Consider the following 72,089-nt stretch of genomic DNA (forward strand, 5'->3'; position numbering starts at 1 on the left):
AAATCAATGGTGGGGAGTCATTCCCAGAGCTTGTGTCCGTCTTACCCTCCTTCCCCCTCTCTCTGTCTGCCTCTCTCCATGATTCGGTCTCTGCATTGTTTTATTTTTTCCCCTGCATCTCTGTTTCCCTCCCTCCGTGTTTAGCCTGTCATGTTAAGCTGTTCCTCTATCATATTGAAAGGAAAGCGCAAAAAATAAACTAATGCAACCATGTCCAACTCCCTATCACCGCTTCGAACTCATGCTCAATGTGTATTTGAATGCTGCTGCTACTACATGAAATATTAACATTGAAACTGCCACATATTACCAATACCTGTACCTCTTTCTCTGTCACTCCTTCTGTCTTAATCCTTTTAACACTCTCTCTTTCACTCCCCTCTCTCAATTCCACTCATTTCAACACTATCTGTCTCTTTCACCCTCTTTTTTCTGTTTAATTCCTCTCTCTAACACTTTCTCTCTCTCTCTTCTTCCTTTTCACTCTGCATCTCTACTTGTAACCGTCTATCTCTCCATCACAGCTTTATCTTGCTCGCAGGAATCAATTCAACCCATTCTCTCTTAATCTTGTTTTCCTGTACGTCTTGAATGAAATGCCCTCTTTTGTCTTCAGATCTCAGTGTCCCGTCTTTTAGATATTTCAGGGAGGGAGGTGATGAGAGGTGCGGTTGGATATAGGAGCGATTATACAATCCATCCTCTGTCAGGGCAGCAGCAAACTGAATCCGGGACATCTGGTGACAGGCTCGTGATGTGTGTGGGCAGCCTGCAGGCCAAGAGACGCACAGTAAGATCCCAGAGGAAGCCGTGTATGAGAGTGCTGAGGTATCACATTGACAGTCGTTCCCTCTCTCCTTCCCCAAAAACATACACTTTGCACAACTCCGCCAGAGACTGGCTGACACCAGAATGAAGGAAATTCTGTGCAGCTGCGTCTCGCCGGAGCTGCAAAACGTAGCCTGAACGATATTGAAGTTGTTGGCGGTTTAGTTGGTTCTGAATGCGTTCTTTTTGTATTCAGTAAGATCCAAGTGTCGCCAGAATTTTCGGTCAGTTTCTGATTCTGAACCTGTCTCCCTCTTTCTGTCTCTCTACCTATCTGTCTCTACTTCACCATCTTTCTCCCTCTCTCTCTAATTCACTCTCTCTCTCCCACTGTAGTTTTTTTTTCTCTCGTTGCCCATATGCCTCTCTCTATCTTTCTCCATCTATCTCTCTGCCCACTCTCTTTATGACATTCCACAAACATCAAGTCATGTCTTTCCTGCAGCAAGATCCCAATGTTGCCAGTACTTCCACTATCAATTTTTGATGCTATTCTTTCTATCTATTTTCTATCTGTCTGTCTGTCTATCTATCTATCTATCTATCTATCTATCTATCTATCTATCTATCTATCTATCTATCTATCTATCTATCTATCTATCTATCTATCTATCTATCTATCTATCTATCTATCTATCTATCTATCTATCTATCTATCTATCTATCTATCTATCTATCTATCTATCTATCTATCTATCTATCTGTCTGTCTGTCTATCTATCTATCTATCTATCTATCTATCTATCTTCAAACAGTGGGTCTGACCTTCTGTCTCGCTCTCTCATTCTCTCCCTGTGTCTGTCTATATTGCTCGGTTTCACTGCCTGTCTCTATCTCTCTCTCTCTCTCTCTCACTACCTTTCAGTTTCTCTCTTCCTATACAAAACATGTCACAGTTTGTGAAAGAGGATTCTCCACCACTTTCTCTTTCTCTCTCTCCCTCTGTGGCATTCCACAAGCAGTATATTACACAGCAAGATCCCAGTGTTGCCAGCACCTTCTTATTTCTCTCTCTGTCTCTCTCTCTCTACCACAATATGATACCCATAAGCAACAATGTAAGAATTGCCAGCCATTGATTGAACAAATGTGCCCCTTCTCTATGGTAACTTCCCTAGCCGCTGCCACTCCTAAATCCTTCCCTGAGACTTCACCCATTCCGTCCCGCAGAGTCAGGAATGAAGTATCTATCCGTCTGAACTATCCCCTCCAAATCCCCGCTCATGCACCAAACCTCTCTCTCTGGTTGGGTGGTGAGGTTATTGAGAGTGGAAAAGGCTGCGATGGAGTTGGACATAGACAGACTCGGGGAAAAAAAGGGCAGAATCCTTTAACAAAACAGAATACATTTACACAATACGTATGAAACAAAATTTAAAAGAACTTAACTTGTTTGATAACTCAACTGACACAATATTTCAGCTTAACGAAGCAGTCCCAATCCCTGCAACATCACAGAAACACACCCCTTGGCAAAAGGTAAATTCAAACTCAAGTTCTTACAGGCAGGAGACATTACAGAGAGCTCTCTGGAAGCATGGAACCTCTTTTCAGTGTAGCTGCTTCTCTAGGTCCCCCGCAGTTTTTGACTTCTTGCTGAAACTCAGCTACAAAAAAAACCTGAACTGGTTGAACTGGCCACTGTCTTTTCACTGTTCAATTGTTTTAAAAGAAGACAATGGCTTCCTTTAATTGTTGATTTGGACAGCATATGTTAAACACTTCAAGGCATATCCACACGTCTGCCAATCCGAACTCTGTTGAAAGAAAGCAAGGACACTATCACCTGTTTGAAGGGACAGCATCGTCACACTGGATGGATAATCACACTGACAGAATAGGTCTGTGAGCTTAGCTCTATTTCCCACGGGCAATATACATTTCTTCGCCCAGTCAGAATTGAACTCTGCCACGTTCGCATGACTTTCAGGTCTAGGCAGTCTTAGTTTTTACAAAGAAACGTAATTACAATATTGCTGTGCTAAATGGATATTTCTTATTACAAAAGTATGAAGTCATAAGGAAGAAGTGCCATCCCATCACAACATAAACATTAATTTGCTTTTTGTTTTCCATAGATATTATACATGCTCCAGATCGTAGCATTTAATTAGTTCCCCAATGCCATTCAGAAGATATAAATTCGGCCATTTGTCAGTGAAATAGAGATCATAGCTGGATCTTCTGACAGAAATGCATGGAATACCAAGCGGTCTGGTGTTTGCGATTTACTATCCCGTCCTTGCAGCAGTCGGAGTTCCAGGTAATGTTCTGCCATTACCCAAAGCAGGAAACTTGGTCAACTCCATTGTCTTTAATTCTTGCTGTTGCATTTTTGTCTGAGTCATTGAGTAGTCCACTATTTATTTTGATAGTCATTAATTGCTTAATCGGCAATGTTAACTTTAGAATAATAATCTTCAATTCCTGCAACATTGATCTGCCTCATTTCAAATATTGATCAATAATTGGCATGCAGAGATAGTTGTCTGTGGGTTAATGCTTGACTTCTAATTGAGAACCACATTCCAAATGCTGAAAATTTACACGAAACATCGTAAAATGATTAATTGTTTTGGAAGTGGAAACAATGTTCTAGAATGTCTGAAGTACTCGTTTTAATAGTATGAAACTGACTCATTCTGTCTCACACATTATTTCAGCTAACTTGGCAGTAATTGCAATCCTGTCTCGAAGAAGCTGTGGTCTCTCCAGATGTATCACTTGTTACCTTGTCGCCATGGCAGTTACCGATTTTTTAGCCATTGTTCTGACTGTGATATTAAACAGGATTGCTGGGATTTATTTCCCAAACAGTTTCCTGTTTATTACTCCAATATGCAGTATACGTTCTGTTTTAAGTTATGCAGCCATAGACATCTCTGCCTGGCTCACAGTTGTCTTCACCTTTGATCGATTTGTGGCTATTTGCTGCCAAAAACTGAAAATAAAATATTGTACTGAGAAAACGGCAGGCAGGGTAATCACAATCGTCTCCACATTCTCTTGTATAAAAGACATCTTTGTGTACTTTGGGTACGAACCCATAATTGACAATGTACCCTGGTTCTGCAGCATAAAATTTGAATTTTATACGTTACCTACATGGGCTGCATATGATCTAGTTCGTTTTATTTTAACTCCTTACCTCCCGGTCATTCTGATTTTACTGCTCAATACTCTGACTGTCAGACATATTCTAGCAGCCAATCGATCCCGCAGGAGACTCCGAGCCCAGAGAACGGGAGAGAATCAGTGTGACCCAGAGATGGAGAAGAGAAGAAAGTCAATTGTTTTACTCTTTGCCATTTCAGGGAGTTTCATCGTGTTATATTCCTTATATTTTTTTCAGGCTCTTTACGTTCGAGTTGCAAAGAGCACTTACTTTGCAGGTTCTATTGCTGAGCAATCAACCTTTATATTCGAGGAAACTGGGTATATGCTTCAGTTTTTGAGTTCTTGTGTCAATCCATTTATTTATGCAGGGACTCAAAACAAAGTGAGAGCTGAGTTAAAGAATGGGTTGAAACATCCAATAAATCAATTGTTTAAATTATTTAAAATTTGGAAAAAATAACATTTTTAAAGATTTCCTCAAGGAGCCAACTTACCTCTTCAGCTCTATATCACATAGAATCATATTTCCAAGGAGCACATGCTTTTAACTCTATACTCAATTTCCCAATTTAGTAATAAACAAAAAAGCACGACATCAGCACACCATTCACATGTGTGAATGACCTTCAGTTAATCTACTATTCTCTAACCGATATTGACTCAGCCTAGTGCATACACAACTTCTCGATGCTGCATGAAGTTGTTATGTCAATAAGAGAACGGTTGCTTCATCTGTTTAGTTCATGGAATACATACATTGATCTAACCTAATATCAGCTGTCCATTCCTAACTTCCTTTTTCAAACTGAAACTTCAACTTCACCCAAGCTCTGGCATCAGACCCCACATTGTCCACCAGTGAAAGTCATTCCATCTTCAAAGATGGAAGATGTTTACACAGCTTGCTCTGCACCACCTGTATCTATTGTATCGTCTGTATCATCTGTATCTGTATCTATTGCCTTCGTGTCAATCCGAGAGTGAGTGGCTTGAGGTTAGGAATTTCCCAACACTTGCACAGTCTTTAGATATTCATCGACCACAAATGCTGTTGACTCTGCCAGTTCTTCAAGTGCATCTGTGCTGTCCTCGCCAGTTCATACCCACGATGATTCTTCATGCCTCCGTTTTTCATTTGTAGTTGCCTTTTTCAGTTTCATCTTAAACACGCTGTCACCCTTTGGTATTTTGCATATATTGAGATCTTAGTTTCTGACATAAGTTTCTTCTTTTTAATCTTTAACAAATCTTGTCTTCTGCTTGCCAGGCCAGGATCCAGAGGTTTTATGTTTTCCACCCTTTACCTTGATTGAATATGTTCAGCCTGGATCTCCCTATTTACTTGCTCAGTGCGCCCAACTACTCTAACACATATTTAAGGAAAAGTAGCTTTGATCAAATAGCGTCTGATCTTTCTTAAAATGTGCCTTTCCTCATATTTAGAACTTTGATTTCAGGCTCATACATGAACGTTGACTCAATAAGCTTGCATCTAGTGAAGTTATGATCTCTGTCTGCAAAATCTTGTCCCATCTCTAGCTGACATTTCAACAAATTCCTCGGCTCATTACCAGAAATTCAGTCCAGAAGCATACTTTGTTTTTCTTGTATTATCTTGTCTGTAATTGCTTAACAACCTCCTCGGTCAATTTGAAGAATTCTTCTCCCTCTAAATTTCTTACAGCATAACTAACCCTGTTAATGTTGGGTAAATTGTAAATCCCTACTACCAATAGTCTATTGCTGTCGTGCTTCGGTGAAATTTTCGCCAGAAATCTGCTCTTCTATTTCTGTCAGTCTTTAAGGGGATTCACTGTACCCTACTAGCAATGTGATTTCTCCTGTCTTTTTTTTTAGTCGTCTCACCAAATGGCTTAAGTTGAGACGGTTTCTAAGACGTCATCCCTTCTCACTGCTGTATTTGACTCTCAGATCTGTATTGCAACACAAGTTTCACTTTGACCTGTTCCCTGTCTTGGCTGAGCACCCTATGTGCTGAAATATTGAGCTGCACATTCTGCCACTACATAAGCAATGTCTCAGTGATGGCAATTGCATCACGCTCCGTTGTTATAATGTGTAGCCTCAATTTACCACTGTGCTTAATTTGTGAACTCAATGTCCGCCAATTTTAACTCACATTCTCAATGTAATGCCATGCTGTAGCTTGGACCCATAGATGCTCTCTCTGTTTTGTTTCATGGGGAATTATTGGAAATTTACTTCCAAAGCCTGTTTTCTTCATCTAGGTTCAGGTTTTATACCATAATTGCTGATTGCTAACATATAAAATATATTGGCCTATTACTAATATTCCCCGTTTTATAAGGCTTTTTGTTTCGCTGTATGGGGACTCTACTGGGTGCTTTTGATTTCCATAGATGGTTCGTCATTTCATTTCATCCTTAATATTGATCAGAATAAAGTTTCACAGAACATTATAAAACGTTCGCTTAAACGTCTGCCACTGCCCGTTAACAATCGTCTATTCTTAAGTAATGCCTGTTAGCTCCAATGTCTGTCCGCCCCCAGGCATGATGGTTGCTCTGTTTAACATACTCCTTCTGGCTCTTCCCTTTTCTCTTGTGTTTTAGAGCTCTTCTTCGGCAAGTAACTATATTTATACAATTGGACGTCCAACCGTAATGTGCAGTGCACCATTAATTGTGACATTGGAATATGTTTGTGCCATCTTGGATGCAGTGTCTGCCTGTGGCCAGCTGTAAAATAGTCACTAATGTATTCCAAAATGACACAAGGACAGGCTACCAGAGTTTTTGCCAAGCGATGTCGACTCGCTGTTAACACCTGACCTGGTAGACATTTCAACTGTGATCGAGTTTACGGTTGAATGTTCAATATTATGCTCGTCCCTACCAACAGTTTCGGGTCATTGTTCATTTTTCCAAACTGCAGGAGTGTTGGCATGTGAGACTGCCTGTCGTTTCTCACCTCCTCTTTTAATAATGGTCATTTCTGCTGAGTTCGGAAACCAAACCTTCCCCGGATTTTTCCAGTGAAGGTACACATGCTGTACGTTCCTGCATTCTTCAATTTATCCAGACAGGTGCTCGTGAGAGTCGGCAGAACACCTTTTCTGCTTCATGTCATGATCCAATCCTTGTTTGCATCATCGGGCTGATTTGAAAGCAATGGTGTAACTCTGTAGTGGTGGTTCCAGCCATGATTTCACTGATACTGTTTCAAACCTGGAAGTCTCTAGAAGACTGGTTCTCAAACTCATCGATCTGATTAAGTGGGCTTGTGTTGATAATATTTCCAAATTCGCTCCCACGGCCATTCCAAATTCTTTCTGTCCAGAGTAAGGAACAGGATTATTGAGGTCACCAATAAAGTCACAGTCTGTTTCCTTAAGGAGGGCGCTGTCTTTCTAGAGCGAATGATAATTTTGATTATATTTCTATTTCGTGTCAATTTTGCATTCCTCTGGGGAAAAGAAATGTTTATCTCCGAGTCAAAGGAACGAATTTTGATGGAGAAAATGTTCAGGTTTTAATTGCAATTATGAATGCAATTTTTTTTCCTTTTGTTCAATCTGATTTTATTCACAGTTTTTACATTTCTGTGAAGGACTTCATTTAAACAATATTTTCTTTGATGTCAGGCGCACGGTAAACTACATGGATTTCCCATTCATTTCAAAATTTATTCAAGTTCTTTAATCAATCAAAAGTTTCACAGGAGAAAATCCACGACTTGTCAATAATGATACTTGACAGACTTCGAAACCACCACCATTTCTAGATGAGGGCGCTCCTAACAGCAAAGTAGAGGGTAGAGGGGTCACCATTGGTAAATATTGTAAATCCTTTCACACCTGCAAAGCAAATGCTGCTTTGTGAAGCACGCGATTTCCAAGGATGCGGAACAGTAAATTTTCTGAAGAGACTCACGAAGCGTTCTGAGCTGCTGATCGAAGCATAATGGACAGCTGATCGGAAATTGATCGACACGAGGGTCCTCTCATTCATGTGATACTATTTAAGTAATTCTCCCATTACTTACCTCCTTCTTTGGGAACGAGCAATTCAAGAAGGAATGGACCTAATGGGAAATACGTCTGATCCCATTTAGGCAGCTCGTTCACTGGATTAACAGTTGAAGCCTGATCTTTCCTGTTCAATGTGTCACGAAAGAGTTTCCACCTTGAAACCTACAAACTGGCCAGACCATTCAGTTGGGCAGCCATTCGCCTTTCCTTAGTATCGAAATGTTTCTATTATAAGGTAAACCATAGAAGCTGCAGTACCATGGAAGAAGCTTTCAGAAGACAGGCCTGAAATAGTTCTCTGATTCATTCTTGACTTCCATGGCCCAATCACATGAGAGCAAAGACACATGACTGTAGTCTATGTACACTTCAACTAGCAGACAGGAACAATAGAGCCGGGTTTCACCTGGCGTTGAAAAAGGTGGAATTCATGCACTCCTCGTTAATTAGAAGCACATCTACAGGCTAGTCAAACAAAAAAGAAACTATATGAAAAGGAAAATAAAATGCTACAGCTACTGAAAACCGAAACAGACTGAGAATACTGATGCAACTGAACAAGCATGGTGGTACATGTGAAGGGAAATCCAGTTATATATCAAGCCTGGTGTTTCTCTTCTGCACTTCTGAGTGGTGGCATTTGGCTGAAACGAGTCTGGATGAATTTCAAATCGTTTGCCCGCCCAGAGTGATGATTTCTGTGTTCAGAGCAGTTTCTGCACATATGCAGACTCCTAAGTTAATTGTGGATCATAAGAGTCAATTCGGTTTGGGTTTTCGTTCTCTTGATCCTGCCCCTGTGAGAGAGAAATATATCCAGACCAGAAATACCAAGCCTCAGAGGTGTCTGTCAGCAATGTTACACTCACGGAGCACGAAAACAGACCCTTTAGTTTAAACTGTCCAAGCAGATCAGATATCCTAATTTAATGTAGTCCCATTTGCCAAGATTTGGCTCATATCCTTATAATCCCTTCGTATAGCTGCACACACTGAGACATCTTTTACAAGTTGTAATTGTACCCACGTCCACTACTTCCTCGAGCAGCTGATTCCTTACATGCACCACTCTTGCTTGAGAAAGTTTCCCCTCAGGTCTCTTTTAAATATTTCTCCCTCATCTTAACCTATGCCCTTTACTTTTTAACTCCACGACCCTGGGGGGAAAGACTGTTTATTTACCATATGCAGGGCTCTCATGATTTTATAAACCTTTATCATGGGACTAGATTGAGTTGAGATATCTGGTTGGCATGGACGGATTGGACCGAAGGGTCTGTTTCCATGCCGTACACCTCTATGACTCTGTCACCCCTCGGCCTTCAACACTCCGGTGGGAAAGACCCAATCTATTTAGCCTCTCCCGAAAGCTGAAACCCTTCAACCCCAGCAATATTCTCTTTTTTTTTCTTCAGCTCTCAAGTTCAACGACATAAAATTTCAAAATGGTGAACAAAATTTTACACTGTATTCCAAAAAAAAAGGCCTAAGCAAGGTCTTCTACATCCACAATTTTACAACGCAAGACTTATGCTCATTGCATTGACAAATGAAGACACACGTGATAAGCACATTCAAAGTTTGTGAGGAGATTTGTAGCTCGGGTGCTCGTTGTTGTGGTTCTGTTCGCTGAGCTGGGAATTTGTGTTGCAGACATTTTGTCCCCTGTCTAGGTGACACCCTCAGTGCTTGGGAGCCTCCTGTGAAGTGCTTCTGTGATGTTTCCTCCGGCATTTATAGTGATTTGTCTCTGTCGCTTCCGGTTGTCAGTTCCAGCTGTCCGCTGCAGTGGTCGGTATATTGGGTCCAGGTCGATGTGCTTATTGATTTAAGTTATGGATGAGTGCCATGCCTCTAGGAATTCCCTGGCTGTTCTCTGTTTGGCTTGATCTATAATAGTAGTGTTGTCCTAGCCGAATTCATGTTGCTTGTCACCGGAGTGTGTGGCTACTAAGGATAGCTGGTCGTGTCGTTTCGTGGCTAGTTGGTGTTCATGGATGCGGATCGTTTGTCCTAACAGGACAAACAGGAAGACAGCTAACGGTCTGCATCCATGAACACCAACTAGCCACGCAACGACATGACCAGCTATCCTTAGTAGCCACACACTCCGATGACAAGCAACATGAATTCGGCTAGGACAACACTACTATTATAGATCAAGCCAAACAGAGAACAGCCAGGGAATTCCTAGAGGCATGGCACTCATCCATAGATTAAATCAATAAGCACATCGACCTGGATAATTCCTGGTCTAATTTGCCCAACCAAAATGCAACACCTTACATTCAGGTAAATTAAACTTCATCTGCCAGTCTTCGGTCTATTACTTCACCTGATGAATGTCCCGTTCTACGAAGAGATAAACTTTTCACTGTCCACTGTCTACTTCACAGATTTCGACGTGTCATCTGCAAACTTAGTAAAGCTTACCCCTTCTCTGCACCGATCTTTATGGCACACCGCTGGTCACAGTCCGCCAGGCTGACAGACAACCCTATACCACCAATATCGGTTTCCTACCTTCAAGCCAATTTTGTATCCAATTTGCTAGCTCTCCCTGGACGCGATATGAGTAAATCTAGTGGGTGAATCGACCATGCAAGGACTTGTTGAACGCCTTGCTGAAATCCATGTACAAAGCCTCTACTACTCCTCATCACTTTTTGAAAAACTCATCTTCAGTAAGCTCAATATTCATAAGGGAGTGAAGGAAAATGATTAAGGGAGCTGTCATTTCTGAACTTTGCTCAGATTTCTGACTTTCGCTCATGGTGAATTTATCACTAATGTCATGCTATGGGGATTTCTATACCAGGCGGGAAGCATAACATTCAGACACACTCAATTCGACATCAATTGCCATTTGCCTTGTTTCTGGTGGGTCATGTCAATTCCTTAGTGTAGAATATGCATGAAAATGAGAAATGTAAACAAAGATTATTCATCTCTTTCTCATTGAAGATGGTAATGAGCCGATTTTTTCAGACACTAAATTGTAGATTTCATACCAAAGATCAATTTGATATTGGTGTAGCTGTTCAGAACATTGTTCTGATTATAGCTTTTTAAACATTATTTATGAATAAAGATCAAAGTCTGGGGTTCGCAGTGTGGTTCAGATTTATTCAACTACTCTCTCTGTAGACGAGAATTGGGAAAAGAAGTGTCAATTGTAAAGGAAAGTAGAAATTGCTGGAGAAGCTCAGCATGTCTGGTACTATCAATGGAGAGAAATCAGAGTTCAGTTCAGTGACCCTTCTGCAGAACGGATGAATCATTTTCCATATAGCATCAGAATTCCTGCTGTCCAAGGATCACAGCCGATATCCTAGTCTTTCCACAGGAAAGAACCCACCAGCGTGTTCTCGTTAAACCTACCCCCCCCCCCCCACCCTCAACCCAGCCCCAGTCTCCCGCCCTTTCAGCCGGGCTTCATCAGCTGCCAAATGCAGCGCAGCCATTGGACTCCAGATCCTGCGTAATCTGACATCACAATGGCGCCTGGGTGATCGACTGGAGGCATCTGGTTCCCTCACCAAAGGAAGCGAAGGTGGGGGGAGGGAGGGGCGCTGTCAGTGCTACGGCACGTGACTAATTTGCCACTCAAGTGCTACGTCATAACTAATGCGAGAGTGCGAGAAATGAAGGAGAACAGAAATATAGTGAAACAGCAGAGAGCGGGAGGGAAATGGAGACATCGTGGACCGGGAATCTTCACAAGTATCTATTGCATGGCGCCAGATCCAATTTGGAAACTATATACATTCTGAAAGAACTGAGAATGCTAAGAGTGATTAAAATAACACAGAAATTGGTTGAAAGTCTCAGGCAGGTACGGCAGAATCATGGGGAGAGAGGTCAGTATTAATTCATCAGGTTCGGTGAGCCTTTTGCAGAACTTATGCATACTCGAAAAAGGTTGGATTTCGTGCAGAACATAATATGGTGGGAAGGGCAAAGGAGTAAACAGTCAGTGGAGATTGAGACTAAAGGGAGAGATGAGAGAAATAAGGAGTTAAAACAACGAGTGGGAGATTGAACAGCTATTCGAGGCGAATTAGTGCCTGACGATGGGCGGTATGTTAGAGCAGACTGTGTGATAACAACACCAACAAGAACATAAAGTTGATGGAAAAACGCAGCAGGTCTGGCAGCAACTGTGAATCAGGTCTGAGGAAGTATCACAGGGCTCGAAACATTAACTTTGAATTCTCTTCACAGATGCTTCCAGACCTGCTTAACTTTTTCAGCAACTTCCATTTTTTGTGGGGTGTCATGGTGGCTCAAGGCATCAGGGAACCTGGTTCGATTCCAGCCTCGAGCGACTGTGTGGAGTTTGCACATTTGCCTCCTCTGTCTGCGCGGGTTTCCTCTGGGTGCTCAGGTTTCCTCCCACGATCCAAAGATGTGCAGATGAGGGTGAATTGCCATGATTGCCTAAAGTGTTAGGTACAATAGTTAGGGGAAGTTAGGAGAATGGGTCTGGGTGGGTTACTCTTTGGAGTGTCGGTGTGGACCTGTTGGGCTGAAGGACCTGTTTCCACGCTGTAGGTAATAAAATCCGATTTACAGCTTCCTCAATTTTCTCGTTTTCTATGGAATGGCATCCCGAGCAGATGTAGTCTGGGGTAAGCACATGTGAAGGTTTCTCAAGCCTGAAAATCGTTGAGCTCAACATTGAGTCCAGAAGGCTGCAGGATTCCCAAGTGGAGGATGAGGTGCTGCTCTCAATATTGCACTGACTTGAGGATGAGCATTGCTCCAAGCCGCAGATACAGATATTGGCCAGGGAACACGATAGTGCATCACAGTGGCAGGCAACTGGAAATTCGGGATCTTCTAGCGGACAGAGTAGTCTCCACTTCGTTTTCCCCACTGTTTAGGAGGCCATATTGTGAACAACAAATGCAACAGATTCGGTTGAGTAAAGTGCAGGCAAAACGTTATTTCACCGAGATTGCGTGTCTGGGCCCTTGGATTCTGAGGAGGATGGATGTAAACAGGCAAACGTTACTCCATCTGCTGTTGCAGAGGAAGTTGCCACAGGGCATTGGAGGGCATTTGAGTGTGAAGGAGGAGGGGATCAGGATATGCTAGTTGGGACGATCCTTGCAGAAGGCTGACAGTGGACTGGAGGGGAACATATGTCTCGAGGTGGAATGCCGCTGAAGGTGGCACAAATGGCGTCTAATGATGAATTGGATGTGTATACTGACAGGATGCTGGATGAGGGTGATGGGAACCATGAGGACAGGGAGTGAGGGCTGAAGTGCTGGAGGTGACCCGGACCTGTTGAGGGCCCTGTTATCTATGATGCTGGACAATCCACAATTAAGGAAGAACATGGACATTTCACAGGCTCCCTTTCTAAGTTGGCATCATCGGAAGAGATGAAAAGGGAAGAGTCATTACAGTAAGCTGAGTTTGAGGATTTATAGTCGAGTTAACTATGGGAGTCGATTGGTTTGTAGTGTGGCAATTAGAAACTACCTGATCTCTGCATGTAGCAAAAGCAATAAGGGCTGCTGTCCACAGGAGGTTAGGCCGGGAACAAATACAGAAATCGCTGGCAAACGTCAGCAGCTCTATCAACATCAGTCCCCGAGAGAAAAAAATAGTTAATGATTTTTTCATCAGACACTGGGATTGAAATGTTAAGTCTGCTTTCTTCCTGCAGCTGGCCTGCCGAATTTTCTGAGAAAGCTTTATTTGTGGTTGAAATCTCCAGCATCTGCTTTTTTTTTTGCATTGTTTTGCTGATAGTCCATTATCTTTGTTGGGACAGTGTTCGGTACGACAATCAATTTTAGAGGGGACACTGTTCACCAGGAGGCACACACAGCTTTCCTTTTATAAGGGGATAGATTGCATGATTTAAACATAGCAAATTAAAATCAAAAGAAAAGATATATGTCCCTTCTGAGTTCCTATCCTGTACTGACAGTGAGGGATTCTCGTTCGTAAACTCTGTAAATGGGATATTAAGCAGCAGGAATTTTCGAACAGCAAACTCAATGAAAGTTTACCTCGAGATGATCACATTATGAGGATTTGAATCCCATCAAAGTTTGACCGTGGAGCGACTCAGGGCTGTCTCTTCTGCGCGTAGAATCTCAGGTAAATCGAGGCATAAGACATTGAGATAGAGTCATAGTGTCATAGAGATGTAAAGCATGGAAACAGACCCCTCAGTCCAACCCGTCCATGCCGACCAGATATCCCAACCCAATCTAGTCCCATCTGCCAGCACCCGGCTCATATCCCTCCAAACCCTTCCTATCCATATACCCATCCAAATGCCTCTTAAATGTTGCAATCGTACCAACCTCCACCACATCCTCTGGCAGCTAATTCCAGACACGTACCACCCTCTGCGTGAAAAAGTTTCCCCTTAGGTCTCTTTTATATCTTTCCCCTCTCACCCTAAACCTATGCCCTCCAGTTCTGGACTTCCCGACCCCAGGGAAAAGACTTTGTCTATTTATCCTATCCATGCCCCTCATACTTTTGTAAATCTCTATAAGATCACCCCTCAGTCTCTGACACTCCAGGGAAAACAGCCCCAGCCTGTTCAGCCTCTCCCTGTAGCTCAGTTCCTCCAACCCTGGCAACATTCTTGTAAATCTTTTCTGAACCCTTTCAAGTTTCACAACATCTTCCCGATAGGAAGGAGACCAGAATTGCATGCAATATTCCAACAGTGCCCTAATCAATGTCCTGTACAGCTGCACCATGACCTCCAAACTCCTGTACTCAATACTCTGACCAATAAAGAAAAGCATATCAAACGCCTTCTTCACTATCCTATCTACCTGCGACTCCACTTTTAAGGAGCTATGAACCTGCACTCCAAGGTCTCTTTGTTCAGCAACACTCCCTAGGACCTTACCATTAAGTGTATAAGTCCTGCTAAGATTTGCTTTCCCAAAAGGCAGCACCTCACATTTATTTGAATTAAACTCCATCTGCCACTTCTCAGCCCATCTGGTCCAGATCCTGTTGTAATCTGAGGTAACCCTCTTCGCTGTCCACTACACCTCCAATTTTACTGTCATCTGCAAACTTATTAACTGTACCTCTTATGCTCGTATCCAAATCATGTATGTAAATGACAAAAAGTAGAGGACCCAGCACCGATCCTTGTGGCACTCCACTGGTCACAGGCCTCCAGTCCGAAAAACAACCCTCTACCACCACCCTCTGTCTTCTACCTTTGAGCCAGTTCTGTATCTAAATGGCTAGATCTCCCTGTATTCCATGAGATCTAACCTTGCTAATCAGTCTCCCATAGGGAACCTTGTCAAACGCCTTACTGAAGTCCATATAGATCACTCTCTACTGCTCTGCCCTCATCAATCTTTTTTGTTACTTCTTAAAAAAACTCAATCAAATTTGTGAGACATGATTTCCCACGCACAAAGCCATGTTGACTATCCCAAATCAGTCCTTGCCTTTCCAAATACATGTGCATCCTGTCCCTCAGGATTCCCTCCAACAACTTGCCCATCACCGAGGTCAGGCTCACCAGTCTATAGTACCCTGGCTTGTCTTTACCACCCTTCTTAAACAGTGACACCACGTTTGCCAACCTCCAGTCTTCCGGCACCTCACCTGTGACTATCGATGATACAAATATCTCAGCAAGAGGCCCAGCAATTACTTCTCTAGCTTCCCACAGAGTTCCCACAGGTACATGTGATCAGGTCCTGGGGATTTATCCGCCTTTAACCATTTCAAGATATCCAGCACTTCCTCCTCTGTAATCTGGACATTTTGCAAGATGTTACCATCTATTTCCCTACAGTCTGTATCTTCCATATCCTTTTCCACAGTAAATACTGATGCAAAATACTGATTAGGGGGTTAGATAGGGTCGACAGTATGAACCTTTTCCCGCGTATTGAGTCGGGTATTACAAGGGGGCATAGCTTTAAATTAAGGGGGGGTAGATATAGGACTGATGTTAGGGGTAGGTTCTTCACTCAGCGAGTCGTTAGTTCATGGAATGCCCTGCCAATAACAGTGGTGGACTCTCCCTCTTTATGGGCATTTAAGAGGGCATTGGATAGGTATATGGAGGATAGTGGGTTAGTGTAGTTTAGGTGGGCTTGGATTGGCGCAACATCGAGGGCCCAAGGGCCTGTACTGCGCTGTATTCTTCTATGTTCTATGTTCTATGTTCTATGTTCTATGTTCTATGTTCTATAAAATATTTATTTAGTATCTTCCACATTTTCTGTGGCTCCACACAAAGGCCACCTTGCTGATCTTTGAGGGGCCCTATTTTCTCCCTAGTTACCCTTTTGTCCTTAATATATTTGTAAAAACCCTTTGGATTCTCCTTAATTCTATTTGCCAAAGCTATCTCATGTCCCCGTTTTGCCCTCCTGATTTCCCTCTTAAATATGCTCCTACTTTCTTTATACTCTTCTAAGGATTCACTTGATCTATCCTGTCCTTACCTGACATATGCTTCCTTCTTTTTCTTAACCAAACCCTCAATTTCTTTAGTCATCCAGCATTCCCTATACCTACCAGACTTCCCTTTCACCCTGACAGGAATATACTTTCTCTGGATTCTTGTTATCTCATTTCGAACTGCAGAACAAGCATGCACATTTACAGCTGAAGGTACTGCCCCATTGGGGTTCTTTCTCAGTCAAGGTCAAAGATGATAACAATGAAAGTAGAGTGGTGCACGTCCTGACAGTAGCAGCATGGTTTTCACTATCTGAACCTCTTTCAGAAATACAGTTTTGGAGAATTGTCAAGTGTGCACTTGACAGAGGGAAGGATGAGTTTTTTTAGAAGTAGCTGAGCCGAGGCAAAGTCAAAGATCATGATATATTTGACATCGATCACAGACTGAACCTTTCGTTTAACCTATCCCACTATGTGATGTTACGAAGGTGCATCAACCATACCACAAGTCCTACTGCACAATTGCTCTTACTCCAAACCGACGCACTGCTACCTTTTCTGAGCTACAAGGACATGATCTCCAAAGTATAGTCTTCCCGTTCACAATCTGCTGAAAGAGCAGCATTTCCTGAGCTTTTGTTTATTTGTTCATTATGTGGGATATTGGCATCAGTGGCTGGCCAGAATGCATTTTTATTCTCTGTCCCTAGTTGCCCTTGCATAGATAATGGTGATCTGACTTCTTTAGCCTCTTGGAGTGCTGCTCCTTCATCTCATGATCACCACCTGCTGAAGTAGCAACGCTCCAAAAGCTAGTGCTTCCAAATAAACCTGTTGGACTATATCCCAGTGTTGTGATGTATTTCCAAAACAAGATGGCGAGTGGCTTGGAGGGAACTTGAAGGTGGTGGTGTTCCATATATCTGCTGCCCTTATCCTACTAAATGGAAGTGGTAGGGGATTTGGAAGGTGTTCTCTGAGGATGTTTGGAGAATTTCTGCAGTACATCTTGTAGATAGCGTACAGTGCTGCTAATGAGCATCACTGGTGAAGGGAGTGGACGTTCGTGGATGAAGTGCCAATCCAGTGGGCTGCTTATGCTGCGTGCTGTCAAGCTTCTTAAATGTCATTGGGCTGCACGCGTTCCGGCAGGTAGGGAGTATTCCTTCACACTCCTGACTTGTGGTCTGTAAATGTGTAGCCACTGCATTTAGGTGATGAGTACAGTTGAGGTTATGATCACTGTTAGCTCTCAGGATGTTTATAATGGGGGAAATCAGTGATGGTAACATTGCTGAATGGCAAATACCGATAGTTAGATTGTATCTTGCTTGTGGTGTTTATTGCCTGGCATTCGTGTGGTGTGAATGTAACTTGCCACCCCACATCTGGATATTGTCAAGATCTTGCTGCATTTGGACATGGACTGTTTCATCTGCGAGCACTCACAAATGGTGCTGAGCATTGTGCGATCATTGGCAAATATCCCCACTTCTGACCTTACAAGAAAGGGAAGGTTATTGATGGTGCAGCTGAAGATGGTTGGGCCCAGAACATTACTCTGTCGAAATCCTGTAGAGATATCCTGGTGAAAAGATGACTGATGTCCAACAACCGTGACCATCTTGTTAGATGTCAAGTATGACTCTAATCATTGCTGAGACTTTCCCTGATCCCATTGACTCCAGCTTATCTCAGTCTCCTTGCTGAAACTCGCAGTCCAAAGTTGTCACTCTCACCTCACCTCTTGAGTTCTGCTCTTTCACTCACGTTTGGAGCAAGGCTATAATGAGGTCAGGAGCTGAGTGGCCGAGGCAAAACCCAAACTGGGCATCATTGAGCTGGTTATTGCTCAGCAGGTGGTTTTTGATAGCACAGTTGATGACACCTTCCATTACTTAACCGATGATCAAGTGCAGATCGATGGGGTGGTAATTGGCCATATTGGATGTGTCCTGCTTGTTATTTACTGGAAATATTTCGGCAATTTTTCACATTGTCTGGTAGATAACTGTGTTGCAATTGTACTGGAACAGCTTGGCTAAGGGAGTGGCAAATTATTGGTTTTATGAAGATGTCGGTGTACTGTACCTTTAAGAGTTAAAAACTAGGGGAGAAAGTGAGGTCTGCAGACGCTGGAGATCAAAGCTGAAACTTTATTGCTGGAACAGCTCAGCAGGTCAGACAGCATCTAGGGAAAAGGAGATTCGACGTTTCGGGCACATGCCCGAAACGTCGAATCTCCTTTTCCCTAGATGCTGTCTGACCTGCTGAGCTGTTCCAGCAATAAAGTTTCAGCAGAGTTAAAAACTAGCAGAACTACCTGACAGCACTAGGTGTACTGAATAAGATACAATGTAACATGTGGTCCAGCAGTTAGGGTAGCTGGTTGCCTGTATATAGTATATTGACAATCTCAAAAGCCAACAACACAATCCAATGCTTTGGGAGTATAAGACTGGTGAAAATTGAACAGTTGGGAGAACTGCTACACCACCAAAAAAAGACAGAGGAAGATCCAAATAGAAAATTCAACAGCTGGCTGGTTTTGAAAACTTGAATATTTGGTAAAGCTTAGTCGAGGGGGGAGGTTTATCGGATTAGCATTATAAAAGGGAAGGTAAAAGATAGGTTTGAGGAAGGAGTTGTAAATTGTTGTTAGTTAATTATTCTCTGTTATGCATTAAGAAATAAGGTTGTCAATTTTTACTTTAACTCTTGGCCTCTCGAATTTTCACAGACTACTGCACAAGATAAATCTTTTTCTGTGCTGCTGGTTTTATGATGAATATGAATATATAACTACAGAGCAATACATGCTGGGACATTGCGTAAGTGTAAAGTCTGGGTTGCGTGCTCGAGTCAGCCTTGTGCGACTACAGCCTTTTGTCAGGTGACAAAAGGTGAAGAAAGATGACCACGGCCCAAAGTGAAGCGCTGCAGCAATCCAGAAGACATTTGTGGCAGAGTCTGATTGTTTAAGGGGATATAATGTAGGCTTAGTGCGATTGGTTATGCTAATGTAACAGGGATAGGGTGTGGAAAAAAACAATGACTGCAGATGCTGGAAACCAGATTCTGGAAACCAGATTCTGGATTAGTGGTGCTGGAAGAGGTGTGGCCTTGAGAACAACATAAACATTAGAATACGCTCGCTGTTCGCAGGCTTTTGGGGTTGACTGATGACCACAGCATTTGTTTGCAAATAAAGGCTTATCATCTTGAGGAATTCTCTGCATCTCCTGGTCATACCTAAAAGGTGCTGTCAACCACAATAGCACTAGCGCAGCGAGCAGGATTGGAAAGAGATCTACAGAAAGGAGGCACCAGCCTAAGGTTTCTTCCCGGTGCATCAGGGACTCTCCCAAGCCTGACTAAGGGCTGGCCACCCACAAAAAGAGATAAGCATTTTGTTGATAATTTGGATTAAATTCTGTTGAGTGAGGGAGGTCCTCGGGGATGCAGAAGTGCAGAAACATTGCTTAAAAAGGTCTCGCCAATCCAAAGAAGTCCGGTAACAAATTGGAATTTGAGGAGACTCAGAGGATTGTCAAGAAAACTGTGAAGTGAGATAAGTAGGAATGGAAAGGATATAAAATTCCACGTGGTGTTAGTAAGCCCCTGTGGATACTGCCTCACCATTCATGAGGGTCTTTAAACAAAATCCTCCAGTGCTAATTCAAAGAACAGTCCCACTGTCCCCAGAGTCTGAATTGATATCCGTCCTTCGATCAACATCACTCAAACAGATTACCGGGCACTCTCACGTTGCTGTCGGTGATCTTGCTGTGCACATGCATTTTGCCACATTCCCTCCATGGTTCGGCAGCTCCCGAAGTAACAAAGGTCCTCCGGAAATACAAATCTTAATTTAATAGCGAAGAAAAAAAATCCAGAAACAGAACATTTGTGAAAAGAATATTAATTAATTTCATTTTGATTGAAAAAACTTCTCCACACAACGTACAGAAAACAGATTCATTTGACATTTATCCAGTATGTTAAACATCAGCAGAAACAACATCTGATTGATATAATGAACAACATCCAGTCCTGGGTACGATTAAGAGCAGAATCCAAACTTTTAGGGAGATGTTTTTTACCCAGAGAATGGGGGCTTATTGGAATTCACTGCCTAGCTTGAGGCAGAAGCTCATGTAAAAAAGGAATCTGGATCTGCTCCCGAAGCACTGGAACCTGCAAAGCTGTGGAGGTAGAAATTGGGAAAGGAATGGGGGCAAGGTGGAGATAGTTCTTTTCAGAGCAGACTACCATTGCTCGAATGGCCTATTTCTATGCAATGACCTTTCGAATATATTACAATCATACCAACTTTTGCAGTCACTTGTGAACCCAACGGTGTCTCAAGACTGTCGGACGTGTTCATGAATTTCTTCCAACACAAGGTTCAAGTGAATGGCCCCTCGCCAATGTGAACTTGCTGCTGTCTCAATAAATGGGAATATGGAGTGAAACCCTTCCCACAGTCGGAGTAGGAGAACGGTCTCTCCTCAGACTGAAATTGCTGGTGTTTCAGCACAATCGATGAATGAGAGAATCCCTTCCCACATACGCAGCAACTGAATAAGAACTTGCAGGAGTGTCAGAAGATTAGATGACTGAGTGAATCCTATCCCACACAAGTAGCATATGAATGGTTTCTCTCCATGTGAGGACATTGGTGGGTCAGCATGTCCATTTTCCTTTTAAAGCTTATGCCAGTCAGAACATGGAAAAGGTTGATATCACCGTCATTAATCTGCTCCTGTCTAATATAAATCAAACACATTCACAGGTGAAAGTATCATTCTGACATATAAAAAACCACAGTCACTGACATCAATCCCCTCCTGTCTGATAGCAACCATCCCCACAGTCACTGAACCCCTCCTGTCTGATATAAACTAGCCCCACAGTCACTGACACCAATCCCCTCCTGTCTGATATAAACCAGTCCCACAGTCACTGACACTAATCCCCTCCTGTCTGATATAAACCAGCCCCACAGTCACTGACACTAATCCCCTCCTGTCTGATATAAACCAGCCCCACAGTCACTGTCAGTGAATCCCTCCTTTCCAATGAAATCCATGGGTCCCATTCCCATGTTTCCAGGCAATGTGTGGGATCTGCAGGTCAGTAAGAATTCATCAGCACCTTCCAATTGGAGATGATAATTTAGGGAAACTATTTGAACTCGAAATTTCAATTTTTACCGCGGCCAATTTAGGTTTGAGGCAGAATACTAATATTCGTTGCAAACTCATTTCTGTTGTGACTTTCTGAAATCGGGGATATTATCCTATTTTTGCAGGGGCATCACAAATCTCAGAAAGCAATGAGTGGCATAACCAGAATCTTCAACTCAATTCAGATCCAGTGATATGGCGAGTAACATCAGCAGAAAGAAGCTGTTACTGTCACAACGTACCTGATCCATCCCAATGAGAAAGACAGGAGGAATGATGGTAGATTCCCAACCTCTGCAGTCATGTGTGAACTTGCTGATGTGTCAGCAGGTGGGCAAGCTGACTAAATCTCCTTGCACAGGTCGAACAGGTGAAGGGCCGCTCCCCAGTGTGAAGCCGCTGGTGTATCAGAAGATTGGATGAAGTTGTGAACCCTTTCTGACACACAGGGCAGATGAAAGGCCTCTCCCCAGTGTGAACTCGGCAGTGTGTCAGAAGGTTGGATGAATTAGTGAATCTTTTCTCACATACAGAACAGGCAAACGGCCTCTCTCCGGTATGAACGTGGTGATGGGTCAGTAGCTGGGACAGTTGAGTAAATCCCCTGCCACAACTGGAGCAGGTGAATGGCTTCTCCCCGGTGTGAACCCGCTGGTGTACCAGTAGCTCAGAAGACTGAGTGAATCCTTTCCCACAGGCACAACACACGAAGGGTCTCTCACCTGTGTGAAACCGCTGGTGTCTCAGCAGAGTTGTTGACTGGGTGAATCCTTTCCCACATTGGGGCAGGTGAACGGCTTCTCTCCAGTGTGACTCCGCCAATGAATTTCCAGCAGGGATGGATATTTGAATGCCTTTCCACAATCTCCACATTTACATGGTTTCCCCGTGGTGCTGGCATCATTGTCTGCCTCCAGGTTTAATGAGCTTTGTCCTCAAGCCTCGTCCACACACAAAGCAAATCCACAAGGTGGTGGGACTGTTGAACTCATGGTCTTTTGGGGGGGATAGAGACAGAAATCTTCACGATGTGTTTAGAAGTACACTTGGGATGCCAAGGCTTACAAGGTTATGGGCTAAGTGCTGGAAAATTTGATTAGGCAGTTAGGTTGCTGGTTTTGAGTGGTACAGACCCTGTGCTCTGAATCTCTGTAAATCTATAACATGTAAATCCTCTCCGCTGTGAAGAGTGCAATGCTTTTTAATTGCCTGTGCATTTGATTTGTAACATTTCTCCTTTCACAGGGTAAGACTGATAACTTCCAGCTCGCGGTTAAATGAGCGTTGTCGTCGATACTAAAGTTTGAGTTCCCTTTCCTGATCGCCTGTAAAAGGAGTTTATAAAAGGCATCACTGTCAGTACAGGATAAAAAATTCAGACAATTCCAGTATCTATGAGCTGCTTTTACCTCTCTGGTTCCCCTCCAAACCTATGACTCCCTGTCTCCCAGATTGATCCCTCTCCTTGGGCTCAGTCCCACATTCATCTCCCCCAGTCTCTGTCCCTGGGAGCGGAGGCCGCACCCACTCCCGGCACCCTCCCTGTCGCGCAGATAGTGGGCTTTCTCCACTGTGAGGAATGCTGGACGTAAGAACTGCCATTGACTTTATCTCGCCAACTTTAATTACGTAGTCCCTTGGCTCGGAGGAATGGAGTCAGTTAGCCACCGTCCTGCTGATGGGACACTTTCACTTACAGTACTTATAGAGTCATAGAGATGTACAGCATGGAAACAGACCCTATGGTCCAACCCGTCCATGCCGACCAGATACCCCAACCGCCAGCACCCGGCCCATTTCCCTCCAAACCCTTCCTATTCATATACCCATCCAGATTCCTTTTAAATGTTGCAATTGTACCAGCCTCCATAACTTCCTCTGGCAGCCCATTCCATACCCATATCACCCTCTGTGTGAAAATGTTGCCTCTTAGGTCTCTTTTATATCTTTCCCCCCTCACCCTAAACCTATGCCCTCTAGTTCTGGAGTACCCCGACCCCAGGGAAAAGACTTTGCCTATTTATCCTATCCATGTCCCTCATAAATTTTATAAACCTCTATAAGATCACCCCTTAGCCTCTGACGGTCCAGGGAAAACAGCCCCAGCCTGTTCAGCCTCTCCCTATAGCTCAAATCCTCCAACCCTGGTGACATCCTTGTAAATCTTTTCTGAACGCTTTCAAGTTTCACAATATCTTTCCGCTAGGAAGGAGATCAGAATTGTACGCAACATTCCAACAGTGGCCTAACCAAATTCCTGTACAGCTGCAACATGACCTCCCAACTCCTGTACTCAATACTCTGACCAATAAAGGAAAGCATACCAAACGCCTTCTTCACTATCCTGTCTACCTGCGACTCCACTTTCAAGGAGCTATGAACCTGCACTCCAAGGTCGCTTTGTTCAGCAACACTCCCGAGGATGTTACCATTTAGTGAATAAGTCCTGCTAACATTTGCTTTCCCAAAATGCAGCACCTCACATTTATCTGAATTAAACTCCATCTGCCACTTCTCAACCATTGGCCCAACTGGTCAAGATCCTGTTGTACTGTGCTATGCTTTTATTCGCTGTCTGAGGCTGGTGTGGCATCTTTACCAGGAATCAGAATCCCATCCACCTATTGCTTTGTCACATTGCTGTCCTTCCTGGTAACCTCTTCCCCTGTATCTAACTTTGTCTACTCCAATGATGTGTACTGTAACCACGTTCCCTACTTTGTTCCTGTTTCTGCAACTTGATTCCAAATGCAAGTTCCATTGCTGCCCTATGTACAGCAGTACGTCGCTGATTTACCAGTTTTACTGCCCCATTGTCAGCAACTGTTTTTCTCACCCTCGAGCTCATTTCTCTTTTACTTCTGATCTTCTGCAGCAAGTCAACTTCCCCACCACTTTTATTAGTACATCCCGAAACACAGTGATTATCTTACCTGCTGATAATTACCAATATTTTCTCTTTTTTTTGTTTCAGATTTCCAACATCTGCAGAATTTACAACCAAATAAAACCAGGAATATGGGATCACATCAAAATCACCGGGATCTCAAACGTGTGACGCCAGCCGTGAATGCGGAATGATGGTTCAGCCTGGAAATAAGAAAAGAATGTAGAGGGATTTCCAAAGCACATGAGCTGAGACGAAGGTGAGCTGTGTATTGTCACCGATGTCCAAGGCCCCACAGCATCTTTACACATCCAGTAGACATTTTCCTGCATATCCAAACACCTCATTTATTGCTCTCACTGTGGTCTCCTCTACACTGGGGAGACAGGACACCAACTGGCGGAACATCTCTGGGATGCACGCACCAAACTACCCCAAAGCTCTGTGGCCGACCAATTCAACACTCACTCCCACTCAGCCAGGGACATGCAAGTCCTCGGCCTCCTCCTCCACCAAAACCAAGCCATCCGACAACAGGAGGAAGAAGGCCTCATCTTCCGCCTTGGGACCCTTCAACCACACAGCATCAATGACAACTTCACCAGTTTCCTTATCTCCACTCCCCCCACCTCATCCCAGATCCAACCTGCCAACTCAGCACCACCCTCTTGAACTGTCTTCCCTGCCCACCTTCCTTCCCACCTATCCACTCCACCCTCCCCCGGCCTATCACTACCACCTGCATCTATAGCAAATGTGGTTCCCCTGTTCAAGGAGGGGAGTAGAGACAACCCTGGTAATTATAGACCAGTGAGCCTTACTCCAGTCGTTGGTAAAGTGTTGGAAAAGGTTATAAGAGATAGGATTTATAATCATCTAGAAATGAATAATTTGATTAGAGATAGTCAGCACGGTTTTGTGAAGGGTAGGTCATGCCTCACAAACCTTATTGAGTTCTTTGAGAAGGTGACCAAACAGGTAGATGAGAGTAAACCAGTTGATGTGGTGTATATGGATTTCAGCAAAGCGTTCGATAAGATTCCCCACAGTCGGCTATTGTACAAAATGCGGAGGAATGCGATTGTGGGAGATATAGCAGTTTGGATCAGTAATTAGCTTGCTGAAAGAAGACAGAGGGTGGTGGTTGATGGGAAATGTTCACCCTGGAGTCCAGTTACCAGTGGTGTACTGCAAGGGTTGGTGTTGGGTCCACTGCTGTTCGTCATTTGTATAAACGACCTGGATGAGGGCGTAGAAGGGTGGGTTAGTAAATTTGCAGATGACGCTAAGGTCGGTGGAGTTGTGGATAGTGACGAAAGATGTTGTAGGTTACAGAGAAACATCAATAAGCTGCAGAGCTGGGCTGAGAGGTGGCAAATGGAGTTTAATGAGGACAAGTGTGAGGTGATTCACTTTGGTCGGAGTAACCGCAATGCAAAGTACTGGGTTAATGGTAAGACTCTTGGTAGTGCAGATGAGCAGAGAGATCTCGGTGTCCACGTACACAGATCCTTGAAAGTTGCCACCCAGGTTGACAGGGTTGTTAAGAAGGCATACAGTGTTTTAGCCCTCAATGTTGCGCCGACCTGTCATACCAATCTGAAGCCCATCTAACCTACACTATTCCATGTACATCCACATGCCTGTCCAATGACGACTTAAATGGACTTAAAGTTGGTGAATCTACTACCGTTGCAGGCAAAGCATTCCATACCCTTACTGCTCTCTGAGTAAAGAAACTACCTCTGACCTCTGTCCTATATCGTTCACCCCTCAATTTAAAATTATGCCCCCTCGTGCTTGCCGTCACCATACTTGGAAAAAGGCTCTCCCTGTCCACCCTATCTAACCCTCTGATTATCTTGTATGTCTCTATTTAGTCACCTCTCAAACTTCTTCTCTCTAATGAAAACAGCCTCAAGTCCCTCAGCCTTTCCTCGTAAGACCTTCCCTCCATACCAGGCAACATCCTGGTAAATCTCCTCTGCACCCTTTCCAAAGCTTCCACATCCTTCTTATAATGCGGTGACCAGAACTGTACACAATACTCCAAGTGCGGCTGCACCAAAGTTTTGTACAGCTATAGCATAACCTCATGGTTCTGGAACTCGATCCCTATATTAATAAAAGCTAAAACACTGTATGCCACGGGTTCAACTCCTCTCTCTCCCTATTCCTCGCCTCACTAGCACGTGGCACGGGCAACAAACCAGAGACAATAACTCTGTTCGTCCTAGCTCTAAGCTTCCATCCTAACACCCTGAATTTCTGCCTTAAATCCCCATCTCTCTTCCTACCTATGTCATTGGTGCCTATGTGGACCACGACTTGAGGCTGCTCCCCCTCCCCCTTAAGGATCCCATAAAACACAATCAGAGACATCATGAACCCTGGCACCTGGGAGGCAAGACACCAACCGTGAGTTTCTCTCATCCCCACAGGACCCCCTTAGAAAGCCTCTTGTCAGTATGCATATGTTGATGGAATGTCAGTTTGTGGGAATGATTAAAACCTATTGAAAGTGTTACCTCTCGTTATTGAATCCCTCACCCTGGGAAAAAGCTTATCTCTATCCACCCTGTCTATACCCTTCATGATTTTGTAAACCTCAATCAGGTCCCCCTCTCAATCTCCTCTTTTCTAATGAAAACAATCCTAACCTACTCAACCTGTCTTCATAGCTGGCACCTTCCATACCAGGCAACATCCTCGTGAACCTTCTCTGCACCCTCTCCAAAGCGTCCACATCCTTTTGGTAATGTGGCACCCAGAACTGCACACAGTATTCTCAATGTGGTCGAGCCAATGTCTGTACAATTTTAACATGACTTGCCAGTTCTTATACTCAATAGCACGTCCAATGAAGGCAAGCATCCTATCTGCCTTCTTGACCACTCTATCCAGCTGTGCAGCAACCTTAGGGTCCAATGGTCCTGCACTCCCAGATCTCTCTGCTCATCAACGTTTCCCAAGGCTCTTCCATTCATTGTATAGTTTGCTCTAGAATTAGACTTCCCAAAATCCATCATCTCACATTTACCTGGATTGAACTCTATCTTCCATTTTTCCGCCCAACTCTCCAGTCTATCTATATTCTCCTGCATTCTCTGACAGTCCCTTATGATTTCTGCTACTCCACCAAACTTGTTGTCATCTGCAAACTTGCTGATCATACCAAATGTCCTCTTCCAGATCATTTATGTATCTCACAAACAACGGTGGCCCCAGCACTGATCCCTGTGGAACACCACTCGTCACCTTTCTCCATTTCGAGAAACTCCCTTCAACTACTACTCTCTGTCTCCTGTTGCTCAACCAGTTCTTTATCCACCTCGCTAGAACACCCTGCACACCATGTGACTTCACTATTAGTCTACGATGGGGAACCTTATCAAACGCCTTACTAAAGTCCATGTATATGACATCAACAGCCCTTCCTTCACCTATCAACTTGGTCACTTCCTCTATTAAGTTGGTAAGGCACGATCTCCCCCTCACAAAACCATGTTGCCTATCACTGATAAGCCCATTCTTTTCTAAATATAAATAGATCCTATTCCTCAGTACCTTCTCCAGCAACATTCGCACCACCGACATCAGGCTCTCTGGTATATAGTTACCTGGAATATCCCAACTACCCTTCTTGTTCAGAGGGGGACAACATGAGCAAACCTCCAGTCCTCCGGCACCTCACCTGTGTTTAAGGATGACACAAAGATATTTGTCAGAGCCCCAGCTATTTCCTCTCTCGCCTCCCTCAGCAACCTGGGGTAGATCCCATCTTGTCCTGGGAATTTGTCCACCTTAATGACCTCTAGCTTACCCAAGTCATCTTCCCTACTTATGTCAACGTGATCCAGACGAATCAAACTTCTATCTCTAATCTTAACATTCATCATGTTCCTCTCCTCAGTGAACACTGATGCCAAGTAAACATTCAGAACCTCACCCATTCTCACAGGTTCGACACACAGCCTTCGTTGATTACCCTTTAGTGCACCAATCCTTTCTCTAGTTACCCACTCGCTTCTTATATGAGAATAAAATGCTTTGGGATTCTTCTTAATTCTGCTCGCTGAAGCTATTTCATGACCCTTTTTAGTCTGCTTGATTCCTTGTTTAAGACTGGTCCTACTCTTTTGATATTCCTCCAGGGCCCATTCTGTTCTTATGTGCCCAGACCTTATGTACGCTTCCCTTTTCTTGGCTAGTCGTACAATTTCTCCTGTCATCCATGGTTCAGGAATCTTGCCTTTTCTATCCTTTGCATTTAACGGGACATGCCTATCCTGCACTATTGTTGAAAGCCTCCCACATCTCAAATGTGGACTTCCTTTCAAATAACTGTGTCCAATCCACATTTCCGAGCTCCTGCCTATTTGTGATATCATTGGCCTTGGCCCAGTTTAGCACTCTTCCCTTAGGAGCACTCTCATCTTTATCTATGAGTATTCTAAAACTTACAGAATTGTGGTCACTGTTCCCAAAGAAATCCCCCACTGCAACTTCTACCATCTGTCCTGGCTCATTCCCCAACACCACGTCCAATATGGCCCTTTCCCTCGTCAGACTATTGACATACTGCTCTAGAAAACTCTCCTGGATGTTTCTTACAAATTCTGCCCCATCCAGACCTCTGATGCAAAGTGTATCCCAGTCAATATTGGGAAAATTAAAATCTCCCATCACCACCACCCTGTTGCCTCTACATCTTTCCATAATTTGTTTACCTATTTGTTCTTCTCCCTCACGCTCACTGTTGGGAGGCCTGTAATACAGCCCCAACAATGTAACTGCACCCTTCTTATTTCTCAGCTCCACCCATAATGCCTCACTACCTGAGCGCTCCATAGTGTGCTCCTTTAGCACAGCCGTGATATCATCCCTGACCAGCAATGCAACTCCATCCCCCCACTTTTACTTCCCTCCCTGTCCTGTCTGAAGCATCTACATCCTGGAACATTCAGTTGCCAAATCATGCTCTTCCTTCAACCAAGTCTCTGTGATCGCAGTAACATCATACTCCCAGGCACCAATCCAAGCCCTAAGTTCATCTGCCTTACCCACTATACTCCTTGCATTAAAGTATATGCACTTTAGGCCACCAGTTCTTTTGCGCTTATTTGCTCTCTGCCTACTCATCCCCTTATTAATGCTATCTTTATGATTCTTACAGTCTCCACCTCGTTGCCTACTTGTTCTCCTCTACTGGTTCCCAGTCCCCTGCCACATTAGTTTAAAACCTCCCCTACAGCAGTAGCAAAAACTCCCACAAGGACATTGGTTCTGGCCTGGTTCAGATGTAGACCGTCCATTTTGTAATAGTCCCACCTTCCCCAGAACTGGTCCCAGTGTCCAACAAATCTGAACCCCTCCCTCCTACACCATCTCTCAAGCCACGTGTTCATCCGGCCCAGTTTTTTCATTTCTACCCTGGCTAGCACATGGCACTAGTAGTAATCCTGAGGTCACTACATTTGAGGTCCTCCTTTTTAAATTCTCTCCTAGCTCCCTGAATTCTGCTTTCAGGACCTCATCATGTTTTTTCCTTATATTGTTAGTGCCTATACACACCAAGACAACTGGCTGTTCACCCTCCCCTTTTAGAACGTTCTGCAGCCGATCGGTGACATCCCTGACCTGGGAGGCAACATTCCATCCGAGAGTCTCGTTTTTAGCCACAGTTCCGCCGTATCTACTCCCCTCACAATAGAATCCCCTATGACTATGGCCCTACAAATCTTTTTCTTCCACTTCTGAACAGCAGTGTCCGCCACGGTGTCATGATCTTGGCAACTGCTGCCTTCCCCTGGTGAGCCATCTCCCCCAAAAGTATCCAAAACGGTATACCTGTTTTGGAGGGAGATGACCACAGGGGATACCTGCACTGCCTTCCTACTCTTTTTCTGCCTTTTGGTCACCCATGGACTCAGCAATTCTAACCTGCAGCATGACCAGTTAAAAGACAACCTCCTCAGCATCGCGGATGCTCCACAGTGAGTCCATCCGCAGCTCCAGAGCCGTCATGCGGTCACAAAAGAGCTGCAACTGGACGCACATCTTGCAAATGTAAGAATCAGGAATGTCAGCCACATTCCTGAGCTCCCACATCAAGCAAGAGACACATGCCACAGGTCTGAGCTCCTCTGCCATTGTAAGCCTCAGCTTTATATCAACTAACTAAAACCAAAAAATGCATTTGAATATATGAAAGAAAAGAAAAAAACTAAAAAACATTATGTTACTGAGTCCTTTTCTTCTAGTTGAGGGGGAGAGGGCAGGAGTGTAGCATCTGGGGTCCAGCCACTGCTGGAATATATACTAAGTCATTATCTTCCCGACACTCTCCTGGTCTCCAAGTCACCTCCACTCTGTCTCCCGCTGCTCCTCGGCAAGACAAAGTGAATTTCATCCCACATTCAGAGCAAGTGACAGCCGTGTGTGTGTGTGTGTGTGTGTGAGAGAGAAAGAGAAGTCACCGGTGTATCTGCAGGATGGATAACTGAGTGAGATCATTGCCACACTTACAGCATTCGCTTTCTCCCTAGTGTACACTTGGTGGTCTGCCTGCAGGGTGGGCAAATCAGTGAAACCCTTAACATAACTGGAGCATTTGAATGGTGTTTTTCCGTTGTGTGTCGGTACACAGTGAGAGCAGAACAATACCAGAACCTCTTATCGCAGAACGTGCAGCAGATTAGCTTCTCCTGGTGTGAACAAAGACCAGATGACTGAGTGAATTATTGAGTAATTGAGTTTCCACATACAAAAAAAAGCCTTTCTCCAATCCCACTGCATTGATGGATTTCAAACAGGTATAGGCAATCAGATCCTTTGCCACATTCCTCACCCTTCTCCACGGCACATGTGTCCTTGGGTCTCTTCAGGTTAGCTGAACAATTGTAACAACAGAACGCATGTAGAGGATATCCTGGCGTGCACAGTGTGATGTTTCTTTTTGAAGCTGTATAATGAGTTAAAGCTCCTTCCACACTCAAGTGCAATGAAACACACTTAATCTGGTCTGTTTTGGGCTTGATGCTTTTTCAGTCACACTTGATGGCTGAAGCATTTGCATTCAGAGATATTTGGGCTCCCACCTTCCTGGGAACCAAACGGTTCAACGAGAGAGCAGGTTTAGAGTTCAAGGCAGAGTATTCCAGCTTCTCCGAAGCATTTGCTTTCCTCTCTTCCCACCTCCCAAACACATGCCGCAAAACAATTCCTCATCCCTGCACTGCGAAGCAAATCCAAATGTTGAAATCAAAAACACTGCGGATTCTGGACATTGGAAAGCTACTCTGTTTCCCTCCCTGCAGATGCTGCCAGGTTTTTTTTTTCAAATCACCAGGGGGATGGAGTCCATGAAGATGAGCTTGTTCCTGGGGAGAAGCCTGGGGGAGGACACATTGGAAACACTGGTCCTGCAGCCTGCTCTCTCCATCCCTGGCAAGGAAAGGGGGAGGAGCCACCTCTCAGCGTCCCTTCCCTTTGATCCTCCAACCAATCGAATCGCGATCTGGGCACCGATGTCACAGTGAGAGGCGGGGCTTGGGCACAGAGCTCCTTGAATGGTTGCCTGACACCACAGGACCGAGCATGCGCACAGACCCCGACGTGCTCATGCCAAGGTCGCGGCCGTTGGTCCGGGCCTCAGCGCCGAGCAGCCGGTTCAAACGTTGCAAAAGCGGCTTCCCATTCGGGCCCCGAAGTTTCCTCGAAGCGTGCGTGGAGTTTCCCCATCCACCTCTCCGGGTCCACACTCCCTTCCAAGCCAACTGGCCGCATCCGCCATGATTTTCCACCCGAACGTACCAACACTGCGCATGCTCTTGCCTCACGGCATCGGGCCGACGGGAAGGAGGGGGCGGGACTGGAGGACCGAACTGACACGGCTGGTCCTCCAACCAATCGGAGTGAACAAGGGGCGGGGCTGAGCTGAGCTCAGGGGTTGAAATCTCTGCCTTTGCAGAATCTCTCACGACTGGACAGATTTAAAGGGACAAGACTGGGTTTAGGCAGGTAAGATGTTTCCTGTGTTGGTGATCAGTCCAGAAACAGGGGACAACATTTAAAAATAACCAGGCTGACATTTAGGACTGAGATGAAGAGAATTTCTTTATTCATAAAGTTGTGAATCATTGGAATTCTCTTTCAGAAAGACCTGTTGAAGCTCAGTCCTTGTCTATATTTAAAGCTGGGATTGACAGATGCCTCATTCCCAGTAACATAACATAACATGAACTGTTGCAGGGATAATAATGAGTAAAAGACAGTCAAGTGTTCAATCAGCCATTATTGCATTAAATTTCAAAGGGTGGCCGCAGGGCTGGATGGCCTATTGCTGTTCCGATGTTCTTTGATGTCACAAAAGTTTGATTTTAAACCAACTCCATTTGTTCTAGCTTCAAATTCACTAAAACATCCTCCTGTCCCCCAACATGTGTCAATGAAAACACTTTTCCAACCCCTGGATCGCAGCCAATCCTACTCACCAGCCCCATGTTAATGTAGAGGACTCTGAAGCTGGAATTATCTGCTAAGGAGGAAAAAACACTGGGCATTTTGTTTTGATCATATGAACGAATCTCACACCTGTTTGCACTCCTGTGATTTCCCTGTGCACCATGGGAACAGATGAGTTCCGCCAAAAAGTGTGAATCTGCTCCTTTAGGAGAATGGGGATATGAGGAGACCAGTATGGGAATGGTAAAAATCACACAATACCAGGTTATAGTCTAACAGGTTTATTTGGAAGCACTAGCTGCTCCTTCCTCAAGTGAGGAGTACAAGATCATAGGACACAAAATTTATACCAAATGTTTACAATGTGACGTAACTGAAATTATATATTGAGAAAGACCTGGATTGTTTGTTAAGTCTCTCAAGTGAAATTTAACAATTGGTTTCACATCAGCCTAGATAATGCATCGAAGGCGTGAGGTGCCGTATGAGGCTGTCTGTGCCCCAATGTTCAGACTGATTCTAATCTAAAAAGGGATTGACAGAATCTTACATGGATTCATGCAGTTTTTGAGCAAAGTAAAATGTAATTTTGCAAGTACAAATTCACTCCACAAACTTACGTGTGTGAGTGAGAGTGTGTATGTGTGAGAGTGTGAGTGTAAAGGGTACGTCTGTCAGAGTTAGACATGTCAGAGTGTCGACACGGATACCACCATTACGTGTGGGGAGAACACTCACCATGTACGTGACATGTACTCATGTGACTCCGCCAATGTTGTCTATCTCTTACGCTGCAGGCAAGGATGGTACATTGGTGAGAATGAGCAGAGGCTACGGCAACGGATGAATGGGCACCGCACAACAATTAACAGACAGGAGTGTTCCCATCCAGTTGGAGAACACTTCAGCGTTCAGGGACATTTGACCCCGGACCTTCGGGTGACCATCCTCCAAGACGGACTTCAAGACAGGCAACAACGCAAAGTGGCCGAGCAGAGGTTGATGGCCAAGTTCGGTACCCATGGGGACGGCCTCAACTGGGACCTTGGGTTCACGTCACACTACAGGTGACCCACTGCACTACACAGACACAGGCTCACAGACAGACAGGCACACCTACACCCCTACAGATCCATACACTCACACTGACTCTCGCTCATACACAGCTCTCTCATACATTCCCATACTCACGCACCCATGCAACCCCTCACACACTTATATCCCTTTACACTCACACACATACACATACTCTCTCACAGACACTCATAATCCCTGCACACACACACACACACACGTTTGTGGGATGAATTTGTACTTGCAGAATTACATTTTACTCAAAAACTGCATTAAACCATATAAGATTCTGTAAATCCCTTTTTTAGATTAGAATCAGTCTGAACATTGGGGCACAGACAGCTTTATACAGGGCACCTCACACTTTCAGTGCATTATCTGGGCCAACATGACACCTATTGTTAAAGTTCACTCGAGAATGTAACTTTAAGAAAGCTCTGGGATTCACACAGGGAAGAACTGAAACCAACATGTCCATTCTAAAAGATGAGAGACTTAACAAACAATCCAGGTCTTTTTCAACAGATAATTTCAGTTACATTATACTGTAAACTTTTGCGATAAATTCTGTGCCCTATGATCTAATACTCCACAACCACCTGATGAAGGAGCAGTGTTTTGAAAGCTAGTGCTTCCAAATAAAACTGTTGGACTCTTACCTGGTGTTGTGTGACTTTTAATTTTGTACACCCCAGTCCATCACTGGCACCTCCAAATCAGTATGAGAATAGGGGGAGTATATCAGAGGAAATAGGGTGACCTGTTCTGAAGTCCTATATTGAAAATGTTGACTTGTTAAATATGTGTCCACAGGATATTGGAAGGGGGAGGAGGAAATTGCAGAACATGCAAACAAAATCTCAAACCAAACATCTCATCCAGATCTGACAGTCACTGAATGCCACTGGGACCAAAATATCAATCGAGAAGGAAAGATATTTGTCTGTTTTGTCCTCAAAAGAATTTAAACATCAGTGTGACAGGAAAAGCACCAAGACACAAAACTCCAAGTGATATTTTTCGACTGAACTGACTGTGGGGAGAGCTTTGACTCATTACATAGCCACATTAAACATTGTGCCATGCAGAATGCAGAAGTATAGTGTTCTGTGTCTATCCAACACTTCAAATGATCATAAAACCTACATAAAGGAAGCCACACCAATGTGAAACTGTGGAAATGTGATGACTGTACAAGGGAAAGTTGTTCCCCATTTGAGCTGGAAGCTCATTGACAGAGCGCACACCTCATTCATTGAAGGTGAGTCTTGAAGAGACTGGGGAGAGGGGAAGAGTTCTACAAAAGTTACTAAATTATTTCACAAGATATAAAGTCTCAACACAGTATGTGTTTAACACAAAGCTGATTTATTTGACTTTTATTCAGGCTATTAACACTGAAAATCAGTAACAAAGAAAAGCAATGAACACGGCTCAGTCCTGGAAGTAATTAACAGAAAAATCCAACTCCTTAAATAATGTGTGTACTGAGTGTCTCAGAAGGTTCTAAGTCTGAGTGAATCTCTTCCCACACTCGGTGCAAGCAAACAGCCTCTCCCCAGTGTGACGTCACTGGTGTGCAGTGAGTTGAGACAATTGCCTGAACCCAAATACACACACATTATGTAAACAGTCTCTCCTCAGGGTGAACTTGCTGGTGTGCCACCAGGCAACAGGATCCAATGAATTGGAGCAGGTGAAGGGCCTCTCTGTCGTGTGAATTCACCTATGTTCAGGGAGGTCAAATGATCACCTGAGCTGAAAATGTGTTGCTGGAAAAGCGCAGCAGGTCAGGCAGCATCCAAGGAACAGGAGAATCGACGTTATGCCTGAAACGTCGATTCTCCTGTTCCTTGGATGCTGCCTGACCTGCTGCGCTTTTCCAGCAACACATTTTCAGCTCTGATCTCCAGCATCTGCAGTCCTCACTTTCTCCTCAAATGATCACCTGAGCCCAGTCCCACAGAGAGAGCCTGTGAACGGTCTCTCCCCAATGTGAACACGTTGATGGGAAGCCAATTCCCATGAACTTTTATAGCACTTCCTATAATCCATCAGTTTAAAATGTCTCTCGTCAGTGCGAACATGTTGATGGGTCATTACATTGCTGGAACTTTTACGGCACATCCCACATACTGGGCAGGCCTCTCCCCAGTATGAACTCATTTGTGTTTCAATAATGTAGGTGGCTGAAACAGTCCCTTCCCACACTCTGTACAGGTGAATTGTCTCTCCCCAGTTTGACTATGATCAATTTTGAGCACAGACAAGTATTGGAACCTTTCTCCACAGTCTCCACCATTCAACAGTATATCTCTGGTGTGACAAATTAGAGGTTATAAGAGTGTCTTCTCCACTTCTAATTTCTGAGTCTGTGTAACTTGCGAGGCAAACACTGACATACACCCCTGGCCCTCTCAAAGCTAGATTTTCTCTTTCCAGGAACAAGGGAAATAATTTCTTACGTCCTTGGACGATATTGTTTGTCTGCTCATCCAAAGTCACGTGCTTTCCTGAAAAAGCTTTGAAAAAGAGAACAGAATATTGAACAGACGTCCACAAAATCACATAATCCTGAAAATATCCAAATAATGGATGGAATTACTTGGATATTTTCAGCCTTATGTGATTTTGTGGACGTCTGATCTCGGCGTATTTCACATAGTCATCGAGATGTACAGCTCAAAAACAGACCTTTCAGTCCAACTTGTCCATGTCGACCAGGTATCCCAACCCAATCTCGTCCCACCTGCCAGCACCCGGCCCATATCCCTCCAAACCCTTCCTATTCATATACCCATCCCGATGCCTTTTAAATGTTGTAATTGTAACCACCTCCACCACTTCCTCTAGCAGCTCATTCCATACATGCACCACACTCTGCGTGAAAAAGTTGCCGCTTAGATTCCTTTTATATCTTTCCCTTCTCATCCTAAACCTATGCTCTCTAGTTCTGGACTCCCCCACCACAGGGCAAGACCTAGTCTTTTTACCCTATCCATGCCCGTCATGATTTTAGAAACCTCCATAAGGTCACCCCTCAGCCTCCAATGCTTTAGGGAAAACAGCCACATCCTATTCAGCCTCTTACTATAGCTGAAACCCTCCAAACTTGTAAATCTTTTCTGAAACCCTTTCAACTTTCACACCATCCTTCCTACAGGAAGGAGACCAGAAGTGCACACAATATTCCAAAAGTAGCCTTACCACTGCCCTCTACAGCTGCAACATGACCTCCCAACTCCTTTTCTCAACACTCTGGGCAATAAAGGAAAGCATACCAAACGCCTTCTTCACTCTCCCTGTGTACGACTCCACTGTCAAGGAGCGACAAACCTGCACTCAGAGGTCTTTTTGTTCAACAACACTCTCCAGGACCTTGCCATTAAATGTCAAGGACCTGCCCTGATTTACCTTTTCCAAAATGCAGCACCTCACTGCTACCTCATAGTGCCAGGGACCCAGGTTCAATTCCAGCCTTAGGCGACTGTCTGTGTGGAGTTTGCACATTCTCCCAGTGTCTGCGTGGGTTTTCTCTCGGTGCTCCGGTTTCCTCCCACAGTCCAAAGATTTGCAGGTTAGGTGCATTGGCCAGGCTAAATTGCCCCATAGTGTTCAGGGATGCCTAGGTTAATTGCATTAGTCAGGGGTAAATATAGGGGAATGGGTCTGGGTGGGTTACTGTTCGGATGGTCGGTGTGGACTTGTTGGGCTGAAGGGCCAGTTTCCACAATGTAGTGATTTAAAAATAAACATAGCACTATCCAAGATGATCAGAGGATTAGTTAGGGGAGACAGTGAAAGTCTTCTTCCTAGGATGATGACGTCAGCTTGTACAAGAGGGCATCACTGCAAATTGTGGGGTGATAGGTTTAAGACAGATGTCAGAGGCAGGTTCTTTACTCAGAGAGTGGGAACGGCGTGGAATGCCCTACCTGCCAATGTAGTTAACTCAGCCACATTAGGAAGATTTAAACAATCCTTGGATAAGCACATGGACAATGATGGGATAGTGTAGGGGGACGAGAGGAGAATAGTTCCCACGTCAGCACAACATCGAGGGCCGAAGGGCCTGTTCTGCGCTGTATTGTTCTATGTTCTAATGCTTTAAACTGTAAATGAAAACTCAGTAATTCTAACCTCTGATACAATTTATTTCACTTTAAAATCTCTGGCTATCTCCTGTATCTTAAGCGATATCAGAAACACCAGAGATAGAGAATAATCTCTCAGTCTTCAAATCTTCTAACACCCCATTAAAGGATGTGATAAAAAACAGGATTCGAGTGGGAATTAACACTTGCCTTGGTCTGAATTTGCAGCATGCAAGTTATCCTCTTCTCTCCCCCTGCGGGAGGAGTTTCTAATATCCATCCCTATCCACGACATAAATGCACAACATTGCCTTTCTGCTTCCTGGGTGAAGATGGTAATGCACATGCTCAGTCTCTGTTCAGATGGCAACTGTTGCTCTACTTTTCCCAAAGATGTGTTGTAAGAGAAAACAAAAGCATGTCTGGAAATTATGAGGAATCAATCATCTTGACATTCTGTGTACTGTCAGACATCGGTATGAGAAAAGACAAATCGTGTGGAAACTAAGAAAGCCCCCGGACCATAAACCATTTGGTTCACTAATGTCCTTCATGGGAATTCGCCCAGGCAGATACAACACTGGTTAGATACACATTATCCTTCACATTATCCCCAAATGGCACAGTGGCTCAGTGGTTAGCACTGCTGCCTCACAGCACCAGGGACCCAGGTTCGATTCCAGCCTCAGGTGACTGTCTCTGTGGGGTTTGCACATTCTCCCCGTGTCTGCGTGGGTTTCCTCCCACAGTCCAAAGATGTGCAGGTCAGGTAAATTGCCCCATAGTGTTAGGTGCTTTAGTGAGAGGGAAATGGGACTGGGTAGTTTACTCTTCGGAGGGTTGGTGTGGACTTGTTGGGCTGAAGGGCCTGTTTCCACACTAATCTAATCTAACATACTCTGGGCAGACAGGATATAGATTTGATGAAAAGATTCTCCTAATTTGTTTTCATCTCCCTCACAGATCAGTGTCAGACACAGAGTAAGTCTCCTCCATGCTGTTCCCATCATATATTCAACGGATAAGTCCAGCATGGTGTCATAAACACAGTACAGTTCTCTTCACACACTCCGCAACAAGCATTCCCTGAACAGGTTAGAGAGAGAGTGAAACAGCAACAGGATGAGCCATTTGAAGCCCAGAATTAATGGTGACAGGCACAGGATCAACTTCTACCTTGCTGAGTGAGAAATATCATTGATCTGGAGACTCTCAGTTCCTCACTATCTGTCTCACAGGGAAAGGTCATAGGTTTACTCTGTATCTAATCCATGCTCTGTAATTGGGGAGTGTTTCATTGTGACGCTGGAATGTACCTCACAGAGATAAACTCATAAGTTCCTGCCCTGGACACAGATCCTGAAGGACATGGACTGCTTGGGACATCTTATATATTGATCTTGATCACATTTTGAACTCTCTGCTCACATCTCTGGTCATTCTGCATTTTTTTCCTGACGAAAAGACACCCCAGTTTCTCCCAACTTCCAATAAGGCACAACACGTCAGGCTACTCATGAGCTAAGAGCCTGTGGGGCTGGTAGTATGATGAACGGGGAATTGATAAACTAATAGAAGACAGAGGAGGGGTGTTTTCACGGTGGCAATCTATTCCTAATGGAGTGTCACATAGATCACAGCTATTACCACCATGATTTACAATGTATATTACTGACTTGAATGGGGACAGCCAAGGTATGACAGCAAAGTTTGTGGATGACACAAAAATAGGCTGGAATTCACATGGTGGGAATGGCACAGAGTCTGCAGAGGGATAGAAACAGGTCGATCAGCAGGCAAAAACTTTGCAGAGGGAGTTGGCGGGAGTGTTGTCATTTGGAGGTAATTTGGCCTTGGTTTCAAATGGAATGGAGGATAAAAAGTGAAAAACATTGTAAAAACTAAACAAGGTAGTAATTAGACAAAACCTAGAATAATGAGAACAATTTTGGGCATCTTATCCCAGGTGTGGTCGGAATGTCTTCTGGGGGGCAGAGGTTGAGAAGGTTGGGCCTGTCCTCGTTAGAGTTTAGAAGATTGAGGTTTGACCTTATCGAAACCTGTCAGATTCTTCGGTGGAACGGCAGGGTAGCTGCAGAAAGACTGCTAGGAGAAAGTGAGGTCTGCAGATGCTGGAGATCAAAGTTGAAACTTTATTGCTGGAACAGCACAGCAGGTCAGGCAGCATCCAGGGAACAGGAGATTCGACGTTTCGGGCACAGGCCGAAGAAGGGCCTGTGCCCGAAACGTCGAATCTCCTGTTTCCTGGATGCTGCCTGACCTGCTGTGCTGTTCCAGCAATAAAGTTTCAACGCAGAAAGACTGCTGCCTTTTGTGGAAGAGTCTAGGACCAGACGTACGTAATCTGCCAAAGGGGTTATCCAGCCAGGACAGAGATGACAATAGAGGACAGTACAGCACAGCAACTGGCCCTTCAGCCTTCCCTGACTGTGCTGACCACCTTGCTATTCTAAACTAATCCCATCTGCCTGCACATGTTCTGGATCCCACTACTCTCTGCTCGTTCACAGGTAAAACTCAATGCCTCCAATTTTGCGACGCAACCGCTCCTACACCCCCCATGGCAGAACATTCCACGCACCTACTTCCTCTGTGTTTAAAAAAAAAACTTTCCTTATTCATTTCTTTTAAACTTAATCCCCTCTCACCTTAAACCTCTTCCCCCTGGTATGTGACATTTGCAATCTCGGAAAGAGTTGCTGACTAGCTATCCTATCCATGTCCCATCAGTATTTCATAACTTCCATCACATCACCACAACCGCCCCCTACCCCACCCCCTCACCCCGTTATCCTCTAACAAAAACAACCTAAGTTTGTCCAACCTCTACATATAGCTGATAGATTCCAATCCAGGCAAGATCCTGGTCAATCTCTTCTGCACCCTCTCCAATCCTTCACATTCTTCTGAGAGCGTGGTAACCAGAACTGCGCTCAGTGTTTCAAATGTAGTCTGACCAAAGTCTTCCACAGTAGCAACATGACTTGTCAGCCTTTACACTCAGTGCCCCGACTGAAGGTAAGTATGCTGTACGTTTTCCTCAATACTTCATCCATTGGTTTTGCCACATTCAGGGAACTGTGGACTTGGACCTGAAGATTCCTTTCTCATGTCAATGCTCCTCAAGGTCTGGCCATTGACAGTACACATCCTCCTTGTATTGGGACTTTCCAAAATACATCACCTCGCACTTGCCGGGATTGAACTCTACTGGCCATTCCACCTGACCTCTATCCTCTGCATCTTTAGTCACAATCCATAACTCCACCAATATCCATGTCATCTGCAAACTTACTAATCAGACCACCATTTCCATCCCAATCATTGATACTGACTGCAAACAAAAGTGGCCAGAGGTGTGCCTCAGGGATCAGTGTTGGGACCACAAATGTTTACCGTTTAATTATTTGATTTTGAGTTGGGGGCCAAGTGCTGCCTGAACTGCTGTGCTCTTCCAGCACCACTAGTCCAGAATCTGGTTTCCAGCATCTGCAGTCATTGTTTTTGCCAAGTGCAGTGTGTCAAAGTTTGCAGATGACACTAAAATGACAGATGAAGCGAAGTGTGCAGAGGACACTGAACCTATTTATATCCCTCTGCAGACTTTAAGTGAGTGAGCAAAGGTCTGGCAGCTAAAGTAAAATGTTGGTAAATGTGAGGTCAACCATTTTAGTAGGATTAACAGCGAAATGGACTATTATTTAAATGGTGAAAAGTTGTAACATGCTGCTGTGCACAGGGACCTGGGTATCTTTCTGCATGAATCACAAAAACGTTGGTTTGCAGCTACAGGAGGTAATGTATTGCTTGCTGGTGAGGCTACACCGAGAGTAATGTGCACAATTATGCTTTCCTTACTTGAGAAAGGATGCACTGGCACTGCAGGGGATGCACAGGAGGATCAGTAAGTTAGTTCAAAGGGTTGGCTTATGAGGAGAGACTGAGTGGACTATACGCATAGGGATTTGGAAATGGTGGTGGGGGGGGGGGTGGATCTTATAGAAAGATAGAGAATTTTGAAGGGAACAGCTAAGCTCAAAGCAGCGCGATTGTTTCCACTGGTAGGTGAAACGATAACTAGAGGCATAGCCTCAAACTAAGCGCAAGCAGATTTAACTCTGAGTTGAGGAGGTACTTCTTCACCCAATGGGTTGTGAACCTATGGAATTCCCTGTCCACTGAAGCAATTGGGGCTACCTCATTGAATGTTTTTAAGGCAAAGATAGATACAATTTTGAACAGTAAGGAAAATGAGTGAGGAAGTGGAGCTGAGTCCATAAAGAAATAAGTTGATCTCATTGAATGGTGGAGTAGGATGGGCCGATGTCCTATTCCTTCTCCTATTTCTTACGTATGTTTGTATGTAACAGACATCCCAGCACTCATCCTTACAACAAAATACCATTGTCCCCAGAACGCCAGTCAGAAAAACACCGCTCCATAACAAACCTTGACATCTACGGCCAAACCAATTTTGTATTCAACTTACCAACTCACCATGGGTTCGATGCAATTTGATCTTCTGGATCTGCCTACCATGAAGGAACCTTCCAAAATCTTTAGAGAAGTCTATGTAGACAACTTCCACTGCTTTGCACCTTCCATCAATCACCTTCCACCTCACCTGAATAAAGCCATGCTAACTATTGCTAATAAGTCAATTGTTGTCCAAATACAAGTAAATCCCGTCCAGAAATAACATTAGCTATTCCCCAGTCATCTGGACTTTCACTTATGGCTAAGATTTCAGCCAATCTCCTCCCTTGCAATCTTCAGTGTCCTGGAATAGATTCCGTCAGGCTCTGGAGACTTATCTACCTTAATGGTTTTCAAGACAGCCAGCAGTACTTGCTTCTTAAGTTCAACATGCTTATAGTATACTCACCTAGATTTATAATCCATTTATTTTTCATTGCTAACTACTGATATAAAACACTCATTTACAACCTCACCCACTTCCTCTGACTCCTCGCACAAAATCCCTCCTTTGTCCTTGAGTAGACCTACGTTTTCCCCTAGTTACCCTCTTGCTCCAAAACGTACAAATACAATTCTTTGGGATTCTCCTTAACAGTACTAGGGAAGAGCATTTCATGGCCCCTTCCAGCCCTCCTAATGTCATTGTTGTTATTTTCTGCTTCCTTTATACTTCTCAAGGGACTTGTTTCATTTCTGTTTTCTAATCTTGCATATTCTTCATTTATCTTTTCAGCTAAACTTACAACATCTCTCATCATCCAAATGTTCCTGGATCTTGTCATCCTTAGCTTTCATCATCACAGGAACATGCTGGTCCTGAATCCTGGTCAATTGGGTTTTAAAGTCTCCTACATGTGAAGTGTGTACTTACTTGAATCCAGGTTTTCCAGTTCCTGTCACAAGTTGTGTGATTAGCCTTTCCCCAGTTTACCATTTCTCGCAATCATAGAGGTGTACAGCACTGAAACAGTGCCTTTGGTCCAATCGTCCATGCCGACCAGATATCCCATTTGCCAGCACTCCCTCCAAACCCTTCCTACTGATATCCCACCCAGAAGCCTTTCAAATGTTCTAATTGTACCAGCCTCCACTCCAGCCAGAACTCAACATTAACTTCTCCAATTTCAAATAACCTCCGATCCCAGCCCCTCCGCCTCCCTTCCACTCAGCCCAGCCACTGACTGGATCGAGTCCTACCAATGACCAACCACGTTGTACCCTACACCTGTTCCCATCACCATCCTGCCCAAGCCACTGCCTTTATCTGCAACTGGCCCCACACACACACCCCCAGTCCTGCTTGCTGTGTTCGTCCAGCCTCCTGCTTCTCTTCCTTGGATTCCAGCATCTGCAGCTTTTTTTTTTGGTCTCGACTACTTCCTTTGGCAGCTCAATCCATACATAAAATTTTATGATGATCATTGATCCCAACATGCTTCCCCCACTGAAAATTCAATCATCTAATCCCGCCCCTTGTTCATTCCTATTGGTTGGAGAATTAGTCCCCGCCCCCTCAGTTACTCTTCTTGGTGAGTGAAAAATTGACGCCCCTCTATTGGTCCTAACGGTGGAGAAATAGACTTGCCCTTCATTGACTCCTATTAGTGAGAGCTTGCCCCACCCCTCATTCTCTCCTAATGGTGGGCAAAAAAGGCACGCCCCTCATGGAATGGGATTGTGGGAGACACAGCAGTTTGGATCAGTAATTGGCTTGCTGAAAGAAAACAGAGGGTTGTAGTTGATGGAACATGTTCATCTTCGTGTGCAGTTACTAGTGGCATACTACAAGGGTCGGTGTTGGGTCCACTGCTGTTCGTCATTTTTATAAATGACCTGGATGAGGGCTTAGAAGGGTGAGTTAGTAAATTTGCGGATCACACTAAGATGGAGTTGTGGATAGTGAGGAAGAATGTAGTAAGTTGCAGAGAGATATATATAGTATGCAGAGCTGGGCTGAGAGGTGGCAAATGGAGTTTAATGTGGACAAGTGACCTCAGATTACAACAGAATCTTGACCAGATGGGCCAATGGGCTGAGAAGTGGCAGATGGAGTTTAATTCAGATAAATGTGAGGTGCTGCATTTTGGGAAAGCAAATCTTAGCTGGACTTATACACTTAATGTTAAGGTCCTAGGGAGTGTTGCTGAACAAAGAGACCTTGGAGTGCAAGTTCATAGCTCCTTGAAAGTGGAGTCGCAGGTAGATAGGATAGTGAAGAAGGTGTTTAGTATGCTTTCCTTTATTGGTCAGAGTATTGAGTACAGGAGTTGGGAGGTCATGTTGCAGCTGTACAGGACATGGGTTAGGCCACTGTCGGAATATTGCGTGCAATTCTGGTCTCCTTCCTATCGGAAAGATGTTGTGAAACTTGAAAGGGTTCAGAAAAGATTTACAAGGATGTTGCCAGTGTTGGAGGGTTTGAGCTACAGGGAGAGGCTGAACAGGCTGGGGCTATTTTCCTGGAGCGTCGGAGGCTGTGGGGTGACCTTATAGAGGTTTACAAAATTATGAGGGGCAGAGATAGGATAAATAGGCAAAGTCTTTTCCCTGGGGTCAGGGAGTCCTGAACTGGAGGGCATAGGTTTAGGGTGAGAGGGGAAAGATATAAAAGAGACCTAAGAGGGAACTTTTTCATGCAGAGGGTGGTACGTGTCTGGAATGAGCTGCCAGGGGATGTGGTGGAGGCTGGTACAATTGCAACATTTAAGAGGCATTTGGATGGGTATATGAATAGGAAGGGTTTGGAGGGATATGGACCGGGTGCTGGCAGGTGGGACTAGATTGGGTTGGGATATCTGATCGGCTTGGACGGGTTGGACTGAAGGGTCTGTTTCCATGCTGTACATCTCTTTGACTCGAAGTGCGATTCTGTTTGCCGATCTGGGAATTTGTGTTGCAGACATTTCGTCCCTGTCTAGGTGACATCCTCAGTGCTTGGGAGCGCCCAACCACTGACGATGTCACCTAGACAGGGGACGAAACGTCTGCAACACAAATGCCCAGCTCGACGAACACAACCACAACAACGAGCACCCGAGCTACAAATCTTCTCCCAAACTTTGGACGAGTGTGAGGTCAGACACTTTGGACGGAGTAATCGGAATGCAAAGTACTGGGTGAATGGTAAGATTCTTGGGAGTGCAGATGAGCAGAGAGATCTCAGTGTCCACGTACACAGATACCTGAAAGTTGCCACCCAGATTGACAAGGTTGTTAAGAAGGCATACAGTGTTTTAGTTTTTAGATTAGATTAGATTACTTACAGTGTGGAAACAGGCCCTTCGGCCCAACAAGTCCACACCGCCCCGCCAAAGCACAACCCACCCATACCCCTACATGTACCCCTTACCTAACACTACGGGCAATTTAGAATGGCCAATTCACCTGACCTGCACATCTTTGGACTGTGGGAGGAAACCGGAGCACCCGGAGGAAACCCACGCAGACACGGGGAGAACGTGCAAACTCCACACAGTCAGTCGCCTGAGGCGGGAATTGAACCCGGGTCTCTGGTGCTGTGAGGCAGCAATGCTAACCACTGCGCCACCGTGCCGCCCACAAATTTTTTATTAATAGAGGGATTGAGTTCCGGAACCAGGAGGTTATGCTGCAGCTGTACAAAGCTCTGGTACGGCCACACTTGTTGTACAGTTCTGGCGTTATAAGGATGTGGAAGCATTGGAAAGGGTGCAGAGGAGATTGACCAGGATGTTGCCTGGTATGGAGGGAAGGTCTTATAAGGAAAGGCTGAGGGACTTGAGGCTGTTTTCATTAGAGAGAAGGTTGAGAGGTGACTTAATAGAGACATATAAGATAATCAGAGGGTGAGATAGGGTGGACAGGGAGAGCCTTTTTCCAAATATGGTGACGGCAAACACGAGGGGACACAACTTTAAAGTGAGGGGAGATAGGTATAAGACAGGTGTCAGAGGTAGTTTCTTTACTCAGAGAGTAGTAAGGGTATGGAATGCTTTGCCTGCAATGGTAGTAGATTCGCTAAGTTTAAGTGCATTTAAGTCGTCATTGGACAGGCATATGGACGTACATGGACTAGTGTGGGTGGGATGGGCTTCGGGTTAGTATGACAGGGGACAGCATCACCCAGGGCCGAACGGCCGTGCCTGCGCTGTAACGTTCCAGTGTTCCAATGGTAGAACTAGCCCCGCCCCTCATTCATTCCTATTGGCGGGGAAAGTCAGCTCTCTTCGCTCCTATTGGTTAGAGAACGGGGCCCGCAATCTTTGACTCCTATTGGTGGGAAGACGAGCTGCACCGCCCCTGCCCTGCAGTAACAGGACCCCTATTGGTCCGGACCGGCTGTCAATCATCGACCGGAGGCGGTTGGCCGCACGATGCTGTGGCCGGCTGAGCCGTCAGGTCCGAGGGACGGAAGGACAGAGCCGGGGGGCGACTAGCACGGAATCGGAAACACGAAAAGAGAGTGAGTACCGGTGGAAACCGACCTTCAGGGGCGGGCGGTCTGGCGGCAGCTTCTCAGGATTCCGTTCCGACAGGGCCCCACAGTCCACCCGGCCATCTTGGGAGGGCGCAGCGCATGCGCGATGCGTGGCCTCTTGGTCCCGCCCATCATTCACTCCCATTGGCTGTAGGAACACGCGAGCCGGTTGTTTACTGTCGTCCAACCCCGCCCCCAGGTCGGTGGGACCCACACTCCAATTGCGTCACAATCACTTCCCATAGCGTCACATCCACACTCTCTGTGATGGACAGACTACCTCACACACACACAGCATCACAAACCCATTCCCACACACACACAGCATCACAAACCCATTCCCACACACACACACAGCATCACAAACCCATTCTCACACACACACAGCATCACAAACCCATTCTCACACACACACAGCATCACAAACCCATTCCCACACACACACACAGCATCACAAACACATTCTCACACACACACACAGCATCACAAACCCATCCTCACACACACACAGCATCACAAACCCATTCCCACACACACACACAGCATCACAAACACATTCTCACACACACACAGCATCACAAACACATTCTCACACACACACACAGCATCACAAACACATTCTCACACACACACAGCATCACAAACCCATCCTCACACACACACAGCATCGCAATCCCATTCTCACACACACACACAGCATCACAAACCCATCCTCACACACACACAGCATCACAAACCCATTCCCACACACACACACAGCATCACAAACACATTCTCACACACACACAGCATCACAAACCCATCCTCACACACACACAGCATCACAAACCCATTCTCACACACACACACAGCATCACAAACACATTCCCACACACACACAGCATCGCAAACCCATCCTCACACACACACAGCATCGCAAACCCATTCTCACACACACACACAGCATCACAAACCCATCCTCACACACACACAGCATCACAAACCCATTCCCACACACACACACAGCATCACAAACACATTCTCACACACACACAGCATCACAAACCCATCCTCACACACACACAGCATCACAAACCCATTCTCACACACACACACAGCATCACAAACCCATCCTCACACACACACAGCATCACAAACCCATTCCCACACACACACACAGCATCACAAACACATTCTCACACACACACAGCATCACAAACCCATTCTCACACACACACACAGCATCACAAACCCATCCTCACACACACACAGCATCACAAACCCATTCCCACACACACACACAGCATCACAAACACATTCTCACACACACACAGCATCACAAACCCATTCCCACACACAAACAGCATCGCAAACCCATTCCCACACACACACACAGCATCACAAACCCATTCTCACACACACACAGCATCGCAAACCCATTCCCACACACACACACAGCATCACAAACACATTCTCACACACACACACACACAGCATCACAAACCCATTCCCACACACACACACAGCATCACAAACCCATTCTCTCTCACACACACACAGCATCGCAAACCCATTCTCACATACACACAGCATCGCAAACCCATTCTCTCTCACACACAGCATCGCAAACCCATTCCCACACACACACACAGCATCACAAACACATTCTCTCACACACACACAGCATCACAAACCCATTCTCTCACACACACACAGCATCACAAACACATTCTCTCACACACACACACAGCATCACAAACACATTCTCTCACACACACACACACAGCATCACAAACCCATTCCCACACACACACACACACAGCATCGCAAACCCATTCCCACACACACACACAGCATCACAAACACATTCTCTCACACACACACAGCATCACAAACCCATTCTCTCACACACACACAGCATCGCAAACCCATTCTCACACACACACACAGCATCGCAAACCCATTCTCACACACACACACTCAAAGCATCGCAAAACCATTCCCACACACACACACAGCATCACAAAACCATTCTCACACACACACACACACTCAAAGCATCGCAAAACCATTCCCACACACACACACAGCATCACAAACCCATTCTCACACACACACTCAAAGCATCGCAAACCCATTCCCACAAACACACACAGCATCACAAAACCATTCTCACACACACACAGCATCGCAAACCCATTCCCACAAACACACACAGCATCACAAAACCCATCCTCTCACACACACACACAGCATCGCAAACCCATTCTCACACACACACAGCATCGCAAACCCATTCTCTCACACACACACAGCATCGCAAAACCATTCTCACACACACACAGCATCGCAAACCCATTCTCTCACACACACACAGCATCGCAAAACCATTCTCACACTCACACACACACAGCATCGCAAAACCATTCCCACACACACACACAGCATCACAAAACCATTCTCACACACACACACACACTCAAAGCATCGCAAAACCATTCCCACAAACACACACAGCATCACAAAACCCATCCTCTCACACACACACACAGCATCGCAAACCCATTCTCTCACACACTGTTTTAAAAAATTCTCAAGGTCAGGTTCGTAGGAGAGTAGTCTGACACAGAACAAACGACCAAGAGGCGAGTCTGCTAGAATATGAGCATTTTATTCCCCGCAGCGTCGCCACAACCAGGTCTCATACTTACAACGGGTCTGGCTTATACTCACTCTACATGTTACCGGAACTGGGAGCCGTCAGTTCTCGTAGAGCGGTTGCCAACAACCCACGCTCGGCGGTTAAACGTAACCCCGGAGCAGACTCACCGAACTGGAGACTTTTCCAGCTGATATACTCTTTTCCAGATATAAACATTCATGTGAACAGCAGAGCAAGGCTAAAAAACACATTCCATTCTGGTTACATACAGATAAGAAGATTCACACCGGGAGGTGTATAATAAGATTCACACGGGACTAAGCAACACCTCCATTCCGGTTAGATTCACACATGTATTGGGACATAATTTTTAACCGTTTCACCACACACACACACAGCATCGGAAAACCATTCTCACACACACACACAGCATCACAAAACCATTCCCACACATACACACACAGCATCGCAAACCCATTCTCACTCTCACACACACACAGCATCGCAAACCCATTCTCACACACACACAGCATCGCAAACCCATTCTCACACACACACAGCATCGCAAAACCATTCCCACACACACACAGCATCGCAAACCCATTCTCACTCTCACACACACACAGCATCGCAAACCTATTCTCACACACACACAGCATCGCAAAACCATTCCCACACACACACAAAGCATCACAAAACCATTCTCACAAACACACACAGCATCGCAAACCCATTCTCACACACACAGCATCACAAAACCATTCCCACACACACACACATAGCATCGCAAACCCATTCCCACACACACAAACACACAGCTTCGCAAACCCATTCCCACACACACACACACACACACAGCATCGCAAACCCATTCTCACACACACACAGCATCGCAAACCCATTCCCACACACACACACACAGCATCGCAAACCCATTCTCACACACACACACAGCATCGCAAACCCATTCTCACACACACACAGCATCGCAAACCCATTCCCACACACACACACAGCATCGCAAATCCATTCTCACACACACACAGCATCGCAAACCCATTCCCACACACACACACAGCATCGCAAACCCATTCTCACACACACACACACACAGCATCACAAAACCATTCCCACACACATACACACCATCGCAAACCCATTCCCACACACACACACACAGCATCCCAAACCCATTCCCACACACACACACAGCATCGCAAACCCATTCTCACACACACACACAGCATCGCAAAACCATTCTCTCATACACACAGCATCGCAAACGCATTCCCACACACACACAGCATTGCAAACCCATTCCCACACACACACAGCATTGCAAACCCATTCCCACACACACACAGCATCGCAAACCCATTCTCTCAAACACACACAGCATCGCAAACCCATTCTCTCAAACACACACAGCATCGCATACCCATTCTCACACACACACACAGCATCGCAAACCCATTCTCACACACACACACAGCATCGCAAACCCATTCTCACACACACACACAGCATCGCAAACCCATTCTCACACACACACACAGCATCGCAAACCCATTCTCACACACACACACAGCATCGCAAAACCATTCCCACACACGCACACAGCATCGCAAAACCGTTCTCTCACTCACACACAGCATCGCAAACCCATTCTCACTCTCACACACACACAGCATCGCAAACCTATTCTCACACACACTCAAAGCATCGCAAAACCATTCTCACAAACACACACAGCATCACAAAACCCATCCTCTCACGCACACACACAGCTTCGCAAACCCATTCTCTCACACACACACAGCATCGCAAAACCATTCTCACACACACACAGCATCGCAAAACCATTCCCACACACACACACACACACACAGCATCGCAAACCCATTCTCACTCTCACACACACACAGCATTGCAAACCCATTCTCACACACACACAGCATCGCAAACCCATTCCCACACACACACAGCATCGCAAACCCATTCTCACACACACACAGCATCGCAAAACCATTCCCACACACACACAGCATCGCAAACCCATTCTCACACACACACACACAGCATCGCAAACCCATTCTCACACACACACAGCATCACAAAAGCATTCTCACACACACATAGCATCGCAAACCCATTCCCACACACACACACAGCATCGCAAACCCATTCCCACACACACACACACAGCATCACAAAACCATTCTCACACACATACACAGCATCGCAAAACCATTCCCACACACACACACATAGCATCGCAAACCCATTCCCACACACACACACACACACAGCTTCGCAAACCCATTCCCACACACACACACACAGCATCACAAACCCATTCCCACACACACACACACACACACAGCATCGCAAACCCATTCTCACACACACACAGCATCGCAAACCCATTCCCACACACACACACACAGCATTGCAAACCCATTCTCTCACACACACAGCATCGCAAAACCATTCCCACACACACACACACAGCATCGCAAACCCATTCTCGCTCTCACACACACACAGCATCGCAAACCCATTCTCACACACACACAGCATCGCAAAACCATTCCCACACACACACACATAGCATCGCAAACCCATTCCCACACACACACACACACAGCTTCGCAAACCCATTCCCACACACACACACACACACACAGCATCGCAAACCCATTCTCACACACACACAGCATCGCAAACCCATTCCCACACACACACACACACAGCATCGCAAACCCATTCTCACACACACACAGCATCGCAAACCCATTCTCACACACACACAGCATCGCAAACCCATTCCCACACACACACACAGCATCGCAAATCCATTCTCACACACACACAGCATCGCAAACCCATTCCCACACACACACACAGCATCGCAAACCCATTCTCACACACACACAGCATCGCAAACCCATTCTCACACACACACACACAGCATCACAAAACCATTCTCACACACATACACAGCATCGCAAACCCATTCTCACACACACACACACACAGCATCACAAAACCATTCTCACACACACACACAGCATCGCAAACCCATTCTCACACACACACAGCATCGCAAACCCATTCCCACACACACACACAGCATCGCAAATCCATTCTCACACACACACAGCATCGCAAACCCATTCCCACACACACACACAGCATCACAAACCCATTCTCACACACACACAGCATCGCAAACCCATTCCCACACACACACCGCATCGCAAACCCATTCCCACACACACACAGCATCACAAACCCATTCTCACACACACACAGCATCGCAATCCCATTCTCTCACACACACACACAGCATCCCAAACCCATTCCCACACACACACAGCATCGCAAACCCATTCTCACACACACACACAGCATCGCAAAACCATTCTCTCACACACACACACAGCATCGCTAAACCATTCTCTCATACACACAGCATCGCAAACCCATTCTCACACACACACACACAGCATCGCAAACCCATTCCCACACACACACAGCATTGCAAACCCATTCCCACACACACACAGCATTGCAAACCCATTCCCACACACACACAGCATCGCAAACCCATTCTCTCAAACACACACAGCATCGCAAACCCATTCTCACACACACACACAGCATCGCAAAACCATTCCCACACACACACAGCATTGCAAACCCATTCCCACACACACACAGCATTGCAAACCCATTCCCACACACACACAGCATCGCAAACCCATTCTCTCAAACACACACAGCATCGCAAACCCATTCTCACACACACACAGCATCGCAAAACCATTCTCACACACACACACAGCATCGCAAACCCATTCTCACACACACACACAGCATCGCAAAACCATTCCCACACACGCACACAGCATCGCAAAACCGTTCTCTCACTCACACACAGCATCGCAAACCCATTCTCACTCTCACACACACACAGCATCGCAAACCTATTCTCACACACACTCAAAGCATCGCAAAACCATTCTCACAAACACACACAGCATCACAAAACCCATCCTCTCACGCACACACACAGCTTCGCAAACCCATTCTCTCACACACACACAGCATCGCAAAACCATTCTCACACACACACAGCATCGCAAAACCATTCCCACACACACACACACACACAGCATCGCAAACCCATTCTCACTCTCACACACACACAGCATTGCAAACCCATTCTCACACACACACAGCATCGCAAAACCATTCCCACACACACACAGCATCGCAAACCCATTCTCACACACACACAGCATCGCAAAACCATTCCCACACACACACAGCATCGCAAACCCATTCTCACACACACACACAGCATCGCAAACCCATTCTCACACACACACAGCATCACAAAAGCATTCTCACACACACACAGCATCGCAAACCCATTCCCACACACACACACACAGCATCACAAAACCATTCTCACACACATACACAGCATCGCAAAACCATTCCCACACACACACACATAGCATCGCAAACCCATTCCCACACACACACACACACACAGCTTCGCAAACCCATTCCCACACACACACACAGCATCACAAACCCATTTCCACACACACACACACACACACACACAGCATCGCAAACCCATTCTCACACACACACACAGCATCGCAAACCCATTCTCACACACACACAGCATCGCAAACCCATTCCCACACACACACACAGCATCGCAAATCCATTCTCACACACACACAGCATCGCAAACCCATTCCCACACACACACACAGCATCGCAAACCCATTCCCACACACACACACACACACACAGCATCGCAAACCCATTCTCACACACACACACACACAGCATCGCAAACCCATTCTCACACACACACAGCATCGCAAACCCATTCTCACACACACACAGCATCGCAAACCCATCCTCACACACACACACAGCATCGCAAACCCATTCTCACACACACACAGCATCGCAATCCCATTCTCTCAAACACACACACAGCATCGCAAACCCATTCCCACACACACACAGCATTGCAATCCCATTCTCTCGCACACACACACAGCATCGCAAAACCATTCTCTCACACACACACACAGCATCGCAAACGCATTCCCACACACACACAGCATTGCAAACCCATTCCCACACACACACACAGCATTGCAAACCCATTCCCACACACACAGCATCGCAAACCCATTCTCTCAAACACACACAGCATCGCAAACCCATTCTCACACACACACACAGCATCGCAAAACCATTCCCACACACGCACACAGCATCGCAAAACCGTTCTCTCACTCACACACAGCATCGCAAACCCATTCTCACTCTCACACACACCCAGCATCGCAAACCTATTCTCACACACACACAGCATCGCAAAACCATTCTCACAAACACACACAGCATCACAAAACCCATCCTCTCACACACACACAGCATCGCAAAACCATTCCCACACACACACACAGCATCACAAAACCATTCTCACACACACACACACACTCAAAGCATCGCAAAACCATTCTCACAAACACACACAGCATCACAAAACCCATCCTCTCACGCACACACAGCATCGCAAAACCATTCTCACACACACACAGCATCGCAAACCCATTCTCTCACACACACACAGCATCGCAAAACCATTCTCACACACACACAGCATCGCAAAACCATTCCCACACACACACACAGCATCGCAAACCCATTCCCACACACACACACACACAGCATCGCAAACCCATTCTCACACACACACACACACACAGCATCGCAAACCCATTCTCACACACACACAGCATCGCAAACCCATTCTCACACACACACAGCATCGCAATCCCATTCTCTCAAACACACACACAGCATCGCAAACCCATTCCCACACACACACAGCATTGCAATCCCATTCTCTCGCACACACACACAGCATCGCAAAACCATTCTCTCACACACACACACAGCATCGCAAACGCATTCCCACACACACACAGCATTGCAAACCCATTCCCACACACACACAGCATTGCAAACCCATTCCCACACACACACAGCATCGCAAACCCATTCCCACACACACACACACAGCATCACAAAACCATTCTCACACACATACACAGCATCGCAAAACCATTCCCACACACACACACATAGCATCGCAAACCCATTCCCACACACACACACACAGCATCACAAACCCATTCCCACACACACACACACACACACACAGCATCGCAAACCCATTCTCACACACACACACAGCATCGCAAACCCATTCTCACACACACACAGCATCGCAAACCCATTCCCACACACACACACAGCATCGCAAATCCATTCTCACACACACACAGCATCGCAAACCCATTCCCACACACACACACACACAGCATCGCAAACCCATTCCCACACACACACACACACAGCATCGCAAACCCATTCTCACACACACACACACACACAGCATCGCAAACCCATTCTCACACACACACAGCATCGCAAACCCATTCTCACACACACACAGCATCGCAAACCCATCCTCACACACACACAGCATCGCAAACCCATTCTCACACACACACAGCATCGCAATCCCATTCTCTCAAACACACACACAGCATCGCAAACCCATTCCCACACACACACAGCATTGCAATCCCATTCTCTCGCACACACATACAGCATCGCAAAACCATTCTCTCACACACACACACAGCATCGCAAACGCATTCCCACACACACACAGCATTGCAAACCCATTCCCACACACACACAGCATTGCAAACCCATTCTCACACACACACACACACTCAAAGCATCGCAAAACCATTCTCACAAACACACACAGCATCACAAAACCCATCCTCTCACGCACACACAGCATCGCAAAACCATTCTCACACACACACAGCATCGCAAACCCATTCTCTCACACACACACAGCATCGCAAAACCATTCTCACACACACACAGCATCGCAAAACCATTCCCACACACACACACACACAGCATCGCAAACCCATTCTCACACACACACAGCATCGCAAAACCATTCCCACACACACACACACAGCATCGCAAACCCATTCTCACACACACACACAGCATCGCAAACCCATTCTCACACACACACAGCATCACAAAAGCATTCTCACACACACATAGCATCGCAAACCCATTCTCTCACACACACACAGCATCGCAAACCCATTCTCTCACACACACACAGCATCGCAAACCCATTCTCACACACACACAGCAAAGCAAACCCATTCCCACACACACACACAGCATCGCAAATCCATTCTCACACACACACAGCATCGCAAACCCATTCCCACACACACACAGCATCGCAAACCCATTCCCACACACACACACAGCATCACAAACCCATTCTCACACACACACAGCATCGCAAACCCATTCCCACACACACACACAGCATCGCAAACCCATTCCCACACACACACACACACAGCTTCGCAAACCCATTCTCACACACACACAGCATTGCAATCCCATTCTCTCGCACACACACACAGCATCGCAAAACCATTCTCTCACACACACACACAGCATCGCAAACCCATTCTCACACACACAGCATCACAAACCCATTCTCACACACACACAGCATCGCAAACCCATTCTCACACACACACAGCATCGCAAAACCATTCCCACACACACACACAGCATCACAAAACCATTCTCACACACACACACTCAAAGCATCGCAAAACCATTCTCACAAACACACACAGCATCGCAAAACCATTCTCACACACACACAGCATCGCAAAACCATTCCCACACACACACACACAGCATCGCAAACCCATTCTCACTCTCACACACACACAGCATCGCAAACCCATTCTCACACACACACAGCATCGCAAAACCATTCCCACACACACACACATAGCATCGCAAACCCATTCCCACACACACACACACACACACAGCATCGCAAACCCATTCTCACACACACACACAGCATCGCAAACCCATTCTCACACACACACAGCATCGCAAACCCATTCTCACTCTCACACACACACAGCATCGCAAACCCATTCTCACACACACACAGCATCGCAAAACCATTCCCACACACACACACATAGCATCGCAAAACCATTCCCACACACACACACATAGCATCGCAAAACCATTCTCTCACACACACACACAGCATCGCAAAACCATTCTCTCATACACACAGCATCGCAAACGCATTCCCACACACACACAGCATTGCAAACCCATTCCCACACACACACAGCATTGCAAACCCATTCCCACACACACACAGCATCGCAAACCCATTCTCTCAAACACACACAGCATCGCAAACCCATTCTCACACACACACACAGCATCGCAAAACCATTCTCACACACACACACAGCATCGCAAACCCATTCTCACACACACACACAGCATCGCAAAACCATTCCCACACACGCACACAGCATCGCAAAACCGTTCTCTCACTCACACACAGCATCGCAAACCCATTCTCACTCACACACACACAGCATCGCAAACCTATTCTCACACACACTCAAAGCATCGCAAAACCATTCTCACAAACACACACAGCATCACAAAACCCATCCTCTCACGCACACACACAGCTTCGCAAACCCATTCTCTCACGCACACACAGCATCGCAAAACCATTCTCACACACAAACAGCATCGCAAAACCATTCCCACACACACACACACACACACAGCATCGCAAACCCATTCTCACTCTCACACACACACAGCATTGCAAACCCATTCTCACACACACACAGCATCGCAAAACCATTCCCACACACACACAGCATCGCAAACCCATTCTCACACACACACAGCATCGCAAAACCATTCCCACACACACACAGCATCGCAAACCCATTCTCACACACACACAGCATCACAAAAGCATTCTCACACACACATAGCATCGCAAACCCATTCCCACACACACACACAGCATCGCAAACCCATTCTCTCACACACACACAGCATCACAAAACCATTCTCACACACACACACACAGCATTGCAAACCCATTCTCACACACACACACAGCATTGCAAACCCATTCCCACACACACACACAGCATTGCAAACCCATTCCCACACACACACACAGCATTGCAAACCCATTCTCACACACATACACAGCATCACAAAACCATTCCCACACACACACACATAGCATCGAAAACCCATTCCCACACACACACACACACAGCTTCGCAAACCCATTCCCACACACACACACACAGCATCACAAACCCATTCCCACACACACACACACAGCATCGCAAACCCATTCTCACTCACACACAGCATCGCAAACCCATTCCCACACACACACACACAGCATTGCAAACCCATTCTCACACACACACACAGCATCGCAAACCCATTCTCACACACACACAGCATCGCAAACCCATTCCCACACACACACACAGCATCGCAAACCCATTCTCTCACACACACACAGCATCACAAAACCATTCTCACACACACACACAGCATCGCAAACCCATCCTCACACACACACACAGCATCGCAAACCCATTCTCACACACGCACAGCATCGCAATCCCATTCTCTCGCACACACACACAGCATCGCAAAACCATTCTCTCACACACACACACAGCATCGCAAACGCATTCCCACACACACACAGCATTGCAAACCCATTCCCACACACACAGAGCATTGCAAACCCATTCCCACACACACACAGCATCGCAAACCCATTCTCTCAAACACACACAGCATCGCAAACCCATCCTCACACACACACACAGCATCGCAAAACCATTCCCACACACGCACACAGCATCGCAAAACCGTTCTCTCACTCACACACAGCATCGCAAACCCATTCTCACTCTCACACACACACAGCATCGCAAACCTATTCTCACACACACACAGCATCGCAAAACCATTCCCACACACACACACAGCATCACAAAACCATTCTCACACACACACACACACTCAAAGCATCGCAAAACCATTCTCACAAACACACACAGCATCACAAAACCCATCCTCTCACGCACACACAGCATCGCAAACCCATTCTCTCACACACACACAGCATCGCAAAACCATTCCCACACACACACACAGCATCGCAAACCCATTCTCACTCTCACACACACACAGCATCGCAAACCCATTCTCACACACACACAGCATCGCAAAACCATTCCCACACACACACACAGCATCAGAAAACCATTCTCTCACACACACACACTCAAAGCATCGCAAAACCATTCTCACAAACACACACAGCATCACAAAACCCATCCTCTCACACACACACACAGCTTCGCAAACCCATTCTCTCAAACACACACAGCATCGCAAAACCATTCTCACACACACAGCATCCCAAAACCATTCCCACACACACACACACAGCATCGCAAACCCATTCTCACTCTCACACACACACAGCATCGCAAACCCATTCTCTCACACACACAGCATCGCAAACCCATTCCCACACACACACAGCATTGCAAACCCATTCTCACACACACACACAGCATCGCAAACCCATCCTCACACACACACACACAGCATCGCAAACCCATTCCCACACACACACACACACACAGCATCGCAAACCCATTCTCACACACACACAGCATCGCAAACCCATTCCCACACACACACACACACACACAGCATCGCAAACCCATTCTCACACACACACACACAGCATCGCAAACCCATTCCCACACACACACACATCATCGCAAATCCATTCTCACACACACACAGCATCGCAAACCCATTCCCACACACACACACAGCATCGCAAACCCATTCTCACACACACACACAGCATCGCAAACCCATTCCCACACACACACAGCATCGCAAACCCATTCCCACACACACACACATCATCGCAAATCCATCCTCACACACACACACAGCATCGCAAACCCATCCTCACACACACACACAGCATCGCAAACCCATTCTCACACACACACAGCATCGCAATCCCATTCTCACACACACACAGCATCGCAAACCCATCCTCACACACACACACAGCATCGCAAACCCATTCCCACACACACACACAGCATCGCAAACCCATCCTCACCCACACACACACAGCATCGCAAACCCATTCTCACACACACACAGCATCGCAATCCCATTCTCTCACACACGCCCACAGCATCGCAAACCCATTCCCACACACACACACACACAGCATCGCAAACCCATCCTCACACACACACAGCTTCGCAAACCCATTCCCACACACACACACACAGCATCGCAAACCCATTCTCACACACACACACACAGCATCGCAAACCCATTCTCACACACACACAGCATCGCAAACCCATTCCCACACACACACAGCATCGCAAACCCATTCCCACACACACACACAGCATCGCAAACCCATTCTCACACACACACACAGCATCGCAAACCCATTCTGACACACACACACACACACACACAGCATCGCAAACCCATTCCCAGACACATACAGCATCGCAAACCTATTCCCACACACACACGCAGCATCGCAAACCCATTCCCACACACACACGCAGCATCGCAAACCCATTCCCACACACACACAGCATCGCAAACCCATCCTCACACACACACACACCATCGCAAACCCATTCTCACACACACACACACAGCATCGCAAACCCATTCTCACACACACACAGCATCGCAACCCATTCCCACACACACACACAGCATCGCAAACCCATTCTCACACACACACACAGCATCGCAAAACCATTCCCACACACGCACACAGCATCGCAAAACCGTTCTCTCACTCACACACAGCATCGCAAACCGATTCTCACTCTCACACACACACAGCATCGCAAACCTATTCTCACACACACACAGCATCGCAAAACCATTCCCACACACACACACAGCATCACAAAACCCATCCTCTCACGCACACACAGCATCGCAAAACCATTCTCACACACACACAGCATCGCAAAACCATTCCCACACACACACACAGCATCACAAAACCATTCTCACACACACACACAGCATCACAAAACCCATCCTCTCACGCACACACAGCATCGCAAAACCATTCTCACACACACACAGCATCGCAAAACCATTCCCACACACACACACAGCATCGCAAACCCATTCTCACTCTCACACACACACAGCATCGCAAACCCATTCTCACACACACACAGCATCGCAAAACCATTCTCACAAACACACACACCATCACAAAACCCATCCTCTCACACACACACACACAGCTTCGCAAACCCATTCTCTCAAACACACACAGCATCGCAAAACCATTCTCACACACACAGCATCCCAAAACCATTCCCACACACACACACACAGCATCGCAAACCCATTCTCACTCTCACACACACACAGCATCGCAAACCCATTCTCTCACACACACAGCATCGCAAACCCATTCCCACACACACACAGCATCGCAAACCCATTCTCACACACACACACACACACACACAGCATCGCAAACCCATCCTCACACACACACACACAGCATCGCAAACCCATTCCCACACACACACACACACACAGCATCGCAAACCCATTCTCACACACACACAGCATCGCAAACCCATTCCCACACACACACACACACACACCGCATCGCAAACCCATTCTCACACACACACACAGCATCGCAAACCCATTCCCACACACACACAGCATCGCAAACCCATTCCCACACACACACACATCATCGCAAATCCATTCTCACACACACACAGCATCGCAAACCCATCCTCACACACACACACAGCATCGCAAACCCATTCCCACACACACACAGCATCGCAAACCCATTCTCACACACACACACACACACACACATCATCGCAATCCCATTCTCACACACACACAGCATCGCAAACCCATCCTCACACACACACACAGCATCGCAAACCCATTCCCACACACACACACAGCATCGCAAACCCATCCTCACCCACACACACACAGCATCGCAAACCCATTCTCACACACACACAGCATCGCAATCCCATTCTCTCACACACACCCACAGCATCGCAAACCCATTCCCACACACACACACACACAGCATCGCAAACCCATCCTCACACACACACAGCTTCGCAAACCCATTCCCACACACACACACACAGCATCGCAAACCCATTCTCACACACACACACACAGCATCGCAAACCCATTCTCACACACACACAGCATCGCAAACCCATTCCCACACACACACAGCATCGCAAACCCATTCCCACACACACACACAGCATCGCAAACCCATTCTCACACACACACACAGCATCGCAAACCCATTCTGACACACACACACACACACACACAGCATCGCAAACCCATTCCCAGACACATACAGCATCGCAAACCTATTCCCACACACACACGCAGCATCGCAAACCCATTCCCACACACACACGCAGCATCGCAAACCCATTCCCACACACACACAGCATCGCAAACCCATCCTCACACACACACAGCTTCGCAAACCCATTCCCACACACACACACACCATCGCAAACCCATTCTCACACACACACACACACAGCATCGCAAACCCATTCTCACACACACACAGCATCGCAAACCCATTCCCACACACACACACAGCATCGCAAACCCATTCTCACACACACACACAGCATCGCAAACCCATTCTGACACACACACACACACACACACACACAGCATCGCAAACCCATTCCCAGACACATACAGCATCGCAAACCCATTCCCACACACACACGCAGCATCGCAAACCCATTCCCACACACACACGCAGCATCGCAAACCCATTCCCACACACACACAGCATCGCAAACCCATCCTCACACACACACAGCTTCGCAAACCCATTCCCACACACACACACACAGCATCGCAAACCCATTCTCACACACACACACACAGCATCGCAAACCCATTCTCACACACACACAGCATCGCAAACCCATTCCCACACACACACACAGCATCGCAAACCCATTCTCACACACACACAGCATCGCAAACCCATTCCCACACACACACACAGCATCGCAAACCCATTCTCACACACACACACAGCATCGCAAACCCATTCTGACACACACACACACACACACACACACAGCATCGCAAACCCATTCCCAGACACATGCAGCATCGCAAACCCATTCCCACACACACACGCAGCATCGCAAACCCATTCTCCCACACACACAGCATCGCAAAACCATTCTCACACACACACACAGCATCGCAAACCCTTTCTCACACACACACACACAGCATCGCAAAACCATTCCCACACACACACAACCCCGCAAAACCGTTCTCTCACTCTCACACAGCATCGCAAACCCATCCTCACACACACACACAGCATCGCAAACCCATTCCCACACACACACACAGCATCGCAAACCCATCCTCACCCACACACACACAGCATCGCAAACCCATTCTCACACACACACAGCATCGCAATCCCATTCTCTCACACACACCCACAGCATCGCAAACCCATTCCCACACACACACACACACAGCATCGCAAACCCATCCTCACACACACACAGCTTCGCAAACCCATTCCCACACACACACACACAGCATCGCAAACCCATTCTCACACACACACACACAGCATCGCAAACCCATTCTCACACACACACAGCATCGCAAACCCATTCCCACACACACACAGCATCGCAAACCCATTCCCACACACACACACAGCATCGCAAACCCATTCTCACACACACACACAGCATCGCAAACCCATTCTGACACACACACACACACACACACAGCATCGCAAACCCATTCCCAGACACATACAGCATCGCAAACCTATTCCCACACACACACGCAGCATCGCAAACCCATTCCCACACACACACGCAGCATCGCAAACCCATTCCCACACACACACAGCATCGCAAACCCATCCTCACACACACACAGCTTCGCAAACCCATTCCCACACACACACACACCATCGCAAACCCATTCTCACACACACACACACACAGCATCGCAAACCCATTCTCACACACACACAGCATCGCAAACCCATTCCCACACACACACACAGCATCGCAAACCCATTCTCACACACACACACAGCATCGCAAACCCATTCTGACACACACACACACACACACACACACAGCATCGCAAACCCATTCCCAGACACATACAGCATCGCAAACCCATTCCCACACACACACGCAGCATCGCAAACCCATTCCCACACACACACGCAGCATCGCAAACCCATTCCCACACACACACAGCATCGCAAACCCATCCTCACACACACACAGCTTCGCAAACCCATTCCCACACACACACACACAGCATCGCAAACCCATTCTCACACACACACACACAGCATCGCAAACCCATTCTCACACACACACAGCATCGCAAACCCATTCCCACACACACACACAGCATCGCAAACCCATTCTCACACACACACAGCATCGCAAACCCATTCCCACACACACACACAGCATCGCAAACCCATTCTCACACACACACACAGCATCGCAAACCCATTCTGACACACACACACACACACACACACACAGCATCGCAAACCCATTCCCAGACACATGCAGCATCGCAAACCCATTCCCACACACACACGCAGCATCGCAAACCCATTCTCCCACACACACAGCATCGCAAAACCATTCTCACACACACACACAGCATCGCAAACCCTTTCTCACACACACACACACAGCATCGCAAAACCATTCCCACACACACACAACCCCGCAAAACCGTTCTCTCACTCTCACACAGCATCGCAAACCCATTCTCACACACACACACACATCATCGCAAAACCATTCCCACACACACACACAGCATCGCAAAACCATTCTCTCACACACACACAGCATCGCAATCCCATTCTCTCACACACACACAGCATCGCAATCCCATTCTCTCACACACACACAGCATCGCAAAACCATTCCCACACACACACACAGCATCACAAAACCATTCTCTCACACACACACAGCATCGCAATCCCATTCTCTCACACACACACAGCATCGCAATCCCATTCTCTCACACACACACAGCATCGCAAAACCATTCTCACACACACACACACACTCAAAGCATCGCAAAACCATTCTCACAAACACACACAGCATCACAAAACCCATCCTCTCACACACACACACAGTATCGCAAACCCATTCTCTCACACACACACAGCATCGCAAAACCATTCTCACACACACACAGCATTGCAAAACCATTCCCACACACACACACACAGCATCGCAAACCCATTCTCACTCTCACACACACACAGCATCGCAAACCCATTCTCACACACACACAGCATCGCAAAACCATTCCCACACACACACACAGCATCACAAAACCATTCTCACACACACACACACACTCAAAGCATCGCAAAACCATTCTCACAAACACACACAGCATCACAAAACCCATCCTCTCACACACACACACAGCATCGCAAACCCATTCTCTCACACACACACAGCATCGCAAAACCATTCTCACACACACACAGCATCGCAAAACCATTCCCACACACACACACAGCATCGCAAACCCATTCTCACTCTCACACACACACAGCATCGCAAACCCATTCTCACACACACACAGCATCGCAAAACCATTCAAACACACACACACACAGCATCGCAAACCCATTCTCACTCTCACACACACACAGCATCGCAAACCCATTCTCACACACACACACACAGCATCGCAAAACCATTCCCACACACACACACAGCATCACAAAACCATTCTCACACACACACACTCAAAGCATCGCAAAACCATTCTCACAAACCCACACAGCATCACAAAACCCATCCTCTCACACACACACACAGCTTCGCAAACCCATTCTCTCACACACACAAAGCATCGCAAAACCATTCTCACACACACACAGCATCGCAAAACCATTCCCACACACACACACACAGCATCGCAAACCCATTCTCACTCTCACACACACACAGCATCGCAAACCCATTCTCACACACACACAGCTTCGCAAACCCATTCACACACACACACACACACAGCATCGCAAACCCATTCTCACACACACACAGCATCGCAAACCCATTCTCACACACACACACAGCATCGCAAACCCATTCTCACACACACACACAGCATTGCAAACCCATTCTCACACATACACAGCATCGCAAACCCATTCCCACACACTAACACAGCATCGCAAATCCATTCTCACACACACACAGCATCGCAAACCCATTCCCACACACACACACAGCATCGCAAACCCATTCTCACACACACACACAGCATCACAAAACCATTCTCACACACATACACAGCATCGCAAACCCATTCCCACACACACACACACACAGCATCGCAAACCCATCCTCTCACACACACACAGCATCGCAAACCCATTCCCACACACACACACAGCATCGCAAACCCATTCCCACACACACACAGCATCGCAAACCCATCCTCACACACACACACAGCATCGCAAACCCATTCTCACACACACACAGCATCGCAAACCCATTCCCACACACACACAGCATCGCAATCCCATTCTCTCGCACACACACACAGCATCGCAAAACCATTCTCTCACACACACACACAGCATCGCAAACCCATTCCCACACACACACAGCATTGCAAACCCATTCCCACACACACACAGCATCGCAAACCCATTCTCTCAAACACACAGCATCGCAAACCCATTCTCACACACACACACACACACAAATCATCGCAAAACCATTCCCACACACACACACACAGCATCGCAAAACCATTCTCTCACACACACACAGCATCGCAATCCCATTCTCTCACACACACACAGCATCGCAAAACCATTCTCACAAACACACACAGCATCACAAAACCCATCCTCTCACACACACACACAGCATCGCAAACCCATTCTCTCACACGCACACAGCATCGCAAAACCATTCTCACACACACACAGCATCGCAAAACCATTCCCACACACACACACACAGCATCGCAAACCCATTCTCACTCTCACACACACACAGCATCACAAAACCATTCTCACACACACACACAGCATCACAAAACCCATCCTCTCACGCACACACAGCATCGCAAAACCATTCTCACACACACACAGCATCGCAAAACCATTCCCACACACACACACAGCATCGCAAACCCATTCTCACTCTCACACACACACAGCATCGCAAACCCATTCTCACACACACACAGCATCGCAAAACCATTCCCACACACACACACAGCATCAGAAAACCATTCTCTCACACACACACACTCAAAGCATCGCAAAACCATTCTCACAAACACACACAGCATCACAAAACCCATCCTCTCACACACACACACACAGCTTCGCAAACCCATTCTCTCAAACACACACAGCATCGCAAAACCATTCTCACACACACAGCATCCCAAAACCATTCCCACACACACACACACAGCATCGCAAACCCATTCTCACTCTCACACACACACAGCATCGCAAACCCATTCTCTCACACACACAGCATCGCAAACCCATTCCCACACACAGACAGCATCGCAAACCCATTCTCACACACACACACACACACACACACAGCATCGCAAACCCATCCTCACACACACACACACAGCATCGCAAACCCATTCCCACACACACACACACACACAGCATCGCAAACCCATTCTCACACACACACAGCATCGCAAACCCATTCCCACACACACACACACACACACCGCATCGCAAACCCATTCTCACACACACACACACAGCATCGCAAACCCATTCCCACACACACACACATCATCGCAAATCCATTCTCACACACACACAGCATCGCAAACCCATTCCCACACACACACACAGCATCGCAAACCCATTCTCACACACACACACAGCATCGCAAACCCATTCCCACACACACACAGCATCGCAAACCCATTCCCACACACACACACATCATCGCAAATCCATTCTCACACACACACAGCATCGCAAACCCATCCTCACACACACACACAGCATCGCAAACCCATTCTCACACACACACAGCATCGCAATCCCATTCTCACACACACACAGCATCGCAAACCCATCCTCACACACACACACAGCATCGCAAACCCATTCCCACACACACACACAGCATCGCAAACCCATCCTCACCCACACACACACAGCATCGCAAACCCATTCTCACACACACACAGCATCGCAATCCCATTCTCTCACACACACCCACAGCATCGCAAACCCATTCCCACACACACACACACACAGCATCGCAAACCCATCCTCACACACACACAGCTTCGCAAACCCATTCCCACACACACACACACAGCATCGCAAACCCATTCTCACACACACACACACAGCATCGCAAACCCATTCTCACACACACACAGCATCGCAAACCCATTCCCACACACACACAGCATCGCAAACCCATTCCCACACACACACACAGCATCGCAAACCCATTCTCACACACACACACAGCATCGCAAACCCATTCTGACACACACACACACACACACACACACAGCATCGCAAAACCATTCTCACACACACACACAGCATCGCAAACCCTTTCTCACACACACACACACAGCATCGCAAAACCATTCCCACACACACACAACCCCGCAAAACCGTTCTCTCACTCTCACACAGCATCGCAAACCCATTCTCACACACACACACACATCATCGCAAAACCATTCCCACACACACACACAGCATCGCAAAACCATTCTCTCACACACACACAGCATCGCAATCCCATTCTCTCACACACACACAGCATCGCAATCCCATTCTCTCACACACACACAGCATCGCAAAACCATTCCCACACACACACACAGCATCGCAAAACCATTCCCACACACACACACAGCATCACAAAACCATTCTCTCACACACACACAGCATCGCAATCCCATTCTCTCACACACACACAGCATCGCAATCCCATTCTCTCACACACACACAGCATCGCAAAACCATTCTCACACACACACACACACTCAAAGCATCGCAAAACCATTCTCACAAACACACACAGCATCACAAAACCCATCCTCTCACACACACACACAGCATCGCAAACCCATTCTCTCACACACACACAGCATCGCAAAACCATTCTCACACACACACAGCATCGCAAAACCATTCCCACACACACACACAGCATCGCAAACCCATTCTCACTCTCACACACACACAGCATCGCAAACCCATTCTCACACACACACAGCATCGCAAAACCATTCAAACACACACACACACAGCATCGCAAACCCATTCTCACTCTCACACACACACAGCATCGCAAACCCATTCTCACACACACACACACAGCATCGCAAAACCATTCCCACACACACACACAGCATCACAAAACCATTCTCACACACACACACTCAAAGCATCGCAAAACCATTCTCACAAACCCACACAGCATCACAAAACCCATCCTCTCACACACACACACAGCTTCGCAAACCCATTCTCTCACACACACAAAGCATCGCAAAACCATTCTCACACACACACAGCATCGCAAAACCATTCCCACACACACACACACAGCATCGCAAACCCATTCTCACTCTCACACACACACAGCATCGCAAACCCATTCTCACACACACACAGCTTCGCAAACCCATTCACACACACACACACACACAGCATCGCAAACCCATTCTCACACACACACAGCATCGCAAACCCATTCTCACACACACACACAGCATCGCAAACCCATTCTCACACACACACACAGCATTGCAAACCCATTCTCACACATACACAGCATCGCAAACCCATTCCCACACACTAACACAGCATCGCAAATCCATTCTCACACACACACAGCATCGCAAACCCATTCCCACACACACACACAGCATCGCAAACCCATTCTCACACACACACACAGCATCGCAAAACCATTCTCACACACATACACAGCATCGCAAACCCATTCCCACACACACACACACACAGCATCGCAAACCCATCCTCTCACACACACACAGCATCGCAAACCCATTCCCACACACACACACAGCATCGCAAACCCATTCCCACACACACACAGCATCGCAAACCCATCCTCACACACACACACAGCATCGCAAACCCATTCTCACACACACACAGCATCGCAAACCCATTCCCACACACACACAGCATCGCAATCCCATTCTCTCGCACACACACACAGCATCGCAAAACCATTCTCTCACACACACACACAGCATCGCAAACCCATTCCCACACACACACAGCATTGCAAACCCATTCCCACACACACACAGCATCGCAAACCCATTCTCACACACACACACACACACAAATCATCGCAAAACCATTCCCACACACACAGCATCGCAAAACCATTCTCTCACACACACACAGCATCGCAATCCCATTCTCTCACACACACACAGCATCGCAAAACCATTCTCACAAACACACACAGCATCACAAAACCCATCCTCTCACACACACACACAGCATCGCAAACCCATTCTCTCACACGCACACAGCATCGCAAAACCATTCTCACACACACACAGCATCGCAAAACCATTCCCACACACACACACACAGCATCGCAAACCCATTCTCACTCTCACACACACACAGCATCTCAAACCCATTCTCACACACACACAGCATCGCAAAACCATTCCCACACACACACACAGCATCGCAAGCCCATTCTCACACTCACACACACACAGCATCGCAAACCAATTCCCACACACACACACAGCATCACAAACCCATTCTCTCACACACACACACAGCATCGCAAAACCATTCTCTCACACACACACACAGCATCGCAAACCCATTCTCACACACACACACAGCATCGCAAACCCATTCTCACACACACACACAGCATCACAAACCCATTCTCACACACACACACAGCATCACAAACCCATTCTCACACACACACACCGCATCGCAAACCCATTCTCACACACACACAGCATCACAAACCCATTCTCACACACACACACAGCATCACAAACCCATTCTCACACACACACAGCATCTCAAACCCATTCTCACACACACACACAGCATCGCAAACCCATTCTCACACACACACAGCATCGCAAACCCATTCTCTCACACACACACAGCATCGCAAAACC

General features: G+C 46.3%; 1 protein-coding gene across 10 annotated transcripts; it reads right to left on the reverse strand.

Annotated features, from left to right (window-relative positions):
• Window positions 1-20,127: 20,127 nt before the first annotated feature.
• On the reverse strand, window positions 20,128-47,081 carry LOC122543645 (uncharacterized). 10 transcript variants are annotated; one of them, XM_087974193.1, is made up of 5 exons: window positions 30,986-32,334; window positions 30,703-30,844; window positions 28,078-28,151; window positions 24,504-24,660; window positions 20,288-22,895 (listed from the first exon to the last, which is right to left on the reverse strand). In XM_087974193.1, exon 5 carries the CDS (start codon window positions 22,441-22,443, stop codon window positions 21,871-21,873), a length of 573 nt encoding a protein of 190 aa, XP_087830319.1. In that variant the 5' UTR covers window positions 22,444-22,895; window positions 24,504-24,660; window positions 28,078-28,151; window positions 30,703-30,844; window positions 30,986-32,334; the 3' UTR covers window positions 20,288-21,870. The 10 variants fall into 10 exon arrangements, 8 of the variants coding, with proteins under 8 accessions (XP_087830319.1, XP_087830321.1, XP_087830318.1 ...); XR_015751224.1 differs by lacking the exons at window positions 28,078-28,151; window positions 30,703-30,844 and adding an exon at window positions 20,128-20,246 and having other exon boundaries at window positions 21,813-22,895; window positions 30,986-32,336; XR_015751223.1 differs by lacking the exons at window positions 28,078-28,151; window positions 30,703-30,844 and having other exon boundaries at window positions 20,288-21,150; window positions 21,813-22,895; window positions 30,986-32,333.
• Between the last annotated feature and the right edge of the window lie 25,008 nt (window positions 47,082-72,089).

Source organism: Chiloscyllium plagiosum, unplaced genomic scaffold (genome assembly GCF_037043375.1).
Source record: "Chiloscyllium plagiosum isolate Xiang-an unplaced genomic scaffold, Cpla_swu_hap1 HiC_scaffold_27, whole genome shotgun sequence".
Classification (NCBI taxonomy): domain Eukaryota; kingdom Metazoa; phylum Chordata; class Chondrichthyes; order Orectolobiformes; family Hemiscylliidae; genus Chiloscyllium; species Chiloscyllium plagiosum.

Bases quoted from the DNA above. Each gene is read 5' to 3' on its own strand.
- LOC122543645 (XM_087974199.1), bottom strand. From the start codon at position 22,443: ATGTGGAGATTGTGGAAAGGCATTCAAATATCCATCCCTGCTGGAAAT.